Source organism: Pseudoliparis swirei, chromosome 22 (assembly GCF_029220125.1).
Source record: "Pseudoliparis swirei isolate HS2019 ecotype Mariana Trench chromosome 22, NWPU_hadal_v1, whole genome shotgun sequence".
Classification (NCBI taxonomy): domain Eukaryota; kingdom Metazoa; phylum Chordata; class Actinopteri; order Perciformes; family Liparidae; genus Pseudoliparis; species Pseudoliparis swirei.
The window spans coordinates 16984416-17056504 of NC_079409.1; the positions used below are offsets into that span (position 1 = coordinate 16984416).

General features: G+C 43.8%; 1 protein-coding gene and 3 long non-coding RNA genes across 4 annotated transcripts; 1 reads left to right on the top strand and 3 right to left on the bottom strand.

The window, feature by feature from the left end:
- Positions 1–4196: 4196 nt before the first annotated feature.
- Positions 4197–23939, bottom strand: slc6a3 (solute carrier family 6 member 3). Its single transcript, XM_056444767.1, has 16 exons — positions 23847–23939; positions 23460–23588; positions 22797–23004; positions 22074–22205; positions 12282–12498; positions 10680–10818; positions 9804–9938; positions 8707–8810; positions 7640–7764; positions 7408–7520; positions 7070–7198; positions 6765–6864; positions 5201–5301; positions 4586–4753; positions 4362–4433; positions 4197–4220 (listed from the first exon to the last, which is right to left on the bottom strand). Exons 1-16 carry the CDS (start codon positions 23937–23939, stop codon positions 4197–4199), a joined length of 1989 nt encoding a protein of 662 aa, XP_056300742.1.
- Positions 23940–38135: 14196 nt separating this feature from the next.
- LOC130212573 (uncharacterized) lies at positions 38136–48886 on the bottom strand. Its single transcript, XR_008835378.1, has 2 exons — positions 48703–48886; positions 38136–38194 (listed from the first exon to the last, which is right to left on the bottom strand). It is a non-coding gene; the product is annotated as an uncharacterized LOC130212573 (long non-coding RNA).
- Positions 48887–59287: 10401 nt separating this feature from the next.
- Positions 59288–59803, bottom strand: LOC130212574 (uncharacterized). Its single transcript, XR_008835379.1, has 3 exons — positions 59741–59803; positions 59453–59541; positions 59288–59360 (listed from the first exon to the last, which is right to left on the bottom strand). It is a non-coding gene; the product is annotated as an uncharacterized LOC130212574 (long non-coding RNA).
- A 3585-nt stretch (positions 59804–63388) lies between these two features.
- Positions 63389–64256, top strand: LOC130212576 (uncharacterized). The gene is made up of 2 exons (XR_008835380.1): positions 63389–64003; positions 64125–64256. It is a non-coding gene; the product is annotated as an uncharacterized LOC130212576 (long non-coding RNA).
- The last annotated feature ends 7833 nt before the right edge of the window (positions 64257–72089 follow it).

Genomic DNA, 72089 nt, shown 5'->3' on the forward strand with positions numbered 1-72089 from the left:
GCAATTTAAAGTGAAATGTGTTCAGAACATAAAGGCATGGATTGTTTGATTATTTATGAAATAATAATATTTTAAATATTTATTTAGTTGTGGAAAATCTACCACAGCCTGCAAATTAATGACTGTTTAGTGTCGTCATGGTGGCCAAAGGGCTAATCATCACTAAAACCTCTTCTTATTTATCTATTACTGTTCCAAGTGTTGTGCGAGGCCAGTCAGTAGATGTAGAAATATAATATATAATGTATCGGATAATGTACAATAAGTATCTGCAGTATTAACCTGTTGCAGCTCTGCCAGCTCACTTATTTATTCAAAGTTGCGACTCTCTCATAAGGCCACACGGTGGTGCTGTTCCATAAAGGTTGTGACATTCAGAACATTGTTCAGAGGAGGAGTGCTAATTTATTGTTTCTGAAGAACAATACTGGATTGTTACAGAACAGCAAACTGGCACCTATTAGAATATATGTTGCCATCCTTTCTACAGGAAGGCATCTAACATAAATTAATAGATTAAATGCCAGCAGAAATATATTACTGGATTTAAGTTCACGGTATACTTTCTATCTGATGTCTTTGTGAACCGTGATATGAACATGGGGATGCAGAGCTACTCATCCTGTAACTCTTGTAGGTTCAAGATTGATTACTTTTTCATTATGATTTCTCATGAAAAAAAAGGATAGATGTGTTGATGTTGCTTTTAATGTGTAATGAGTTTCTGTATAATTTTTAAGACTTAGATTAAATTAAATTACAATATTTGTTTACTTTATTTTCGTGCTTAGTGCTCATTTCATTAATTTAACCCGTTTTGAATTACCCAGTAGCTCGATAAACATTGTTTGGCAAAGTTAAATTAACAGTATATGTTCTCTTTTTGGACTCGGGGCTGTTGAATGAACTTTCTGACTCTTGTATATTATTAAATGGCACCTGATTTGAGAATTTGCGCCCCCTTCTGCTCATCATGGTGAACATATATTCAGATATATTCACAACATATATGAATATTTGCATGGAAACACTCATGAATAAGCATTTCCTTTTACCAATTGTCAGTATATTCAGTTAAACCCTGCTGTACAATAGGAAGGCAACCTGCAGCATGTTACATCATACAATGCAGCGCACCACCTCTCCTTGTGTATATCCTTTCACTTGCAACGTGTGTGGCAAGACAGGAAATTATACATAATTGCTGTTGCTACTGGTTGTGATAATGGCCCCTTTTAAACGCAATGCTTGCATGGCCAAAATTGCTTTGCGACTGTCATAGCCTGACATCATTTGGAAACACACACAGATCCTATTTGTCTGAGCCGTTATTCAGTATCAACAAATGGAGGAAAAGGTGGAGAAAAAAACACACATTCAGATTTCTAACATATCCCTTTCATGTGATATAAAATGTAAAAGGAATGACAGAGTTAACAGTATGGTTGATATCACCTGGTTTACATGTTTTAATCGGAGTGAGAGTAAAATGCAGATATTTAATCAGGTCTCTATGGTAAAACAATATTTGTCCTCTATGAATGTATCTCAAAGCTAATGTGCCATATGGAGATTATCAGATCTCTATGAAAGCTTTAGTGGGCCGACATCGAAGGCTTGCTGAGTGGGTAATTACTGTGGATTACAAAGAACAATTACAAAGTGAATATTTACATTTTAAAACCCTCTCAATTACAGGGACACAAATATAATAAATACATTTTAAAAAGTGTTTGTTGGAGTAATAATTCCATCATCCCGGCTGCAGTTTGGAGAAATGGTGCAGGGGGGGGGGGGGGGGGGTACGCTTGGTCAGGACTGAAATTGGGTGATGGATATCGATAATGTATAGTATTTATTTCTGTATTTTCCTCTTTTAAGAAAAATAAGTTGCTTAAGATCATCATTATAGGACAATATACAACAGGAGACGAGGCTGTCCCCCCTTAACCAAATAGGACTGGTTTGCTTAATTAAGGCCAATAGTGTACACACAGCGCAACACATAAATATACATATAAATATATACATATACAGGACTGTCTCAGAAAATTAGAATATTGTGATAAAGTTCTTTATTTTCTGTAATGCAATTAAAAAAGTATTAAATATTAAAAGAATAAAAGGCTTGCAATATTTCAGTTGATTTGTAATGAATCCAGAATGCATGACATTTTGGTTTTTTAAATTGCATTACAGAAAATAAAGAACTTTATCACAATATTCTAATTTTCTGAGACAGTCCTGTATATATATATGTATATGTATATACATATATATTTGTATTATATAAAACAACTGCAGTGCTACAGAGATAAGTATAAAAAGTGGCACAAATAACTGTAATTTAATCCTAAAATAAAGCACAAAAAAGACAACACAGGGAGGGACATTTCAAATAATAATAATCTGATTAATTATACTTTATTTGACGGTACAAAACAAAGTCATACAGTCAGAAATACCACAAGGCACAGTACAGCAGCACAGGCATACGTGTTACATGTCCCACAAGTGTACAACTCGTCATTGATGACCAGTTAAAACATTTTTTATAGACTTTATAAGAAAGAGTTCACAAGAAAAGAAATCATATGGATTTTCCATGCGATTATTATTAAGATCCTTAAGGCTAATATGTATCAACTTCACAGTAACAAAGCAATAATCCACACACATATATATGTATATGTATATATGTGTATATATATGATAGATGTATACATATGGTCTTGTTATTTAATATCATAGAGTACAATACAAGCCCCTCTACATTACATTTACATACACAGATATATAACTTTAAATACTTCATATATTACACTACACACTATTCATTTGCAGTTTAATAAAAAGCAGCTTTTTAAACTGTAGTGAAACACTTAAGACTCTGTAAACAGTATAATTAAAGCGTTATGCTTTTCTTATGTGACAGTGATAGTTTTTAAATCACCACAAGTAACTCTGTGGGGATAATAATACACAACTAATGAAATGTGCATTGGCACCAACTTTTTATAACGGGAGGGGAGATTGAGCTGGTACGATAAGGTTCACAATCAAGTGGTCCATTGATTTTTTTAAATAACATTATTTTCATCTTTGGTTGATTAAATCAGCAGTGTGGCTGATGATGTTGTTTTTATCAACTTGTCAGTAATTATTTGTTGGAAGTTGTGTGCTTGTTCACTTCATAGGCTGATTGGATTTTGAGGCAGCTGTTTGAAACTATTTCATTTTAATTATACACAGGCTTTGTTGTATTCATGTTTTTTTAGAATATATCCACCCATGAGATGACTTGACAATTGCTCCACTGGTCAGAACACAGAAAGAGTGACTCGTAATTTTAGAAGATCAATACTATTGATTTGTAACCGATGAGTCGCTTTTATTCACGAAGAAATGAGAATCACTGAGTGTGAAAGCTCAGGTAATGTTAAATCTGACAGTTTTCAGGTAGTTCAGATTATGTTATGTTGGTCTATTGATGTTGCAATTGGTGTTTCTGGTCCATTGTTTTGATGTAAACAATGTAGGCATTATGTTTATAATAACAGTCTTTAATAAGAGCAAGTACATAAATAAATACAATCAACAAGACATGGACTGGGATTCAGTGAAACCTGTGCCTGTAGCATTCATGTCTGATTAATTAAAACAAATTTAAATAAATTGTATGTTTATTGTTTTGTTGATCCAGAATGACAAATTGAATGAACATGTAATTAAAATAATTCAGATACTACTTGATAATAATTGACTAAATGAATCACAATGATCTTTAAAAACTATAATAATTCCTCTGTGACACCCATGACTATTAAAAACATATTGTATCTTACATTTTGTTTGAAAGAAGAAAAATAAATTGAAATTCCATTGAGGAAAACTTTTGTATTATGTAAGAAGCAGCCTGTACACCGCGCTACGTGTTTGACTGAATCCCACTCACCAGTGTCAACACAATGGTGGAAAGGCTCAATGCAGTTCCACACATCCACTTTTTAAATTAAAGCGCACTATGTCTATGGTTTCTTTTTTGTCGGCACTTTTAGACTGCAACCACCATCGAGTTAAATGACCATTTATTATTATCATAATTCACCCAATGTACATGTTCCTCTCTCTCTCTCTGTGTGTGTGTGTGTGTGTGTGTGTGTGTGTGTGTGTGTGTGTGTGTGTGTGAGTACTTTTCAGATGACCAACCAGTGATGCAGCTGTGGGGAAAATGAAATATGCAAAAAAATATGCAAATAAAAATGTAATATAATTAATTTGAATATTCATCCAGAAAACTGTATCCAACAACAGCAACAAACAATTCTGAGGGTACAATAAAAAATGAAGTCAGCACTTACTGAAAACCGCCGAACCTCCCCGTTTTCTATCAAGTGGTGCTCTTTCTCTGGGGTGATGGCATAAGCCAGTCTCTGTTTCAGGGAAAAGGGAGCGGTGAAATGAATAGTTTGACATTTTAGAAGAAGACTTGATCTTTAATGAAACGTCTCTGCCTCAACAAATCCTACTAAATCAATAATTTCCCCTTTAGTCCATTTCTGGAGGAGTCATAATTCCGACTTACATCGCAAAACTTCCCCGGCAGTATGCAGAGTTTGTAGATGGCGTAGAGCGGCACCATGGACATTGAGGAAATGGCCAGACACCACCCCACCATGTTCGCCCACGGAGGAAACGTGTAGGAGCCGAAGTTCGGAGGGTTAAAGGTGGCAAAGCTCACCACCACCATAAACTGTGGAAGAAATGCAAAAGACATCAGATCAAAGTATGTGCTGTTAATTTTTTAATATTTAATACATAATGAAAGCCCTCACTGAGCCAACACAGAGGGATACCAGATATTTTTCTTGTTTCTGGAAACATTGGAACAAGTATGTGTGACTTTTTAATCGCAGTGTCCTCGTATTGTATTGTATTTTATATATTGTTGTTGTATTTGTGTTTGTTGCTTTATGGACTCATGAGGCTGGAATAAAATAAATATAATACTCTGCTTGTAGTTAAAAAATACATTTAAAATAAAATAGGGGTGGTTTGGGGGAGGATTGTCAAACCATAATCACTGGAGAATGGAGTCATGGTGAAAAAAGAGGGTGGTATCTTTGGGCTGTCACTTTGTACGCGTTGCCGAAAGCATGGACTGGTGAGGTTAAAACACCACCGCCCTGCTCAGACTCACCAGGAGGAAGCAGGGGCTGACAAACTTCCAGCACAGCCTCCAGTACAAGCCTGGGCGATGGCCGATCATCTCTTCAATGTCATCACTGAATCGGTCCACTCCTGAAATACATGGAAATACTTTGCTAAAATGGAAGAACATGGATTGAAAATATTATTAAGACAGTAGGTGACTAAAGTCACTCGGCAGAGCCATTTGTAATACGCTCCCGGAACATCTTTACCTCATCACGACTTTCTCTTCCTCCTAAATGTGGCTGTACATTACATTTTCCTTCCTGCCTCTCCATCTCTCACCGGAGAGGAATACATGTCCAGCCTGATGACCAGGTATACGGCACAGCTTAATGTATTCATGTGGGGACAGCAGAACGAAAAACCACAGTAGCCGGGGGAGGGTGGGGGGGGGGAGGGGTCAAGGGTTCCTCTCAGCAGTTATGAAGATGGCGAAAAAAGACCCACTAATGCCTTAGGCTTGATTTATCTGGCTCGCCAAGGTCAGGACCCACCAAAGTGTTGACCCCAGCGCCTGGGGCCTGGTTAGTATTTAGCCCTTTATGGATCCCTCCACAGTCCAGCTTCAGCAAACATGAGACAAGAAACTCAATACGGCAGTTCAGGTAAACCATTTACTCTGACCTTTCGATTGTTTATATAATATGTTGTGCCTGCTGAAGTCCCCAGATGTGGTTGAGTTTGTGCACAAAAGTTGTGCAATGTTTTCAGCTGGTGGTGTTTTAGAGGAAATTGCACGTGAAGGTGAATGTCCCCCATAAAGCACGTGGTCTTTAGCTGATAATCTACACATAAAACAGGAGAAGGGAAGAAACCCAAAACGCCTGACTAATTCAGCAAACACAGAGTTGAATTCTGATGTTGTAACATGTGGAGGCTATTTATTATTACACAACTTCCGGATGCATTATGTGTTTTGCTGATAGAGTGCCTGATATAATAATGATAATAATCACCCGAGAGAAATTCACCTCAGAAAACTCATGCAGCGATAAACAGTAATTTGGGAAAATGTTGTGTGTTTTGGATGAGTGGTACATATAAAGCAGAAATCATTGTAAAAATGATTACGAAATTGGATAAAATCGATTGTCAATATAATTTAGGCATCTGGAGAGAAATTGAGTTTGAGGTCACCCCAACTTGCCACCCACCAACATCTACAACCTAGCTATTAGACAGCTGACTCCCATGACAAATGGGAATTGCCTGTTCCCCAGCTGCAATTTTCTTGATGTGGTGTGGTGGTGTCTCACTGCTAAATGAACACAGAGGCCATTTAACCTCACTGATCTCTTATGAGCAGCGCGGTTACAGTACATCCCTGGTCTTAAACAACACAGAGACTGAAGAGGCCCACACCGTAAGTGGGAATAGACTTTGTAGCTTCAGCATCCTTTCGTCTAATAGAACTATGGGGCGTTGTGGCACAGCACACCCAGACACCAAGTGATTTATTATCAAGCCCTTAATACAGCATCAGCTTTGGCGGGCATGGAAACATATTTCATCTGTTTTTATTGCTCTTTCCTTCGGTCCATCTCTCTCACCATAAAACCATGAAATGCCGATGGCTTCAATAAGCACTCCAAAGAGAATCGATGTTCCTGCCGCAAAGTGGTCCAGCAGAGTGAACACATACATCCCACCCTGGTGAAACAGGAAGCATGTAAGGAATGTATAACGATGGTGTTAGAAAATAGATATGCTTCATTGTATGTTACAGAAAAAAAACCTGAGGATTCAGGTCATTGCATTTGCAGATACTCGTCGTCATTTGGTTTTGTCGGACGGTCACAACCGGAAGTTGAGTAAATGATCAAATGTGTGTCTGAAAGTGTCAGAAGATACTTACATTTGTAACACAGAAGAGGGATATGAGAAAGGTGGACACAACAATGAAGAGGGTGAACAGCTCTCTGTGCTTGTGGAGGCATTTAAACTCATCGAGCAGACCTGTGATCACCGATTCCATCCCACCCATCTACGACAGAAGACACCGAAGAGTTAGAGGACAACACAACAAGTCAGCGAGCTTTGGGGGGTCAGGGTATGTTATGAATCTGCAGATTCTCCAGTTCAAAATGAGACAGAACCGTTCTCTGGATGTCAGTTTTTGAGCCAGGACGTGGCCTCCGACGGACGAGGTGAGGCTTGTTTGTTGCCTTGTAGGGTAGCTGGGTGCATACTCACAGCACTGTCAATGCCCAGAGTCAACAGCATGATGAAGAAGATAACCGCCCACACGGATGAGCCAGGTAATGTTGCAATGGCTTCTGGGTAAATGACAAACACCAAACCAGCACCTGCAGAACAATACAATCAAGCAAGGAGACTAGAAAACAGCACAAAACACAAACAAATAAAGATTTGATAGCTAAGATGCAAAATGCGTATGGCAAGAGTATGACAGATAATTCCATACCGTCTCTGGCAACTTTATCCAGGGCTACGTTGTGCTTGTGGGACATGTACCCAAGGAAGGAGAAGACCACAAAGCCGGAGAAGAAACTAGTTAAGGAGTTGATGGAGCTGGTGATGATGGCGTCCCTGGATCGATACAATCAAATGAGATGAAATAAAACAACAACAACAACAACAACAGAACACAATGTAAAACCGTCATCAGTCAATATCAACATAATTGACCAGTCAGTCAATTAAAGAGTCTGTCATTGGTGGGTTATGGCCCAAAGCGCCTTTTAAACGACAAATAAAACCATCTCATTCATATCATCAACATCCTATAGTTATGTTAACAATAAAACATTATTAAATGAACCTTACAGTTACAAATAGAATACAGTGATCATACTTTTCTATGCTTTTATAAAAGATTAATCAGAATATTCCTCCCTAATATCCACTATGTACATTATCTTTCTATCTGCATTATTTAAAATATAAGACTTCCTTAATTACATGTGCAGTAGTCTGCCTGCCTTGTGTTGGGACTTTAAACTCCTTCAATTGCTAAAACAATTTGGTAACCTTACCAAATGAATGAATCAGTGGAATAAGGACTTAGTGTGGAAGAAGGTGTCAAAGGGAAGTAAGCAGATTAAATGTACACATGCAGTTACGTTGTCCGTCAAAAAATGTGCAATTCCTCATTACTTTTCAAACTTCGAATTTGGGACAAAATTTATTCTCAGTGATTTTGTGTTATGCTCATGGAGGAATCCTCAAGGTGGACGGTGTCATCATGTGTCAGTTATCAGAAACAATAAAAAAGCAGATAAAAGGCTCCCGAGGGATGATGATGATGATTTTCAAAGAGTGCAACAGTTTTGATTGGTGCTCGGCTGTCTGTGGCCCAGCATGGTGTCAAAGACATAGCGGGTTTCAAGGAGCTTCAAAGGTTATTGTAATTCACCTGCTTATGTTGTCTGTGTGTCTTTGTGTGTGTGTGTGTGTGTGTGTGTTTAAGCAACTCTCAGTCCTCTGCTTGTCCCTGTGAATCCCCTCCGTCTTCTCCTTGTGTGTCCGTACCTGTAACAGTTGTTGCTGAATTTGTTGTAGCTGGAAAAGGCAATGAGCACCCCAAACCCCACTCCCAGAGAGAAGCAGATCTGTGTCGCTGCCTCGATCCAGACCTGGGGAGCGACAGAACAAGCACACTTGTGTGAAGCGGCAAACAAAAGGCACAGGAGAGGACAAAAAGGCATTATTAGGGATAATTGCAGGAAACTCATTGAACGGCAGTAGATGAAAGACGCTTGTGAATACGGGGGTAATTTTGCTAATTACTGCTCCATGAATCTATCTAATCTAATTCTCCAATTGCTGCCATGCATCTCTGTGTCTCTCTTCTTGCTTTCTCTCTCACTCTCTATAACAGAGTCCTTTAGTCCTGGATACATGAGGTCCGTAGTGCTGTGATAGCATCTTTTCTGTAGATGAGGAACATATTAGAAACAGGGAACACAAACAATGATCTCACTTTGTTTACGCCTTGAGGGAATGCCTCTCTCACAGTCCTTCAAATTATAAACCAATGTAGCAATGGAACAACAATGGCAAATGGGCTTACGTATATAGCGTGACCTTTACGGTCTTCCAAACACTGAAAGCGCATACGTCTTCTACTACTTCTTGCATTGTTGTGATTTATGTTGTCTTTTTCATTCTTATCCTATTTTTAATGTAATAGTGAAACACCTCTCCGTGTTGCTGTTAAAGCTTTGAACACAGAATGTTATCTGTAAAGAAAAAAGACTTAATTGTAAAAAAAAAATGTGAATTCAGAAATGAATTTACATTGTGAAAACAGATTTGGAACAGTTAGTCATTTTTAAATGATTAAATTAAACTGTGCTTGCATTCGATTGATGTTGTTAATTGTTTCGATACTATGTACAATAGCCATTTAAAGCCATTTTAAAATTAGCAACAAGGATGATATAATGTACAGACAATGCTAGTATTTTAAGAGCAACCGCACTTTTAACATTTTCTTTACACATTGTGTGAAGTACTATTGTTGGATCGAGGCACTGAAGCTAACACACAGTCACCTTCCCATACCGTCTTTTCCTCTCATCGAGTAACCCCCCCCCCCCCCTCCTCTCTCTCATGTCCAAACTCACCTTGGCATCGCAGAGTACCAGGAAGTCCACAGAGAGGTAGGCCTTAATGCCATCCATGGCTCCGGGCAGGGTGACTCCGCGGATCAGCAGCACGGTCAAGACCACATAGGGCATTGTGGCTGTGATCCACACAACCTGAAAGGGTTGCATGAGATACAAATACACACACACTTGGATGATGAGCAATGAGTGCATGGGTAGAATACACGGAGGCAGTTTAGCCCACCCAATGATTATTTTCAGATTGGACAGGGTTATTAGAGTCCTGCAACAGCCATAGATACCAGATTTTTATTTTATTTTTACGACAGAGCCTTAGATTGATGATTGCCCCTGAAGATGAGGAAAGTAAAATCCAATCCAACCTAATCTAATGAGAATGAGAATTTCAACAAAATTCGGAAAACATTTTTTTAAGGAGATTACCAACCCCTTAAAATGAGTTATATTGAGGTATAAATTATCAGAGTAATACCAACCAGCCCAGTTTGAACAAACGGACAAAAGTCTCAGCATGGGAGCAAAGAAATGTAAACTACTGTTGTGGAAGGGGGCTGCAGTACCTATTTTAGCCACCGAAAAGAAGGGCCTACTATACAAATTTCAGTTCAAGTGTACTCTAAATGAAAAATATTATCCGAAGGGGAACTAAACTGAAACTTATCTAAACTTCTTTTCTCGTCAACGCAGTCTTTTGGCTTAGAGAGCATCGATAAGTTTCACTTTAGAATTGAGTTTCCCATCGGAAAGTGCTGACAAAAATTATACTGTTGGCTCCACTTCCACGGATATTAAGTCACTCAAATATATTTGCACAGAATATCACTTTTATGGTTTTCACATACAAAGAAATATGGCGACTGTATTGTTTCCCACCTTGCCAGAGGTCTTGACACCCTTCCAGAGACTGAAGTAGAGCAGAACCATCACGACAGCTAGACAGGAAGTCAACTGCCAACGTGGACGGCCCAGATCATTGATACCACTACTGTCTTGGATGTGGAGAACTCCTCGTCTAAGGAAAGAGAGTAAGAGCTGTGAATACTCCTGAGTCCCCATTTACTGTTGCCAAAGTGTCTGTAATGAATACAGCCCACTAGTTGATATACAGTACTATGCATACAGTAAATGGCACATACGTTGTCAGTGAGGCATTCAGAACAGTACGCACCAGAGTTCAGGGTTTATTTTTTAGGCAAAGGGATGACGGATATCGACCTGTAAGTTATTGAATTTATCATTTAAATGTTAGAAAAATGTGATTTAACCTGAAGACCACATTGGGAGACAAGTCAACAACAACGTTATTATTCACAACACATCAGTTGAGCTTTACACCTGAAAAAAGAATCAAATTGTCTTAACAATCTAAGCCCGGCCTTGTTGGAGGCTCTGTACCTGGGGGATCATTGGTGACCAGAGACATGCGAGACCCGAGGCAATTCGGCCAGGTGCATGCTACATGAAGTCGCGGTGCATCTGTTGCTAATCAATGTCGGATTTTAGGACTTAAAAATCATCAGAACAGTCTGCCAAGACAGAAAAAAACTGCAATGGCAATACAAAGGTAACCGATTTTGAAAGTGTGATTTCTGTCAAGTTCAATGTGTCACCTGAAAGGCTGAACATTGCTTGATGCTGGATGATCATTTCAGAGACAGCAGATGAAAGTGAATAAGATCAGCCAATGTTCAACTGATGTGGTCAAATTGTCTGCAGGTGGTTCTGTGTAAATAGCACACTGCGATTTCAACGAGCATGGATTACATGTCACAAGCGTCACAACAGAACCACCCCGCACTTGTAACGGACACACCTGTTCGGCTTCACAACGTGGGAGGCTGCAGAGGCTACAAGCATAAAAACTCTGGATCCATCTTTGGGGAAAACATATCTGTTGTACATTTTTCATAAAGTATTCATAACCAGATATTCTAAAACATTACTAAATAAATGCCTATTTAGTTTTATTTTGCTCTTTTACTGCATGGCATCAATCATTTTAGCTGCAGCCAGCAGCTCTACAGTGAGCTGTGGCAGTTAAACATGTCCCCTCCCTTTGGTGGCCACAGTTTTTCACCCTATGAGGTGGACATTTGCCACGAATGTCAAATGTGTGTGAGTGTGTGTGAACACATGGATCCATAAACGTACGGGGTCGCAGATATTGCAAAATGGTGCTTTCCTGTGTGCAACCTGCAGTGGAAATATAAAGCTTATTGCTTTACACCGTTGTTTTAGTTGCTGGATGTATACATAAAGTGCATACGTTTGCCTTAGAGTGCAGAGGTTTTGCAGTGGTTCATATTGCTAAAGGTCAAAAGACCTCAAGATAAGACGGTGACAACTATTTTCAAGAGTAAGTGGGTCTCCAGACTGACTTTACAGCTATGAAATTGTATTTTCTTGAATAAGAACAAACCATATCAAACCAATATGAAGAAACACTTATTATAGCCTGAGGTCAGGCCAACTTACTCAAAGTACTCCTGAGCAGGAGTGGCCTTGTAAATGTCTCCGACCGAGCTGTTGTCAGCCCAGTCGGAGCAGTTGGGACTGTTCCAGCTGTTGTTGCAGTGGACCCACGGCAGCTCGCTGGTGAACGAGGAGAAGAGGTAGAACAGCGCCCAGGAGATGATGACGTTATAGTAGAACCCGACGTAGAGAGAAATGAGGATCACTGTGAAGCCGACACCTGTTAGGGGCGCACAGAGAATCATATTTATAGACATCAAAGACTGCGATTCATTGATAGAAAGAGGGGGGTGGAATCGGCTGTGCTAACTACATGAATTAGCACCAAGGAGCCCCGAAGTGGAATCCAACATCCCACATGCCATGGCTGTAAAGATCTCCAGTCGGGGAAAGTAACCATGTAAACTTACACAAGAACTGTTCTTCTGTACATTTTTTGAAGTAGTTGTTACTGTGCTGACCTCAGTATATGTGCTGTTATACACCTCGGCAGTTAGACGAACTCCTTCCTGACATCATGACTCTGAAGACCCTTGTCCGTTGTCCACAGGTTTATTGACATAGGAAAGTGTAAAACAACGATGCTATCAAAAGGTACAAGATGTATGCAGATTCCACTGGATTACAAAACTAATGAAGACAGCGTCTCTGAGCCATGCTCTTGTTTACTTCCTGATTACAAGCTACCGGAAGTTACGGGACATTTCCTGTTTTCAAAATAAAACGTATTAACATGCTGGCTTAACAATTGTAACAAAACACTCCCCGCCTGGCGTGAATACACGCCACTCAATAAATCCTAGACAGTTCTCTTCACTGGGCCTCTGGGGGGAGAAGAAGCACCATCTCAGAAACAGGCCTAAGAAAAAGTTTAGTCACTCCTGTTCGTGTGACCTTGATCTCGACCTTTCGCACCTTCCCGTCTTCGCTGGGGAAGGTCTGCGTTACCAGTCCAAGTGGCCATTCATTTCTTGGTACTTGGCTATCCTTGAGGAGAACAACACTTCCTGGGTTGATGTTCGGATGAGTGGACTGCCACTTCTTGCGTGCCTGTAGTGTTGGGAGGAATTGCTTTCGCCATCTGTCCCAGAAGGTGTTGGACAGGTGTTGGACCTGCCGCCACTGGTGTTTGTAGAGGTCTGAAACTCCAAACTCTCCAGTAGGAGCAGAAAGGACATTCACTTTTTGAGTGAGAAGAGCAGCTGGAATAAGTATAAATGAGTCGTCAACGTCAGTTGTCACTGGAACAAGAGGCCTGCCATTTATAATGGCTGTCACTTCTGCCATGAAAGTCACTAGCACCTCATGAGTAAGTTTGTCCTTCAGACGAAGGAACATGGAGTCCAAGATTCTCCTTGCAAGACCAATCATTCTTTCCCATGCACCGCCAAAATGGGAAGCGTGCGGAGGGTTAAAGGTCCAAGAACAACCTTGGCCTGACAGGTAAGTCTTTATCGTTGTGTCATCAATGTTTGAAGGTATCTTCAACTGCTTGCAAGCACCAACAAAGTTGGTGCCACGGTCTGAGCGGATGTGTTTGACAGGACCGCGCACAGCAAGAAAGCGCCTTAGCGCGTTGATGAAGCTGGATGTGTCAAGGGATTCTATGACTTCAATATAAACCGCTCGTACGCTCATACACGTGAAGATCACGGCCCATCATTTACTGTGGGAATGGCCTCCTCTTGTTCTACGTGAAGAGACATTCCAAGGGCCGAACACATCAAGCCCGACATTCGTAAAAGGCGGTTCCGTCGAGAGACGATCCGCTGGAAGACTGGCCATCTTTTGAATTGTAAGTGGGGCTCTAAGCCTTCTGCAGGTTACACACTGATGGATGATGCTGCTCACTTTTCTTTTGCCACCAACTATCCAAAAGCCAGCTGTACGAACAGCCCCTTCTGTAAAGAGACGGCCTTGGTGATAGATTTGTTCGTGGTGATGCTTGATGAGTAAGGTTGCAACCTGATGTTTACCAGGAATAATCACCGGAGTCTTTTCACTCTGATCAAGGTTTGCATTGTAGAGGCGGCCTCCGACTCTCAGAAGGCAGTGTGTGTCAATGAAAGGATCCAGATTTTTGAGAGGACTACTTTTAGGGATCTGCTCATGTTTTTGGATACATTTGATCTCTTGACTGTAGACTTCCTCCTGTACTGCTTTAATGATGATGTGCGACGCTTGATCAGACTCCTCAACAGTGTATCCTGTTTTGCAATGATGCCAGCCCTTACAAGGGCTGTTCTACAAGGTCATGTTGAAAAGACGGGCTATGTGTATGAGACGAATAATGGCCCGAGTTAGAGACTTCCAGGATGAGAACTTTGAGAATCGTTGAGAACCAAGCTGCTTGGATGTTGTTGTAGTACTCAAAGTGGACACCAGAGGGCGAATGTCTGGGTCTGAACCCGGGTCGACAAGCTCGTAGGTGCTCTCTGCAGCACTTGTCTCCGGTGTGTACAGAGATTTGGGTCCACTCAGCCAGTTTGTGTCGTTCAAATGGCCTGCAGCAACAGAACGTGTAGCGTGGTCTGCAGGGTTCTGTTCTGTTGACACGTAGCGCCATTGATCTGGGTGAGAGGATCTTCGGATACGTAATACCCGGTTACTTACATATACATAAAAGCGCCTGATTTCATTAGAAATGTAGCCAAGGACTACCTTGCTGTCTGAGTGGAAGGTTGTAGCATCGAGCTGAAGGTCTAGTTCTGACGAGATTAAGTCTGCTAACTCCGCTCCGAGCACTGCTGCGCAAAGTTCCAGTCTTGGAATTGTTTGTTCAGGACGAGGGGTCAGCTTGGCTTTGCCCATTACAAATCCCACATGGTTGTTTCCAGCAGAGTCAGTTACTTTTAGATATGCCACAGCGGCGATAGCTTTCGTGGATGCGTCAGAAAAGACGCACAATTCCCGTCTGACAGCTGCTGTGGGTGAAGTTGTAGTGTAGGCTCTGGGAATAGAAAGCTGGGACAGATCTTTCAAAGATGATCTCCAAGATGTCCATGCTTCCTCCATTTCTTGGGGTAAAGGTGAGTCCCAGTCGCCGTTCTCAGTTGTGAGTTCTCTCAGAATAGCCTTGCCTTGTATTGTGACCGGCGCTGCGAACCCTAGAGGATCGTAGAGGCTGTTGATTGTGGACAAGACACCCCGTCGAGTGTAGGGTTTTATCTCATCAGAGACGCTGAAGTGGAAGCAGTCGGCCTGGAGGTCCCAATTGATTCCAAGACTACGCTGCATTGGCAGCGCATCTGCATTGAGGTCCAAGTCTTTAAGGTCTTTTGCACGATCTTCGGCTGGGAAGGCCTCCATGACCTCCTTGTTGTTTGCTGCGATTTTGTGCAGCCGTAAGTTTGATTTGGAGAGAACATTCTGTGTCTTTTTCAGCAGGTTGACGGCAGCTTCGACTGTGGGCAGAGACTTCAACCCGTCGTCGACATAGAAGTTGCGCATCACAAAACGTTGGACGTCAGGGTCGATGTGGAGCTCACTACCCTGAACAGACTGGTGCAGTCCATGAATCGCTATTGCGGGGGAAGGACTATTTCCAAAGACGTGGACCGTCATTCGATACTCCACAATGTCTTTGGAGGGGTCGTTATCTTGGAACCATAGAAAACGTAGGAAGTTCCTATCGTCTTCCCTTACTGAAAAACAATAGAACATCTGTTCTATGTCCGTTGTAAAGGCAATTGCTTCCTTTCTAAAGCGTATCAGTACACCGAGCAGTGTGTTGTTCAGATCAGGCCCGGTCAACAGCACGTCGTTGAGCGACACACCGTTGTACTGGGCGCTGGAATCGAACCACTACGTATTTGGTTTGGTTTTCTTGGATGGTACACACCAAATATTGGCAAGTACCACTGTTCTTCATCCTCACTGCAGGGAGGGGCTAGCTCAGCGTGACCATTCTTGAACATCTTTTCCATGAAAATGAGAAAGTGGTCTCTCATTTCAGGCTTCCTATCAAAGTTGCGCCTGAGCGACTTGAGACGGTTTAAAGCTTGTGGCCTGTTATTGGGGAGCCGTTGACATAGGCATTTAAAAGGTAATGGAGCTACCCAACTGTTGTTTGCATCTTTTCTTAGCCCTTCTTCCATTATTTTCATGAAGGAGATGTCCTGGATAGATGAAGCCATGTTGTCGTCATCTTTGGTCTGCTTGAATATGTTATATCCTAGGCTATCAACTTCACAGTTTGATATCTCCTCAGGATGTGTTTGGAGGTGGTTTGTGACCTGGGTGTCACTGTATTTTTCTTTTACATTGAACACGTTAGGACACGGGTCAAAGAGTGTAGGGCGTCCCCGTTCCGTGGTGTTCGTGAAGAAGGTGCTGACTGTCTGTGGTTTGTGAACGCGGCCTAAACATACATTACCCACGATGACCCATCCCAGATCCAACTTCTGAGCATAAGGTAGGTTGTGTGGGCCATTGACCTGTTTGCGGACTTTATGGACTCTGATAATATCCCGACCTAAGAGAAGCATAATTGGGGCCTGTGGGTCGATATCTGGGATGAGGTGTGCAACTGACTTTAGGTGCGTGTGATGAAAAGCTGCATTGGGAGTTGGAATCTCATCTCTGTTATTTGGAATGTCATCACATTCTATGAGGCTGGGTAGTGGGATGATGACGGTCCTATCCAAAGATTCCACAATGTAATCACTGGCTCTTCTTCCTGTCGCTTCCTTTACTCCAGCACACGTTTTCAATGAGTAAGGAGCACTTGGACTTTGGTCATTGAAGACTTCGAAGAACTGTGAACGAACTAGTGATCTGTTGCTCTGTTCGTCCAGAATCACGTACATCTTCACTGCTTTGTCAGCGTGGCCGGCTGGATACACTTTCACAAGGGATACTTTAGAGCAGGATCGGACCGCCACGTCTCCGCCACAGACATCTGTACATTTGATGGTGACATGGGGTTGTGGAGAGCTATCCTGCTCCCCGCCATGCTCTGGAGCCAAGTCCGTGCCTTCAACCCAGGGTGCAGGTCCAGGGTGAAGCGCTGTGTGGTGCCTTTCACTTTTACATTCATAACATCGAACATTAAATGTGCAGTTCCTTGCAATGTGTGATGATGAAGCACAGCATTTGAAACAGATGTTATTCTCTTTTAAGAATGTCTTTCGGTCTTCGATATGCTTTTCTCTGAATGTACGGCATTTGCGTAGAGGGTGAGGTTTTTTATGGATTGGACACAGTTTGTCACATTCATCGAATTTCGTTGGAGGCTCTCTAGAATCAGAGATGGCTTTTGGGAATATCTCTGTTTTGTTAACATAGACTTCTCGCTGTCTGTTTGGCTTCCAAGCTGTTTTTTCTGTCTTGGGAGACATGTCTGAGTGAGAGACAAAGTTGAAACTTGGGTCATTTTTGACACTAGCTTCATTGCTAACAAAGTTCTGAAGCAGGCAAATGGGGGATATGAAACGTGATATTGCCGCTTGTAGGATGCCCCAACTGATGCCCACTTTTCCTGCAGATTGAAGGGGAGCTTCTGTACAATTGGGTTGACGCCTCTCGCTGTATCAAGGAAAGAGAGGCCGGGTAGATCTCCTTCAGCTTTGGCTGACTCTAGTTCCATTAAAAGATCACTCAGCTTTGTTAGTTTAGAATAATCTCGGTTTGTTATTTTTGGAAAGGCGTCGATACGTTTGAACAAAGCATCTTCTATAACTTCTGCGGAGCCGTAAGATTGTTCAAGTCTGTCCCATATCATAGCCAAACCTGCTGCTGGACGATTGATGTGTATCGCTCTTATGTGCTCGACGTGTTCTGCTGACTCTTTGCCGAGCCACTTAAACAGGAGATCCATTTCCTCGCTTGGTGGCAGGTCTAAACCTTTGATTGCGTTCTGAAGAGAACGTTTCCAGGCTCTGTAGTTCTGAGGTCTGTCATTGAAATGGAGTAGGCCTGTTGCCACAAGCTCACGACGAGCAAAGTATCTCACGAAGTCGCTTATGTTGGAATTGACATTATTGGTGTTTGAAAATGTGGAATAGGATTTAAGGGCAGGATGACCTTTGCCGTTTTGAGGTCCAAGACTCTGCTCAGGAGTGGCATTATGGTTGTCAAACCGCACATTGCGTTTCTTATCGACATTTTCATCTTCATAAATGTAAGGCTGCTGTGAGGTGAGGCGAGTTGGTTGAAAAGCTGCTTTGTGGCTATGCGTATGATGGGAAGCTATATTGGCTTGGGTTGGATGGAATGAGTTGGCTTCGGATTTGATAGATGCAGCTGGAGTTTCGTAGTTAGGGCTTGGGCCTCTTTCTGTTACAACACCATCATCAAACAGCTGAGCTTCTGTGTTTTGTGATTTAGCTTGGTCAATCACATATTGTTCTGTGCGTTGTGCAGCTTCCAAAGGATTGGAGTCCAAATTTAACATGAAATGTCTTTCACTATTTGCATCTACCGCAGCTTCAAGGACTTCAGCCTCAGCTACGGCTGCGGCTCTCTTTCTTGTAATTGAGCATTTCTATTGAGGCTTCTAGCTTAGCTTTTCCTAGCTTTAGGTTCATTTCCTCTTCGGCGTAGGACATGCGTGCCTTTGCTGCCTCTGCTCTTGCTCTTGCCTTTGCTGCAGCAGACCCCATTGATGATGCACGTGAGTGTAAAGCGGAACATGTAGCGCGGGACTGCGTCTTTAATGAACTTGCTTTCTCGGCCATGGCGTTGTCTGGTGACGTACCTCTGTTTAGAAACCGCTGTGATGGTCATCCACTGGCTGCGTGTGATGACGTTGTTAGTAGCGTCTGTCAGCTGGCTGCGTTATCTTGCCCGCTAGAAAGCCGTTGTTTTACTGTGCTGCCCTCAGTATATGTGCTGTTATACACCTCGGCAGTTAGACAAACTCCTTCCTGACATCATGACTCTGAAGACCCTTGTCCGTTGTCCACAGGTTTATTGACATAGGAAAGTGTAAAACAACGATGCTATCAAAAGGTACAAGATGTATGCAGATTCCACTGGATTACAAAACTAATGAAGACAGCGTCTCTGAGCCATGCTCTTGTTTACTTCCTGATTACAAGCTACCGGAAGTTACGGGACATTTCCTGTTTTTCAAAATAAAACGTATTAACATGCTGGCTTAACAATTGTAACAAAACAGTTACATTTACTGCTCCATGGTACTTCAAGGTCTCAAAATGTCAGAGGGACATTGCAACTACAGTAACTTTTTGGATCAGTATTGTCCATAATACTTGTTACATAATTATAACAAGCCTATAACATGCATATACACATTAAGGCAACGTAGCCACTTCACGTCTGGCCTATGACCTTTACTTTTGTCTAGTTTATTTTCTATGGACATCAGGGTATAGCGTTATAATTGTAACATAAATGTGTGCACACGCACCAGACGCACTGTGTTTCATGTTTGTGACAAAACGCTAATTTACGACACTTGTCTATAGGAGTTTTAATTATATTTTCGTCTGTGATGTTATGGTCATGCCTGTAGAGCTGCTTAATCTGAAGCAGTTGAGATTTTACATTACTTAATGATAAAATGTTAGTTAAAAAACATGTAATGATCAACTTTGCAGTTGGATACTTTAATGTAAATAACTATTCCAAGGTTCCAACGAGGTACGATCATCAAATATAGAAAAACATAAAAATTAAAATACAATTATTTTCATAATACATGCGCCATTTTTCGTCTCTCGGCCCCTCATTACCTTATGACCGCTGAAAGGGGTCCAACACCCATAGTAGGTTGGGAACCACTGGACTAACCTTACTGCATATACAGTTGTTATGACCAGCTACAACAGTAAATGCTGATGCAGCAGCTTCCATACATGAGGTACACACAACGTAGGCCTTGTTCTAATGATTGTTTGCTTATCAGGTAATTGTTTATCGACTTGCCCAAGGAACCAACTCTTTGACTTTTCTTGGATGTCCAACACCTTTTCACACAACACATAGTGTCGGCTTGTATCCTGCACCATACAGTGAACAGTGGTAGTGCTAATCGTAACATGTATGTTAATGCATCTCACTTTGCTGACATCGCCAATTGTAATGTTTACCGCAAATGTCGCCACCAACACCTCACCGTAAATTATACAAGTGGTCACCGTAGATGGTGACTTGTAAACTGGACACATGTTTAAAATCTAATCAAGTTATAATTTGAAGGTATTTGGTCGTTGTAACAGGTTTCAGGCCGTTACCCGTGGGTTTCCCCCTCCAGCACCAAGGATCAGCCAGGCACCAAGAGGTTTTGTTGAACGACATATTTTATTCGTAACACACAACACTCTGCAGACCGCAAACCTGCGCCTCTGCTCACTCCTCCCTTCTCCACTCTCAAGTGGGAGCTTTTATAAGAGTGTCCTCGGCTGCTGACTGATTGCCAATCATCAGCAGCCGAGGCCAAATCAGAGACAGCTGCCACAGTCGTGAAGAGCCATTACGAATCAGTAGAACATGGACGAGATCCTGACGGATTACACCACGAAGCTCAGTATGAACACATACTCACCAGCCTATGAAACACGCCTGCGGTCACAACTTCTAAAGATTGCCTCTTCGTGCCTTAACTATCAACACATCTACCCTTTTTATACATTATGAAACAATGTCCTCCTCTAAGTCAAAATGTAATTGTTATCGTTTGCCAAGTGGCATGACCACAAGTGTGCCTTATTGATTCCTTTTGTAATATAATGTGGATGTGCTATTTGCCCGGGGAGCGATGCCTCTTATTAGCGCCACATGAGGCCGTGCCATCTCTCCATCTCCCTCTCTCTGTCTGTCGGCCTCTCTCGGTCATTTTCTTCAAAAGCATTGATCCTGAGAGGAAACCGACTCGTTGATCAGAATAATTACTGTCAATATGGGCATGTGTTTGTGTGTATTTGAATAATTACTGTTATCCCCCTGCTGAGAGACAGAGAGAGAGTGAAGCGTGTGATTAGAACGTCAACCTACTCAGTGTGCTCGCTAACAGACGGCACATGTTCTCACACACACACACACACACACGCACACAAATGCAATGAAGAAACACATACAGTACTCACCACCTCCACACCAAGTAGGACACAATGCCACAAAAGACAGCGTCGTCGCATCGTACTGTGAAGCGGCAGCTGGGCTGCTGTAATAATGGTATTTGAGGCAGCATTTTTTTTGGCTGCATCTTTAGATTCATATAGATATGGATTTAAGTGAAACTATCATTTTACCAGAGCAGGATACACCGTGTAGAGAGAGGGATGGATGAATACACACAGCTCTCAGTTTGTAGACTGTGTGTACAGAGAATACAAAGTTGAACCAAACAAAGTGTGTTATCATATTTTCCGGCCAATGACTTTTCTCAGAAACTTGAATTGGCCTTAATGTTTGTTTCTCCATCAGTGCACGTTTGAATGTCATTCTCCTGAACTGCGCTTTGCTTATCGATGTGTTAAAAAGTACCCCTCGAGAGTGTTCACCGGCTCTATTTGACAGAAGGATGTGGACAATCAGGACGAGAGTCTAAAAGCCCACTTTTCATTTTCCTTCCAACTGAGTGCCAACAGAAGCTGATGCTCCGGTGAGGATAAACAACGCCTGTCGACACGGATGGCAAACAGACACAGGGGACAGACAGACACAGGGGACTGGCATGTGGACAGACAGAAAGACATGCCGATATTAAAGGTCCGTTATCAGACAGGCGTGTACATACCATGACAGACCGATTTAAAATACACGTGAAGAAGGTGTGTGAATTTGCTCATGTCTTTATATCTAAATATGTGTCCGATGACCAATTCCTACCTTTGAAGATGGGACAGATCTTCCAGACGCCTGCTGCCCCCTCTCTGTTATACTGTCCCAGAGCCAGCTCCATGTAGAAGAGAGGCATGCCTGCTATCAACATGAAGAACAGGTATGGCACCAGGAACGCACCTGCACACACACACACACACACACACACAGGTCAAACGTCAGTACGATCACAGAGGAAATGTGATGATTCACACTCTTAAAAAGCCCCTCGGGGCACAGGTGGTAAAGTGATGACTATCAACCACACAAATATTAATAAAAAGAGAACCATATCGGGGTTGATTGAATCAAATTAAACTATTTATATATATAATTAAATATTTACCACAAAATACAGGTGTGACAGCATGCCATATTTGGGAGGCACACAGTGGCCTGGACTGTGGCTGCTATAGTTCCTAAACGTAATGGGAGCTCTATGTTAAACAGCCGTAATTAGTGCCACTGATTGTTAGAGCTAATCTATTCAGAGCAGCTGTGGTGGTTTTTCCCCTATTTTGATCTCTGGAAAGGGGAGGAAAAAAATCCTGCGAGCACGCACGCACACACACACACACACACCCTACATTTTGCAAGCTCTGCATACATGTTTAAATAGTCTGTGCATGCAAGTGAGTAAAGTGCACAAACCACTAATCACTGTCTTATAAGGGACCCTTTGGACATGGGCCAACTTCCGCTTCCTCCCCTTACCCCTTTAATCCATCTCACCTCCTCCATTCTTATAGCAGAGGTAGGGAAATCTCCAGACGTTGGCGAGGTCCACAGCGAATCCAATCACAGATAGGAGGAAGTCGATTTTCTTCCCCCAGGTCTCCCTCTCCTCCCCACTGGAGATGGTCTGGTTAGGAGTCGGAGCCACTATGGTGCTCGAGGTGATCTGAACGCCGTTCTGCTCCTTCACCAGGACCAGCTCCACCTAAAAGGGTGGAGGTCAAGGAGTTCAAAATCAATCCAATTTAAGTCATTTAAAGTATTTTTTATTCACCAAAGTATCACCTTTATTTTATTATTCCCTCAATTCCCACTTATGACACAGACCGGGGCTGTGACCTTCACCACATCAATTCGTCATGCATCAGCCACGGCCTTATATGTTGTCCTCTGAGTAAGTTAAATGTAAATGTACAAATTCTACTCAAGACGTCAATAAGTCCATTTTGAGCCTCAAGGAAACATGGCTTTAAAAAAAATTATGGGTTCTTTTTACCACCTAATGCTATTTCAGAGCTGCATAAATTAAGTGAGAGAGACCAAATCAGAGAGAAATTAAACACAATTAAGAAGCTTTCCCCCCACACTGTGATTCATTTCAGGTTTTCTCGATCAAACTGAATTGCATTAATCCAGTATTTGTGTCAGATACGCACTAACCTCTTTGGGGCCCATGGTGTTGGAGGTGGGCTTCTCCGGGGCTACAACCGAGGACATCAGGCCGACAGGGACTCTGCCAGCATGGAGGGCGGCACAGCCTTGGATGGAGAAAGGCCGGTAGTCGTGGAGCTGGAAGAAGGAGTTTGGAGACAAAAGCACAAGGAGGAACATAATTAATCCCTTTTTAGGGAAATTGGTTAATAATTGCAAATGTAAATCAGACTTAATCAGGTTTAAACATAAAGAAAGACATTTAGGGATAAAAACAGTGGAAAAAGAAAAAATTCAAATTCAACATGTTAAGCAGACAATATAGGAGATAAACACATATATAGTAAGGATATGTCATTAAACCTATTAAATTATGTCAACATTTATAATTGTTACCTGAATCAATTTAGACAGAGCAAGAGGAGAGTGGAGAAAAGCGGAGAGTGGGATCGACGCAGCGTATTTAATTTCACACTTGTTGATCGCCATTTTGCTCAGACTTGGCCCAGCGTCTACTAACCCTGTTCACGTCAACATGTTGCCCAGGTAATTTTGTTCAGATGTCCCTTTTAAAATGTTCATTCAAATATAAAAACAAATGAATTGAAAAAAGTAACAGCATTTTACCCATTAGGTAAATATAAGAAAGTGAATATCAATGAAATTATGTTTTACATTTTGAACAATAGATAATGTGAATCTTCTTTTTCATGTTACTATTTACATTTATAGATGAAAAGGAAAAAGTCTAAAACTTGTTGAAAATGTAATACATCCATAATTTTCAAGATTCAAATTGTATAATTAAACCACTGAATTTCTATGCTGCCAAATTCTATCATTCATTCTGTAAATGTCACCAAGAGACCATAGATCACATCATTGCTTATAGACACATGTTGTAATTAATTTAAAAAAAGAAATAACAATACTTTTTACGTCGCAAAAGAAACATTTTTCAAGGAAACAAAAACACTCACCTTTGAAATATGACGGGCAAGAAGCTCCTTCGGTTGTCACTTTGAACAATTTAATTCCAGCTGTGCTGATGTTGTTCAGTGTGCTGCAATCTGATGCCGACCATATTTACGGAGACTGCCCTTGATATTTTAAACTCAAACCCAGATTGGAGCAAAAATGTTCAACGAAACTGAAAGAATATTTAAAAAAATGTAAAAGGCAGTGAGAGATAAAGTCACAACAGGAGATGAGGATCAAGACAGGAGAAGTCGACAGGAACTGGTAATCTGTGGGGTGTTACAGAAGCCCTCCCAACCTGCAGTAACACACTAACACAGAACCCAGAGCACCCTGTGGTCTGGTTTGGAGATCTGTCTGCGATACCACTCTTGTTTGAGAATCAATCAACTCCCTCATCGCCGTCACTCCCTCCCCCCCCCCCCCCCTCACTCAAGCTTTATCTGTTCCTCCCTCCTCTCTCTCACATCTTTCCAGTTCTTCTTTTTTTCTCTGCTGATTTAAGCATCTCCCCTGAATTACTTTTCTCTCTTTGCGATATTATATAAGATGTGAAATAAACCTGACACAAATCAAATATTTCAACACATACACACAGTCGGACGTAAACTATTTGAAAAGTTATTTCTGTCTTCAGTATCACCCACCTGATTCACATGTATTATTCTCAGTCGATATAATGTGAGCACATTATGGATCTGAAGTAGAACTTGTGTGGCCGATGCTTCCAGAGTTGAGGAGTTACAGTTACCATATTTTCTTTATTGAATAGTCATAGAACAAATCATATTTCTTGGGAGATGAAAGGAATCTGATTTGATTAACATTTTATTGACAATTCAAGCAAAGAACCCAACAACTATCAGATTCTGAATCAAACCGAACCAAATTCCTGATTGGTTCGTGGGAGTAAGTGACATTGTCTTTTTTTAAACAGGGCCCCACCCACTTCCAACCTGTGGAAAAAATAAAACACAGACAAAAACATGAATAAAGAAATCTCTCAATTTCAATAGAATAAACTGCACTTATGCATCACTGATGGATAAATTGAGTTTCCAGTGCCTTTAATTCCTGTTAAATCCAACTCTTCATCTCCTTCTATATAACATTGAACTTCCTCTCTGTAACATACACATTAGACCAGGTGGCTTTTTTTGATTTTTGCCCTGATATCCAGACCCCTCTTTTCAAACTTAGCCTAAACAGGACCGGGGCTTTAAAATAACCCAATTAGCCGGCTCCCCATGGAGAGATTTATGCCCCTGACGTCCAAAACGACTGTTGTTTGCGAGCCAATCGCAGTGATCAATCGGTCACTAATGCCCAACACCATTGCTGCTGCAGCCACCACAAGGAACACAATAATCCATCACGCCTCGGGTCCCGTGAGAAATTGACGGGTTGATGCAGGCCGAGCCGGATGTAGGAGGTTTCCGATGAGGTGAACATAATCGAGTGTCTTGTTTTCATAAACGCAACAGCTGAGACCCGGAGAGAAGGAGGAGGAAGAGGAAGAAGAGGAGGGAGGGGACAACAAGAGGGCTGAGGAATGGTAGAAGGAGAAATCATCATATAATACAAATGATGTAGATCCGGGCCTTTAAAATAGTCTTTCCTTCAAACAAAGGTAAATAAGCTTTAAGCTTTAAGATGGCGCGGCTGTGTCCAGACGCCGTCGAGGTAGCTCCGCGGAGATTGTGCGCTCTTTTAGTTTTTGTGTTTATTTTTAATGTTTTCTTTGCCACAAACACATCGGCACTAACAGCATACGACCACAGCACACTTTTGGACATAAACTTTTGCGCAAAACAAGGGTTTTTGTCCACTTTTTCCATCGATCCAGCGTGGCCGGCAGAGATAGTACGAGCGAACCACACCAACAACAGTGGAGCCGCTACTACGGGAGCAGCGAAAACATCGAGGAAACGGGCGGAATTCGGAACAGACTGAGAGTTCAAGCCCACCGCCCACCTCTGCCCAGCATCCTTCTTGCTAACGTCCAGTCTCTGGAAAATAAGATGGATGATGTAAGGGCAAGGATCAGATTCCAACGGGACATGAGGATTGTAATATCTTTTGTCTGGCGGAAACATGGCTGAACCCGCTGGTGCGGATCGAGTCATATGCCCAACCGAGTCCTTCTCTGTTTTCCGTGCAGACAGAACGGAAGAGTCTGGTAAATCTAAGGGTGGAGGGTTTGCTTCATGACGAACAACATGTGGTGCGACCCCAAGAACATTAGGACTCTTTCTCGTTCCTGCTCGCGAACCTGGAACATCTGACGATCTCATGCCGTCCATTCTACCTTCCCGGGAGTTCAGCTCGGTCATCACCACAGCCGTCTACATACCACCACAAGCGGACACCGGCGTAGCACTATCGGACCTACATGATGTGTTATGTCGGCATCAGAACAAGTATCCCGGCGGCTGTGGTGGTGGCTGGGGACTTTAATAGGGCTAACCTAAAAAGTCATGCCGAACTTTCACCAGCACATTACGTGTGCTACCAGAGGAAAGAACGTTGGACCACTGCTATACGCCATTCAAGAGAGGCTACAAGGCTGTCTCTCTCCTCCGTTCGGAAAATCAGACCATGCCGCCATTTTCTGCTTCCGGATACCGCAAAAGATCGCGCGGGAAGCGGTAGTGACGAGGAACGTGAAGCGGTGGTCTGACCAATCAGAGGCTGAGCTACAGGACGCTCTGCATGTCGTCGACTGGGACATGATCCAATCCAGTTCCAGTGACGTCAGCGAGTTCTTGAAGTAGCAATGAGCCTCATAGCAACGCTAACGGACACCATCGTCCCCACGGTAAAAGTTAGGGTCTTTCCTAACCAAAAGCCGTGGGTTGATAGATCCATCCGTGAAGCTGTGAAGGCCCGTACTGCTGCCTATAACTCCGGTCTTGTATCCGGCAACATGGACGAGTACAAGGCAGCGGTCTATGGACTGAGGAGGGCGGTGAAGGAAGCCAAGAGGAAGTACCGAGACAGAGTGGAATCACAGATGGAGCAGCGCGACACCAGGCGCCTATGGCAGGGGCTACGGACTATCACAGACTACCAGAGCAGACCCCGCGCTATGGTGAGTGCCGACGCATCCCTAGCGGACGACCTGAACTCATTTTATGCACGGTTTGAGGCTAGCAACAACAGCGCTAGCTCGCCGACTAACAACAACACCGTTAGCGTAGCCGAGGTGAGTTCTACCGCTGGGGATGAACACACACTCTCTGTGACCGAGCACAGTGTGAGGAGGGCTCTGTTGAGGGTGAACACCAGGAAAGCTGCAGGTCCAGATGGCATATCTGGGCGAGTACTGAAGACCTGTGCTAACCAGCTAGCTCCAGTGTTCACCACAATATTCAACCTCTCCTGGCTGAGTCCGTGGTCCCCGCCTGCTTCAAGAGATCCACTATTGTCCCTGTGCCCAAGAATGCTTCTCCAGCATGTATGAATGACTACCGACCGGTGGCCCTCACCTCGGTGGTCATGAAATGCTGAGAGGCTGATAAAGGACTACATCTGCGCCTTCCTCCCTTCCTCCATGGACCCGCTGCAGTTTGCTTATCGCCCAAACAGATCCACAGATGATGCTGTCTCCCAGGTACTGCACACCACACTCTCTCATCTGGACAGCCAGAGGGGGCTATGTGAGACTGCTGTTCATTGATTATAGTTCAGCTTTCAACACCATAGTCCCCTCCAGACTGGCGGGCAAGGTGATTGAGCTGGGAGTGAAGACGCCGCTGTGTGCTTGGATCCTGGACTTCCTGACCGCCAGGCCACAGGTGGTCAGGGTGGGCAGACACACCTCCAAATCCCTCACCCTGAACACAGGATCCCCCAGGGTTGCGTCCTCAGCCCCTACTGTACTCCTGTACACACATGACTGTGTGGCCAGGTTCAGCTCAACACCATCATCAAGTTTGCGGATGACACAGTGGTGGTGGGCCTGATCTCCGACAACGTCGAGAAGGCCTACCTGGAGGAAGTTGCTGATCTGTCACTCTGGTGCCAGGACAACAGCCTCATCATGAATGTCACCAAAACTAAGGAGCTGATTGTGGACTTTAGGAGGGTACAACAACAGAGGACGTACTCACCACTGGGGATTAACGGGACTACTGTGGAGAGGGTGAGCGGGTATAAATACCTGGGAGTCCACATCACCGAGGATCTGACATGGTCAACAAACACAGACACTCTGGTGAGAAAGGCAAGGCAGCGCCTCTACCACCTCAGGCAGCTGAGGAAATTTAAAGTTTCCCAGAGGATCCTTCAGTCCTTCTACTCTGGAGCTGTAGAGCGCGTACTGACAGCAAGCGCCACAGCCTGGTTTGGCAACTGCTCCGCTCAGCACAGGATGGCTCTGCAGAGAGTAATGCGTTCGGCTGCCAGCACTATTGGTTCTACACTCCCCACCCTGCAGGACTTGTACACCAGGAGGTGCAGAACCAGAGCCGGCAGGATCATGAAGGATCCTCACCACCCCAACAACAGACTGTTTCAGCTGCTGCGGTCAGGCAGGCGCCTCCGTAGTCACGCTGCAAGAACAGAGAGACTGAGACGGAGTTTCTTTCCTCAGGCCATCAGGACTGTGAACTCCGACCTCACCAGGACCCCCACATAGACCCACACAACTGCCCCTCTTAGGCACACACACACACACACACACACACACACACACACACACACACTTACTGTAAATATTGTGTTGTTTTTTATTGTAAATAGTGTGTACTTGTTGCCCTTGCACATTCCTGCTGAGCATTGCCACTTTCATTTCACTGCACACCCTGTGTGTGTATGTGACAAATAAAACATCTTGAATCTTGAATCTTGAAGTTTAACGTAATGTGAATAACTTAAGCTTTCATCTAAAGCACAAACAACAGACCTTTCACACTAACTGACAACAACAATGCTCCACCTTGTTGTGTTCTGTCCACGAGGTTACATCTGGAACTCTAGCAGAAATAAAATAATAAGTTTCATATGAGCACAGGCCCTTATATAGCCTACTCTTAATGTGAGAAAGTGTCCAGAGCCGTGTGAGGGACTGTGAGGATGAAATATTAAAATATTAACGCTGAATAAGGTTAAACATGTTGGCATCTGCTCATAAGCTCTGAAGTATTTAAGGTTGGTAGGAATGTTTTTAGTTTGGCAGTTATTTATTTACCATCAAAGTTATTAGGCTGCAATTCCTCCTGAAGAGGACATGAATATCTTTAACAAAATGTCATAACAATCCATCTAATGGTCGACGACATTTCTCTCAAAACAACAAATATGAACACTCATTGTGGCATGTCATCAAATCACGATCCTTACCAATCTCTGGAGTTCTGAGGTATTTCCAGGATGTTTCTCCAGAGAAATGCAAATGTTGACCTGTTGGTGGCACGACAGGAAAGGTCAAGAGGTCACCAACGCCGTCAGGATTCATGCTCTGGGCACCAGGAATGTCTTTAGAGATAATATAATCTGGGCCGACCAGCCATGAATCTATTGTACGTGGAGTAAACATTTATGAATATTGTGCCATAAAATCTGCCAATCAGACAAACCTGGAGGGAAAGAGACAGGAGAGTATCGAAAAGACAGCACAAGAGACGGGAGAGGAGAGTAAAGACATCACTAAAGACAGGAGAGGAGAGTAAAGACAACATTAGAGACAGGAGAGGAGAGTAAAGACAACATTAGAGACAGGAGAGTAAAGACAGCACTAGAGACAGGGGAGGAGAGTAAAGACAGCAATAACAGGCCTATAGGAGCGCTTTGATGATCTGCATCATGCCGGTAGACATTTTGGATACAAGTTGTATGAAAAAACTGCAACACACGTGATGCAATTGCACTGGACACGAGACAGCACTGCCCCCATGTGACCTCAAGGAGGAGACATTTATACCTGTGAGGTGCATTTTCTACCTGTGAGGCGAGACTACTGACTACTTGGATCCTGCTAAGTATCTTCTTTAAACTAGTTTTATCTGCTAAAGTTACTGTTGTATTTGTTGATTAAAGCTGCTAGATTGTTAGTCTGTCCTGTTTTAAGGAGTTGTTTTGGTAGAGAGGTGTGTCCTGTGTTCCGACACCTGAATCTTCACTGATTGGACGAGCGATCGTCACCTGGTTTCTATTGAGTGTCATTTGAATACCAAAAAGCCAGGGCGGTGTCAGCGGCTGGAGGTAATTGGCACTAACTTGGGCTCATAACCGGGTGGGGTTTTTCGGTCAGCTGTAGCGTCAGCGTGACTCATCGGACGAAGACTGGAGGACAAAGACATAGGAGTCTTCCGTTGGAGTCGAGACTGGAGGACAAAGACACCGTTGGGTCGAGAGGAGGACAAAGACATAGGAGTCTTCCGTTGGAGTCAAGACTCGGAGGACAAAGACATAGGAGTCTTCCGTTGGAGTCTAGACTCGGAGGACAAAGACATAGGAGTCTTCCGTTGGAGTCGAGACTCGGAGGACAAAGACATAGGAGTCTTCCGTTGGAGTCTTGGCATTTTTGAATATGTGTGTCTTTTCCATACCTGTGCGTATCTCTACTGTAGTTACTATAGGACTCGCTCATTCATGTACGGAACCCTCCTCTGTTATCCTTCCTACCTGTTCTACTCACCCAGCACCTGGTCACAGGAGGCCTCTGGAACTGTCAGTCAGCCAACCCCAAGGCCGACTTCATCTCTGGCTTTGCTGTGGAGCAGTCGCTTGACTTCCTGGCTCTCACTGAGACCTGGATCACAGTAGACAACACGTCTACCCGGCTGCTCTCTCCTCTGCCTTCTCCTTTAGCCACACACCCAGACCCTCTGGTCGGGTGGAGGTACAGGTACTCATCTCACCCACATGGTGTTTCTGTCCCTACCGCTTCCACTCCTTATCACACTGACTTTTGAGTTTCATGCGGTGACCGTTACTCATCCGGTCCAACTTCACATTGTTGTTCTCCCCTGGTTCTTTGGGAGATTTCTTGGATGAGCTAGGCGTCCTCCTATCGAACTTGGCCCCGCTCATCCTTCTGGCTGACTTTAACATCCAGACAGATATGTGATGTGATCTCTCACTCTTATTAGCTTCATCTAACCTCTTACTCAGTCCCTCCTCCTACTCACAAAGCCGGCAACCACCTTGACTACATTTTCACAAGAAACTGCTCTACCTCTAACCTCACTGTGACTCCTCTCCATGTCTCTGACCACTTCTTCATCTCTTACTCTCTCGCTCTCTGGTACTGACAACCCACCCATATCTACAGACTCTGCACCTCCTCTGTCCCTCCTCTCTTGCCTCCTCTGTCCTATCTGCTCTCCCTCAACTGACTGCTTCTCACTCATGCATCCTAACTCTGCAGACACTCTCCTCTCTTCCCTGTCTTCATCTCTTGATTCTCTTTGTCCTTTTCGGACACGACCGGTCAAATCCTCTCCGGCTCCGTGGTTGTCGGGACTCGGTGCCTTGAGGAAGAGCCACCCTGCGGCGGGCGGAAAAAAAATGCCGCGTCGAATCAAGCGGAAGACTTGCTCTTCTATCAATCTCTCCTCCTCCTTCTCTTCCTCTATCTCTGCAGCCAAAAGCTCGTTCTACCTGACCAAAATTCAGTCTTCCTTCTCTAACCCCAAAAACTCTTCTCTATCTTTTCCAACCTCCTTGATCCCCTCCTCCTTCCACCCTTTTGCCGAGCCACTTTGTCGACTACTTTACAAACAAGATAGACGACATCGCTCCTCCTTTACAAATCCATCTTCTATCACCTCACCAACACTAACTTCTTCATCCCCTCTCTTTCCTCTTTCACCCCTTGTCTCCCAATCAAGTTCTTAGCTTGGTGACCTCCGCCCGACGACCACCTCGCCCTTGACCCCGTCCCCTCCCATTCTCCAGGCTATTGCTCCTGACCTTCTGACCTTCCTCACCCATCTTATTAACAGCTCCCTCTCAACTGGCTGTTTCCTAACTCTCTGAAGGAGGCGAGAGTCAACCCTCTCCTGAAGAAACCCACGCTCGACGTCTGAAGTCAGCAACTACAGACCGGTCTCTCTTCTTCCTTTTCTCTCCAAAACTCTGGGCGAGCTATCTTGAGCCAAGTGTCCTCCTATCTCCACAGTAACAACCTTCTTGACCCTCACCAGTCTGGATTCCCTCCTTGCTGTCTCTGAGCAGCTTCACACTGCTAGAGCAGCCTCTCTCCTCTGTCCTTATCCTTCTCGACCTTTCTGCAGCATTTGACACCGTGAACCACCAGATCCTGATCTCTTCTCTTCAGGACCTGGGGATCTCATTTCTCTTCCTACCTTAAAGACCGCACCTACGGGTAACTTGGAGAGGATCTGTGTCTGATCCTTGTCCTCTCACTACTGGGGTTCCTCAAGGCTCGTCCTGGGTCCCTCCTCTTCTCTCTGTACACAAATTCTCTCGGCTCTGTCGTTCGTTGCATGCTTGCTCCTACCATAGCTATGCTGATGACACCCAACTGATCTTCTCGTTTCCACCATCCGAAACACGGGTGGCGGCACGATCTCTGCCTGTCTGACTGACATCTCTCAGTGGATGTCTGCTCACCACCTGAAGATCAACCCTGACAAGACTGAGCTACTATTCCTTCCAGGAAAGGCCCCCACCCACGACCTGACTATCACCTTCAACAGCTCTGTGTTGGCCCCTACGGACTGCCAGGAACCTCGGGTGACACTCGACAGTCAACTCTCCTGACGGCCACACATCGCCATGACACGCTGCCGGTACATGCTGCACAACATCAGGAGAATCGTCCTCTTCTTACTCAGAAGGCGGCGCAGGTTCTGATCCAGGCTCTGGTCATTTCACGCCTCGACTACTGCAACTCCTCCTGGCTGGTCTACCTGCTAAGGCCATCCGACCCTGCAGCTCATCCAGAATGCAGCAGCTCGTCTGGTCTTCAGCCTCCCGAAATTCACCCACACCACTCCGCTCCTCCGCTCTCTCCACTGGTTACGGTGGCTGCATCCGCTTCAAAACACTGGTCCTGGCGTACCGTGCTCTGAGGGATCGGGCCCGTCTACATCCGGGATATGGTCACACCGCACACCCCACACGTCGCGCTCCGGCCGCAACAGCCAATCGTCTTGTGCCTCCTGCCTCGAGATCCAGACTGTTTGCTGTCCTGGCTCCTCAGTGGTGGAACGAGCTCCCCACTGACATCAGGACAGCAGAAAGTCTCTACATCTTCCGTCGGAGACTGAAAACACACCTTTTCCGACTATATCTGGATTAAAACACAGATTAGCACTTCAGTGGCACTTAGATAGCACTTACTTATGGTACTTTTGTAGTTCGACTATGTTGAGGAAATGTTACTTCCTGTATTCTTGTTGTTCTTAGTTTGTACTCTAGGTTGAAATGCACTTATTGTAAGTCGCTTTGGATAAAAGCGTCTGCTAAATGACATGTAATGTAATGTAATATACAAGAAGCAGGTGGTGTCAGGAATGTGGTGACCACTTCATGTGGAGCAGAGCGTAAATTCCTTTGTCGCTGTTCTTGTGCAAACACATTTGCATAACACCCTCCATTTCTACACCACACACACACACACACACATACCCGTTTTTATCAACCCGTGGGGACGCCTGACTAGAAGCAGCCTGGTGGGATCCACCCTTTCTGAAGGATCTAGAGACATAGTTTTAATTGCTAAAATCCTGATATTTTTTTGTTCACATGAAAATGACTTTAAACCTCAAACACTCTCTCAAAAATATAAAACATGAATTTCCTTTCCCCAGGGGGACCAAATTCAGGTTATGTATATTGGCATACACTTAACACCACGGTTAGGCACTTTACAGTTCATGACAATTATTTAATCTATTTGTATTGGATGAAACTCTATTATGAGATTAGATTAACACTGAGCCTAAACAAACCATATCTAATCATAAAATATAAATAACTGCGAAAAAGACCTACAATTAAATAGTTGATAAATGATGGATAATATAGCTGGACTTTTAAATAAACAGGACTTGGTGTTTTACCTAAACAGTGATATTGGTTCAACATTAAAGATGCTATCTCCCTTCTGGAAAACTATTACCCTTTATACAATAATATCTTCAAAAATCAGTTGCTTGAAAACACTTAGACCTACTGTACAAAAGAGAGACAAATTAAGCTCATATTGTAACAGCTTTTATTCAAAACATCCTTTGTATTCATCTAAAACACGGATCCCTTACAGCTAACTCGCCTCACTTTGCCTCCATTTGACATCAGACAGCTGGCTGATGGAGTCCAGATATTCTTTGGTCAGCTGCAATTTAAATATACAAGATGATGTGAGTTAAATTACATTCAAGAAAAAGTAAGCAGGCATAAACATGTTTCATTGTCATTGAGATCCCCTTAAAACCTGAGCCAATGAACCCAGCATCTGGGGTCAGGTTATAACTGCACTGTCAGGGTTTTGTTAACAGCGACACGGTTTACCTCCACTGAATCACTTGGCTGATTAACACACGTGTGTAACACCAGTGGTACACCTGGAGAACATGTTTGTTACACGTGTGTTAACAAACAAACACATGTAACACAGGTGTAACACAAGTGTTCTACAGGTCTAACACACATGTTACACCTGTGTTACACCTGTGAAACGTGTGTTACACCTGTTGAACATGTGTGTCACACGTGTGTTATATGTGTGTTACACGTGTTCGACGCGTGTTCCACAGGCAGGGTTGCCAGGTCTGTGTGACAAAACCAGCCCAATTTTGGGTATAAATAAATTATTTCATTTAAAATATGGATTTTTATTTCAAGATATACATGTAATTTGCATGCAAAATAGGTCTACCCGAACCAGCGGACAACAAATTCAACCCGCGGAAACACTTCAAAAGTAGCCCAATTCCACGGGAAAACCGCAGACCTGGCAAAACTGTCCACAGGTGTAACGCACGTGTAACACACATGTTCCACAGGTGTAACACAGTTGTTACATGTGTATGTTACACATGTGTTACACCTGTAGAACATGTGTGTTAGACGTATGTTACACCTGTAGAACATGTATGTTACACCTGTAGAACATGTATGTTACACATGTGTTACACCTGTGGAATACGTGTGTTACACCTGTGGAACATGTGTGTTACACCTGTGGAACACTTGTGTAACGCCAGTTGAACACGTGTGGTAACACCTGTGTTACACGTGTGTTACACCTGTAAAATATATGTTCCACAGGTGTAACACTTGTATAACTTGTATAAAATAACTACTTGTATAACACTTACCAAATTCTTGGAAGCCTCCAGTAACTCAGATAAGGTCTCAGATGAGGTCTCCTCCTCCGGGTCTGGACGTCCTGAGGGCTGAACACCAGAGACAAACAAATCAATTCATATTTCTCCAGAACATTGAGGATCACAAAGAGCTAAAGAGTCAGAGTACTACACTCATACAGACATATTTTCTTTTATATTACTAAGACATAATGTGCAAGAGTCTTTGAATATCTTTGTAATACCATATTCCATAATTAAAGACTTGTTATAGAGATACTAAACTGGCTTGAGTGAAGTTCAAGAAGCTCTCGTCAGCATTGACCTGCACTTAATTAATCAGGTTACAGTGGCTTTCTCTAGTCAGCTGATCACTAAGCTGTCACGAAAGTCTGGTTTCTGAAGGCAGGAGAGTGGTTTTCAGAAACCAGTGCTGTAATATTAAACGGGGTTATAACCTGCTTCTTCCATGTGAACATGTGCAGAACAGACAGAAGGCACCACCTGGGCCAGTTGGAAGCAGAGATGTTTGAACGGAGTGATGCGTCCTTGTATTTAAAATAACCAATCGTCAAACATCAACTAACACAAAGCAGCCTTAAGAATGCTAAATAAGTCTGTTTTCACTGCTGACAAATTGACGATACATTCAGACACGTTAAGCGTTGAGAGAAAAGGCTTTGCGCTGTCTTACTCCCCCCTGCCAGTTCAATAATAATTAAATGTATAATCTAGAGCTGTGAAAAATAACACGTAATTAACCTGGTTACACGATGCATGCAAAGACATTGGGAAGAGTAATACAAATAAAAATAAATTACTGTTCTTACTACAACTTTTTTGCTGGAATGAGCAATAATGTTTGGCTTTTTTTCTGGATAAGGCCTGTAGGCTTGTTAGGTAATTAACTACTAGTAACTTGAAATACTCAATATCAAAAGTAAATAATGTGAATGTCAACTTTGGTTAGTGTTAGGATATGATAAAGCCCCACAAAAGGGAATTACAGTAGAAAATGCTGACAATATGGTCCAACCAGACAGGTGAAAAGCTAGCTTACTTCAATATCACCATCACATGCTAATATAAAATAGTGAACCTTTGGCTATAAACATGTTAGCCTACATGCTTACACTAATAAATAACAACTAAAACAGTTAACTTTAGTTTCATACTACTTTACTTACCTTGTTTGCATTTGTTCTCCCTTCTTCGGCCTGTTGTCTGCAGGGCTCTCAAGTTTTGAAGAAAGGCAAGAGTGACATGTAGTACCACGTTCGCCAAGAGTAGGTGGTCTGCTGCAAACTGCAGAAAATCGTAGAAAACTTGAAAACAATAACACAACCGGAGAGCAGCGGCAGCTAGACGCGGCAGCTAGACGCGCCAGCGTTCACTCCCGGTGATCTCTGGTCATCTGGTTATGCTATGTTGCCTCCATTTGCTGACGCCGCATGTTCCTACTGAGGAAACTCCGTGAGGCAGTAGGTGGGGGTTGAGTCCGATGGGGACCGCAAATGTCAGGAAATGTGTGTTTAATCCTCACTTATTTGAGTAAGTGTGTAAATAATATATATTACATCCTAGCATAGCCTAGTATTGTTTGCATAAATGTTATGTGTAAAGTGGAAAATCACTGTGGAAGGTTAGAAGCTTCAGCAGGGCATTCCGGCACCTGAACTGATCAAAGAAGATAACAGTGACACACGAAATAAACTTTATGCACCACGCTCACCCTAGATTTGAATGGATCAAAGCAACACTCATGCTCACATGAACAGGAGAGCCACAGAGACATTTACTGAGCGCAGATAAGATAAGGAACGGTCCAAGCTATGGCAATTATTATCCGGATTCACACACACACATGCTCTCTCTCTGACCCACACACACACACACGTGAAGAGGCCCTTTGATTAACGACCTTCTAGACGCAGCGCATCCCACTTCGGAAGAGATAAGATTATCTTAGAAAACTCCCGAGCTCAGTGGAAGAAGCTTCAAAGAAAGCAACAAGTGAATCATATCTTTCTCTTCCCACACTTTTTCACAACACATGCTCTCATTGGCAGGCCAAGAAGGACCAATGAATGAGCGAAAGCGATGGAGGCAGAGAGACGAAGAACCAATGAGAAGACACCGCCCTCTCTTCGCTGGACCAATCAGAACTATTCTTGATGACTATTGATAGGTTTTTTCCTCTCTATATCATGTAAAATATTCACGGTCCAGGAGGTGAGAAATGAATCACAGACAACGTAGTATCTTTGAAAGCTTTGGCCAAAGGGGAAGCTCAGACGCACGTGCTACGAGCACGACGACCTCCAAGACATTCCGAGCCACCCTTTGGTCCAGCCTTTTATTGAAAGCTTAATCACACACACACACAACAACAAAGGAGAAGTGTAACTGAGGACAAGTTGACATATTCCTTCCGTCTGGTTTATTATCACTTCCTTATCAGACTCCCCAAACCCATAACACAACCTTCGGGTGGGAACGCGGAGTTCGGGAAGCTCCTCTGATTGTTGAGTTTAAGATACGGTAAGCAATAACATAACATACATTTATATCTCTGTCAGTTCCCTCCTGTTTATGCTATTGCTTATTATTTAAACATGGTCAATAAGGGCACTCATTTGATTTTTCTAATTTCTAAGCAGCATGTGATTTACGTATGTGGGTTAAGCAGTCCAAGCAGAATCATGATTATTCTTTTTTTCTTACACATAATTTGTTAGTAACACCACACCAATCTCTTTGGGAATTAAACTTTTAGTCAGCAGCTTCACATCAATAATTGTCCGTTCCTTGTGAGGAGTTTTACACAATTATGTCATACAAGCTTAAACCAAAAGTTTACGTTATATTTTCTTAAACGGGAGCATTGACAGGTCTTCCCATGTCATCATACATATGAATATCTGGTCGTTTCAATGGGCTCCATCCGTGAGGTGAGCCCAGACACCGATGTTAGGGTATTGATTGCTCTGATTGTTATCACACGAATAGACGGGATCACACAACTCAGGACACAGATGACGGTCAACAATCCCGCACCTAACATCGTCCCCGTTTTTATAAGGACTTGCCTCCATGAGCCGTTAAACAGCCAATCATACCAGCTTTCATATGGCCTGGCTTTGTGGTCGGCCGCCATTGCTCGCTGCAACTGATATAGGCGGCCGAGTGCGTCGGTCATGTTCTGGGAGTGGACATCATCAGTAATATACGTACAGCAGGATGTGTTCAGAAGGACACATGTTCCTCCTGTGGCTGCGGTAAGTAAATCAAGGGCCATTCGATTCTGCATCACCATGGACTGTGTTGCATGTGTGTCCATTCTTTCTCTTGTGACAGCAGCGGGTTGGTACCAGCTATGTCCCTTCTTCCTCGGGACCTCTGGAAACCTTCTTTTGCGGCGTCCTGTAACAGAAAACACAACCAGAACGCGCCTATCGCCATGGCCATGGCCGCCAAGACTCCGATACTGCAGGGTGCACACATTTCTCTGCACTTAACTCTGAGTCTGGAGGGTCTTCTTTCCGCTCCTTCTCCCTTGCTCCTCTCGTTTGAGTTCCTCGGGACCTCTCGCTCCATCACCCGAGCCGACACCTAAGAGCAGGGATCGTTGGTTTCTTCACTGACGTTGAGATGGCTGTCTTTTAAGCGGACAGCCCCCTTTGAAGTCAGTCTTCCCCTCTGCTCGTGGTCGTCTCGGGATCAGGGCACTGGTCCGGGATTTCTGTAGGGAACAGTTTGCAATGGGAAAGATGTATCCAAGTGGTCCTCTCGGCTATCTTTACAGCGGTTGCAGTCGTCAGAAGGACTTGGAATGGTCCCTCCCAGCGAGCGTCGCTCCACGTCTTTTCTTGATGACGCGGATGAAGACCCAGTCGCCGACCTGTACAGACATAATGGGGGAGACAGGTGAATCTGGCAAGACATTTGCTTCCCTGACTCCTCTCCCCATCATGGTCTTCTTCATGTACTCCACTATTGTTTCTTTCTCACCCACTTGCTCTAAATCTGGGTGAGTTAGTGGTAGGCGGTAGGGTCGTCTATGAATGATTTCAAATGGGGTAGGGCCCGTTTGGGTCGGAACGATATGCATGTATGTTTTCACAATGTCTATGCACTCCAGCCAAGGTTTTCCTGTTTCAGTCATGCATTTCTTCAGTTTGCTTTTTATGGTGCCGTTGGTTCGCTCTACCAATCCGGCACTCTGTGGGTGGTATGCACAATGATTTTTTAGTTCAATGTCCATAATGACGCTTAGTTTTGTTACTACCTCGTTTACAAAGTGTGAGCCATTGTCACTGTAAATGCGTCTTGGAATGCCATGAGTGGGCAGAATGTATTTGCATATGGCTTTCACCACTGCTTCAGCATCTGCTTTCGTTGTTGGTGCAATTTCTACCCATTTGGAAAATGCATCCACCATTACTAAACAGTATTTGTAATGACCGCATGGCGTGAGTTCGATGAAATCCATGTGCATTACCTGGAATGGGTATTCAGGGAGCGGGAACCTGCCTCGCTTCGGGCGAAGGTTTCCTTGAGGGTTGTGCTTGATGCATGTTACACATGCTTTACAAAAAAGTTTTAAGTAGTTTTGTATATTTATTGTATAGAAGTATTGTTCTATCATAGATACCATCCCTCCTGTTGAGACATGGCATCGCCCATGACTCAAAATAGCCACGGCCTTAAATAGACTTCTTGGTAGGATCGGTTTCCCTTCTATACAAAGCATCTTGTTTTCCTCCGTGGCCCCCCTTGTTTCCCATGTGGCTTTTTCTTGTGTTGTTGCATTCGCTTGTGCCTCTCGTAGGATCTCAATGTCTATTGGACTTGACGGTGTTGTTCGTACTCGTGTACCTGTGGTGTTTTAGCCGCTCGTTTTGCTTCTTCATCAGCTTTAGCATTGCCTTTTGTTATTTCATCTATGCCTGTCTGGTGTGCTCGGCATTTTACTACAGCTAATTCTTTAGGTAAAGTTATAGCTGCTAGTAAACCCGTTAACAAAAGTGCATGAACTACTGGACGCCCAGTAGATGTCACCATTCCCCTTTTTTCCCACATTTTAGCAAATATGAACAATGTTGAGTGTGCATATTGGCTGTCGGTGTAAATAGTCAGTTTTAGGCCTGACCCTGCTTTGCATGCTTCAGTCAGCGCAACTAATTCTGCTGCTTGGGCGGAGTATGTGGGAGGAAGTGGGCCTGCACTTATTACTTCCCCTCCCTGACTCACTACCGCATACCCAACTTGGTTTTTTCCACATGCATCCTTCTGGGCTGACCCATCCACATACCACACCTCCCCTTCGGGTAGTGCGATATCCTTCAGGTCAACTCTCGGCAACGTGATAGTATCAGCAATCTCTACACAGTCATGTGGTGTGCCATCTGTTGTTGTGGGAACAAACGATGCTGGATTAATGGTGATACATCTTTGGATGGTTATGTGACCTTGGCCTAGTAACACCGCTGTGTAATGCAATTGTCTCGCTGGTGACAGGAATGTTAGTTTTGCTTGTAGCAATAAGGCACTCACTGCATGCGTAACCATCAATATGGTGGGATGAAACAAAATGATATCTGCCGTTTGTTCCACGGCCATTGCAGCTGCTGCAATGGATTGGACACATTCGGGCATGGCTTGAGCAACTGTATCCAAGCGTTTCGAATGAAACGCTACAGGTCTCATTTTATCTCCCTCTGGTTGCAGCAAAACTGATGTCATAAACCCTCTTTTGCAGTCCACTGCCAAAGTGAATTCCTTTTTATAGTTAGGGTGAGCTAGAACTGTGCTACCGCAAAGTAGTTGTTTTGTTTTGTCAAAAGCTTCATTAGCTTCACAGGTCCATGTTAGTCTGTCGTTTAGAGCGAGTGCCTTGTCATACACTAATGCTAACAGGGGCGCAGTTTCTTTAGCATACTCTGGTATGAACGCACGGCAATAATTACACAGCCCAAGAAAAGACAACATTTGTTTCTTTGTTTCTGGTTTCGGGGCATTTAATATTGCTTTCTTTCTGTCATTAGTAACGCGTTTTCCTTCTCCACTGATTGCATGGCCTAAATAAGTTACTTCTGCTTTTGCTGCCTGTAACTTGTCCTTGTTGACCTTGCACCCGTACTTTCCTAAATGGAGAAGTAGCGCTCTCGTGTCCTGTTCACATGCTTCTTGAGATGTGGAGGCCAACAAAATGTCGTCCACGTATGTGATTATCTGGCTATCATTAGGCAGATTTGCTGCTGACACGACTTTTTGAATTTCGGCTGAGAATATTGCGGGACTTTCAGCATATCCCTGAGGTAATCGTGTGTAGGTGTACCTCTTTCCTTCATATGTGAATGCAAACCAATATTGACTGTCTTCGTGTACAGGAATAGAAAAGAAGGCGTTGCTTAAATCTATTACTGAAAAACAATTTTTGTCTGCTTCTATCTGGTTCAGAATGGTATGTGGATCAGGGACCACTGGAGCTCTGATGATTACAGCAGCATTCACAGGTCTGAGATCCTGTATCATTCGCCAGTCTTTACCATTCGCCTTTTCACTGGAAAGATAGCTGTATTACAGGGAGAGCTTGGACATTCTGTTAAAACTCCTGCTTTTAGTAATTCCTGGATTACGGGAGCGATGCCCTTTTTTGCATCGGGTTTTAATTGATACTGTCTAACACATGGTCTGAAATCACTTTTTGGTGTCAACACAACTGGCTCGGCTGTTGTTATTAAACCCACATCGGCTGGTCCTTTAGTCCACAAAGTGGATGGCATGTTCTGGAGGAATTTTGGCATTGATTCCTCCAGTGTCATTACATTATCTCATGTGTCGTCTATTTTTTGTTCTCTTATCTTTGGTTCAGCCCGTACAGTGATTTTGAGGTGTACTCGCCGAAACCCAGTGGAACCGTTGTGTACCGGGAAGACTTTGAGTTGTCCCCCCTGTCCCTGCCTGCTCACTCCTCCTTTGAATGCCTTGCATTTAAATGCAAATCGCCACTTTCCATTACAGTTCTCCTGATTTACCGGCCCCCAAAACCGAACCCAGCCTTCATCTCCGAGATACATGACATCATAACCACACTCTGTATAACCCCAGGGAATATCATCATACTCGGTGATTTTAATATTCATGTTAACAACCCCTCTTCCTACTCTGTAGCTGAATTCCTCAATCTTCTAGACAGTCTCAACCTCACTCAACATGTCAATGTCCCAACACACTCCAGAGGCCACACTCTTGATTTGTTGATCACCAACTCCCACCCCAGCAATCTGTCAGTGCACGATCTGGGCGTGTCCGACCATAAAGCCATCTCAATGGAGCTACCTACCCTGTCCCCCCTCAATAAACCCAACAGACAAATCAGTTTCAGGAACCTTAAAAACATCAACCCAGTCACCCTGACTACTGACCTCCGCCATCTCTCCGCTGCCAACCTCCCTTCAGTCACTGAACTCGTGGAGCTCTACAATTCATCACTTAGCACTCTCCTGGATTGCCATGCCCCAGTCAAGACCAGAACTGTCAACTTCACATGTTCAGCTCCCTGGTACACCAGTGAGCTGCGGCTACTGAAGAGAACGGGGCGTGTCCTTGAAAGGCGTTTCAAGGACTCAGGACTTGCTGTTCACAAACTAGCCTACCGGGAACATCAGAAGGCCTACAGCAAATCCCTCAGTGACACACGGTCCCGGTTCTACTCCCACATCATTAACAATAGCCCTGGTAACTCCAAGCAACTTTTCTCAACCATTAATCATCTCCTTAAACCTCGGACCTCCCTACACTCAGACAACACGCAGGAGCGATGCAACAGCTTCATCTCTTTCTTCAAAACAAAAGTAGACATCATCCGCTCCCTTCTTTCCAGCCTCCCCGCCCCGCCCTCCCCTCTCTCCAGCCCCTGCCCCCAGCCCCTGCCCCTGCCTCACCGCCCCCTTCTCCCAAGCCCCCGCCTCCCTACCTCCCTGCCCCCCCATCTCTCCAGCCACCCCGCTGTCCCTGCTCCCCTGCTCCCTCTTCTCTCCAGCCTCTCTGCCCCCCCTGCATCTCCAGTCACATCCGCTGACCCTCTGTCCGGAACTACTCAGCCCCTTTGCTGTTTCACGGACATCACACAGCATGAGGTTGAAGTCATCTTGAGGAAGATGAAGCCCTCGACCTGTGCCCTGGACCCATTTCCCTCAGCCCTGATAAAAAACCACTCCTCTGCAATAAGTCCCCTGATCACTAAAATCATCAACCACTCCCTCCGGTCTGGCCATGTCCCCACGTCTCTGAAAACTGCTGTCATCAAGCCGCTACTCAAAAAGCCCAGCCTTGACCCCCAAGTACTTGCCAACTACCGCCCAATCTCCAACCTCCCTTTCCTATCAAAGGTGTTGGAAAGGGTAGTTTCTGCCCAACTCCACAACCATCTCAAATCAAACAGTCTGTATGAGAAATTCCAGTCTGGTTTTCGCTCTGGCCACAGTACTGTAACTGCTCTGGTCAGGGTCACAAATGACCTGCTGATGACGGCTGATGCTGGCTCTCCATCACTACTTATCCTTCTTGACCTCACCGCAGCATTTGACACCGTGGACCACTGCATTCTTCTACACCGCCTCCACTCCTCCATCGGACTCTCTGACTCTACCTTGGCCTGGTTCACATCATATCTCACGGACAGAACGGAGTATGTGTCCCTCGGAGGTGCTAAGTCAGAAATGCACCCTGTCAGCTGTGGTGTCCCTCAAGGATCAGTCCTTGGCCCCATCCTCTTCACTCTGTACATGCTCCCTTGGTCGTGTCATCAGCCGGCATGGAATATTTTTCCACTGTTACGCTGATGACACCCAACTCTACATCAAAACCAACCCAACCCCCTCTGCAGCCCTATCCACACTCTCCACCTGCCTGGAGGAGATAAAGGCATGGATGACGGCTAACTTTCTGCAACTTAACAGTTCAAAACGGAAGCCATTCTCATTGGCACCCCACACCAGACCCGGTCATCCACTATCACCAGCATCAACTTCTCCGGCCACGACATCCACCTTTCATCCTCAGTCACTAACCTCGGTGTCAGAATGGACCCTCACCTGACCTATGAGGCCCACATCAAACATCTTTGCAAGACCTCCTTTTTCCACCTCAGGAACATTGCAAAACTCCGCCCCACACTCACTCTCTCTGATGCCGAAAAACTTGTCCATGCCTTTGTCTCCTCCAGGCTGGATTACTGCAACGCACTCCTCATCGGGATCCCTAGCAAGAACATCCAGCAGCTGCAGTACATCCAGAACTGTGCTGCTAGGATCCTGATGAGGGTGCGGAAGTACGACCACATCACACCGCCTCAAATCCCTCCACTGGCTACCGGTCCAGTACAGGATTAAATTCAAAGTCTCCTGCTGACCCACCAGTGCCTCCATGGCACTGCCCCTCTACCTTAAAGAACTCATCACCCCCAATCCTCCCACGCCATCTCCGCTCTGGACTGGCCAACCTCCTCCAGCCTCGGAGGACAAGGCTCCCAACCATGGGCGACCGCGCCTTCTGTACAGCTGCTCCCAGTCTGTGGAATGCTCTCCCCGACCATTTAAGGGCACCGCAGACTGTGGATTCTTTTAAAAAAGGCCTGAAAACCTATCTTTTTAGAAAAGCGTTTGATTGACTACTTTTTAAACTCTAAAGTCATTTATGTTTGGTTTTATTTTATTTATTTTAATTCTTCTCCTTTGTTTGTTTTTAGTTTTTCCCCTTTTTGTGCAATGTAGCACTTTGAGATCCTTCGTTGGATGTAAAGTGCGTTATAAATTAAATTTATTATTATTATTATTATTAACCGCTGGTTTCCCATTGCATGTCATCAGATGACGGAGTGGGATGCCAATCGGTTACCATGGTTGCGCGTTTAGCTCGGGGCCCCATATCTTTCCATTCGGAGTTTTTGGCTTTTTTAATGGAAACATGAGGAACGCTGTTTTGGACCTGGAACAATGGTCTGTCTGTGTTTTCCAATTCACATTGTAGCCACACATTTCCCGGAATGTCCTTCAGTAGATAGGAGGCCATAATCTTTACAAGGTCATGGGCCAAAAACGCCTGTACGTACTGTAGATCATTTTCTCCCCCCACCCTCATAGTTAAATGCAATTTCTGTCTGTGATCGGTATAAGGCCTGTTTGTTTCTCCGATCGGTTTTTAAGCCATGTTTCTACGTCTTTGTTTACCTCGTAGGAGAAGTATATGGTCTCACTCATCTGGGCATTGTACACTCCCTCGGAGTCTTCGTCTGACAATGCTTTTGCGACCATTCCTCCTCGCACCGGGGTCACGTATACTTTTAGGGCCAACATGGCGTCTCTTCCTAATAGTGGTACTGGACATTGAGGATCGACTATGACAGGAATTTTACAGTTTCGTCCGGTCTCGGGGTCTGTCATACTTATGTTTTTTGTCACCATGTGACGAGCTAGTTTACCATTGGCACATTTTATCATAATGGTCTCTTCGTAAATGTAGTGTCCGGGGCACTTGGGTCAGTACCGTTTACATGCTCCAGTGTCACATAAAAACTCCACTGTTTTCCCGTTACACTCAATCTTTCTGTACGGTTTTGTTGTCAATGCGTTTAACATACCCCAAGCACCACAAATGTCTAACATTACTTCATCTTTCTGTTTGTTAGTCTCCTCGTAGTCAGTCTCGTTCTCTACGAGGGTGCTGGGGCTGCTCTGTGGTTGTCATAGGGGACGTTTCCGCCCCCACTTAGGGTTGGGGCATTCACGTGACCAATGTCCAACCTCTCCGCAGGCCCAACATTCTTCCTCATTTCGCCCTCTACCCCTCCCTCGAGTCTGTCCACGGCCTCTTCCTCGGCCTCTTCCTCGGTACCCTCCCCTTGTGGTTTCCCTCCCCTGGTATGCAGTCAGTCCAAAATCCCCCCCCTCTCGAACGTAGACCTCTGGTCCTTTGTTCATTTTCAGTTTAATGAGGTTTTCTGCGTGACGCGCATTTGACATAATTGTGTCCATGTTAGCTGTTTCCCAAGTGACGCAGTGTTTTCTAATCCAGTCCTCTATAGGTTTCTGGATACCACGGAGGATGCCGTGTTTCAATGATTGTTGGTAGGGTGTTCCTCCCCCATCCTCGTAGGGGATCCCACTGCTTGCCCTGTGTTCCTCTTCGTAACGGAATTGGAACTCGGAGACTGACTCTCCGGTCCCTGTTTACATGCAGCTAATCTGCTGTGGGATGCTGATTGTTGGAACAGTGGGCGAGCTCTTGTCATAACGGCCTCTACCTGGTCTCTGTAACGCCCGCCCATTGGACCGTTCAATGGGTGGACAAAGCGTTCTCCTTCGTCCGCTATTCCTGTATAATCCCCCCTGCATTTCACCCATCGTAGCACGAACATTTTCTGCATAACTTTCTCCATCTCCTTGCCGTTCAATTTGTAGGATTCGGCCAGCATGAACAAATCTAATACGAACTGATCAAAGTTTTTCTGTGGTGGAGTAACTCCTTCACATGCATTGGTACATTCGGCCTCCATCCATGGCCGGAACACATACGTGGTGTGTCCGCATCATGTGGATTAGAGACTTGTAACATTGGAAATGCGTTTGCTTTCTTCGGTATGTCGGTGGGACGGTTACGTAGGCGTGTGGAAATCGGTGGGGGCTTTGGGTCCTGGAGCTCTTTTAATTTGGGATATAACGGTGTGGTGACGCGGTCGTATGCTGGAGGTGATACGTCCTCCTCGTCATCCGGCTCGCTCTGTGGCTCCTCTCCGGAGCTGGACGCTGTTGCTACGGGGTGCTGGTGAACTGCTTTTACGTTGGTCTCGTCCAAATCGGTTTTTGTGTACAGGGCCTGTGAACTCTCTTTCCCTCGCGTGATTTCTACGGCCCTTACTTTTTCTTTTACTTGGGCTTGTGCCCTCTCTTTTGCTGCTCGGAACCACTGTTCTGCTTGTTTTAGTTCGTGGTGTTTTGATTCGCTGAGTCTAGGTATTTTGTTTTCTATGGCGATGGTTTTTAGAGTCTTACAGATTGTTTCTATCTCAAAAACATTTAGTTCGCCGGAAAAGCCGTATTTTGTTTTCCATTTTCTCAGATATTTTACACTATCTGAGTCCTGTTTGAACATAAACAATGCGTCGCCTGAAAATTCGCCTTCAGGCTTTCCGTGAGAATGACCCATTGTTTATGGTGTGATCGTATAGTATTAGTACATTTCCTCGTTTCTTTACCCAAACTTGCCAATCTGTGGTTGTCTAATTGAACAGGTCGGGCGACGCTGATTCAATAGAGTCACAGCATTCATTCACAAACAAATATAAACAAACAACGCTAAACAAACACATAGTTCTCCCACAAATATGTATTAGTTCACCACACTTATTTTTTCGACGCGTAGTCAACCTTTATTTCTCGCAAAAAGGGCAAAACCTTATTTTTTCCGACGCGTAGTCAACCTTTATTTCTCGCAAAAAGGGCAAAACCTTATTTTTACGGCGCGTAATCAACCTTTATTTTTCGCAAAAAGGGCAAAACCATACATACTTTGTCTGGGTCAGTCTCCCTCGGTCTTCCGATCCGCCGGATCCCGTCAATCCACGACTGGATCTCCTCTCTGCAGAAATTATTATCCACTGCTGAGCGGTCTCTTAATCCGATGATCAGTCGGGGCCTTGCACAGGTGTCAGTGGCTCCGCAGGAAAAAGAAAAATCCAGCCGATGGGTATGTTGGGATCCGGGTCACGGCACCAAGTTATGATAGGTTTTTTCCTCTCTATATCATGTAAAATATTCACGGTCCAGGAGGTGAGAAATGAATCACAGACAACGTAGTATCTTTGAAAGCTTTGGCCAAAGGGGAAGCTCAGACGCACGTGCTACGAGCACGACGACCTCCAAGACATTCCGCCGAGCACCCCTTTGGTCCAGCCTTTTATTGAAAGCTTAATCACACACACACACAACAACAAAGGAGAAGTGTAACTGAGGACAAGTTGACATATTCCTTCCGTCTGGTTTATTATCACTTCCTTATCAGACTCCCCAAACCCATAACACAACCTTCGGGTGGGAACGCGGAGTTCGGGAAGCTCCTCTGATTGTTGAGTTTAAGATACGGTAAGCAATAACATAACATACATTTATATCTCTGTCACTATTTAAACCATCGCGCCCTCTGCTAAAGCGCCTCTCTCTGGTCTGAATACAATAGGTATCGGGCGGAGGGGGGTCCATGCATGATGTCTACTTGTATCCTGATTTCTGTATAAGGCCACATTTACACATAGCCGGGTATTTACAGAAACAAATATTTCTGCCGCTCCGTTTTCAAAAATAACGTTGTACACACAAGGTCGTTTTCAAAAAAGTTTCTGTTTATATGAACCCGCATAACTATGCCAAACCTGTAGTCGGCAGTGTAACGAGAAGGATAAAGACATGCAAACCAATCAGAATTCTCAAAACCAACAACAACTACGGAAAACACGATCAACTTCCTTTTCCTTTAGAGCAGTGGTCCCCAAACTACGGCCCGCCTCCCCATGTGGACCGGCCCCCTGAACAATACCAGAGACGCGTTCCGATTTATAATTTTTTTCACCTGGCCCGCTGCCGTTGAGATTGCAGTGAGACGCGGAGAAAATGTGGAGTGGTGCTCTTCGCAAAAGAACATCTTTGATGGGACGTGTCGCGTCTCGGCCAATCAGCGTTCAGATGTCCACAGCGTTTCGGAAGTTAGGTTAGCTTGAATGTTAGTCCGCTACATCTGCTGCTGTCACGCTGCACGGTGGATCGATACTAACAAAGTACCCGTACGTTAAAAATGATGTGATTTAGCATATTTTTAGTATCGATACTTCATTAAAAGAGCGATCAAAGCTTACGCGCTGCTTCACTCCGTTAAATGTTGTCTGCACACGCAGCACTCACAGCGCTCAGCCGTGATGCGCGCACACAGGTGAGCACATTCTCACTAGCACCCCCCCCCGGCTGGCCCTCCAGCAGACAAGGCAAACGTTATGTGGTCCTCTTAGGGGACCCCTGCTTTAGAGAGTAAAAATACGGTTCTTCCTGGTCGGATCCAAAACCGTCGGCGGCGACGTTGGCAGGCAATGTACCTGCGTCTTGGGAGTATAGAAAGCTGAAGAAGGACTGCTGACCTCCGTGCAGTTCTTCGCCTCTGCTCCTCGATGTAAAAAATCTTTTGTGTTTGTAAATACAAACAGGCCAAAAGGGTTTGCATTATCGCACAAATGAGCACTACCTTGACACCATCCATGATCAGCAAGCAAACTAACTGTAAACATAGGACGCTCACATGACGTGAAGCATTTTTAGTCGCATACTGTGACGTTTGACAACCTAAAACTCCGTTTGACCTAGTTCACACGCAAACACAAAAACTGAGTTTTCAGAAATCTCCACTTTGGCCAGAGTTTTTAGAAATGATCGTTTTCCGTGATAAAACCTCAGTTTTTGTGTAGTAAACGGGGTCTAAAATGCTTGATAGATGCAAAGTAAAAGTCTACCGCTGTTTCTTTCAGTCAGAGCCGTCCGTTGATGTGCTCCTGTCCAACATCAACAAGTGCAGAAATAGTATTACTATAATAAATTAGATTATATAAGAAGCATAGTAAATTGACTATCATGTTCTGTAATAATAGTTTAGAGTATATATAAGAGTTTATAATACTGATTAATTTCTATTTTGTAATGCAAGTTCCTACTGAAACTCCATGACACAGAAATGTGTTTAACCCTCACTTTTTGAGCAAGTGCAGAAATATTATCATTGCATTGCTTAATTTGTGTTTCAGCAAAACATCAGTGCTTCAAAAGAAAAATACGTTGATGTTTTTAATATCCTTAATTCTAAATACATTTGACAAAGTTGTGCTGATGCTCCAAACTATATTACACACATAGTAACTTGACTATCATGTGTTGTAATACTAGTTCAGTATTGAACAATTGCATTTATAATAGAGATGAATACACATTTTATAACTCATGTTCCTACTGATGGTGAGTAGCTGAAACTCTGTGACTGCGATGTGTGGGGGATGGGTATAGGTCAAATGGGGACCGCAAAAGTCAGGAAAAGTGTGTTCCTCAGTGCAGAAATAGTATCATTGAAGAAATAGTTATTGCATTCCTTAACATGTGTTCCAAACCATGTAGAAGACAGTTAGTTGAATGTCATACTGCGGTGTATTAATAATTTAGCAATTAATACTAATGGAAACTCTGTGACCGCATGAATGTCAGAAAAGGTGTGCATATATACCTCACTGACAAGTAGCTGAAACTCTGTGACCGCATACATTTCAGAAAAGGTGCATATACCTCACTGATGGTGAGGAGCTGAAACTCCGTGACGCGGCAGGTGGGGGATTGGTATAGGTCAAATGGGGATTGCAAATGTCAGGAAAGGTGTGTTCCTCAGTGCAGAAATAGTATCATTGCGTTGCTTAATTTGTGTTCCAAACCATGAAAAAGACAGTTCGCTGATTATCATACTGTGCTGTATTAATAGTTTAGTAATGAATACTGTTACACCCAGACCCTCTGGGTAGTTCTGTGTTCACTGTCTGTGTCTGTTGTGTTGTCTGTCACTCACCTTGTCTCTTGTTTCAGACTCCTCCCTCCTTGTGTGCCGCCCTCCTGTGTGATTGCAGACCCCGCCCTCATTGTTTCCACCTGTGCCTCATTCCCCTGTGTATTTAGTTCTGTGTCGACCTCTTGTCTGTGTCGGTTCGTCTCTAAGGCCCCGTTTACACGATGGGAAAACACATATATTTTCATGCGTTTTGGCCTTTCATTTACACAAAAACTGAGGTTTTATCACGGAAAACGATCATTTCCAAAAACTCCGGCCAAAGTGGAGATTTCTGAAAACTCCGTTTTTGTGTTTGCGTGTGAACGAGGTCAAACAGAGTTTTAGGTAGTCAAACGTCACAGTATGCGACTAAAAATACTTAACGTCATGTGAGCGTCCTATGTTTACAGTTAGTTTGGCCGCTCCTACCAGGGTTGCCAGGTCTGTGTGTACCAGCCCAATATCAGAACTCAAAATATGCCCGTGCCAAACCATATACACTGCTTTTAAAGTGTGTGTATGTGGACGTGTCCAATGTCCATGTGTGTACGTGCTGATCTAGAGTCAGTTTGGTAGGATTTGTGTATAAATAAATTATTTCATTTAAAATATGGATTTTTATTTAAAGATATTCATGTAATTTGCATGCAAAATAGGTCTACCCGAACCAGCGGACAACAAATTCAACCCGGCAACACTTCAAAAGTAGCCCAATAAAACCGCGGACCTGGCAACACTGGCTCCTACGTCCAGTGTCGACTGCCTTCATTTTCGTTGTCAGGTGCGCCCGAGTTATTTCCTCCTTCACATGAGGATACTCCTCGGAGGTCTCGAGTCTTGAGAATTCTGATTGGTTTGCATGTCTTTATCCTTCTCGTTACACTGCCGACTACAGGTTTGGCATAGTTATGACGGCGCCCGGGGGCGTATTTATGCCAGTTCATATAAACAGAAACTTTTTTGAAAACGACCTTGTGTGTACAACGTTATTTTTGAAAACGGAGGGGCAGAAATCTTTGTTTCTGTAAATACCCGGCTATGTGTAAACGTGGCCGAAATGTTGACCAGTAAAGAAAGTTTGCCTTTTGAATCTGACTTCCTCATTTCTGCAGTCTGCAATTGAGTCCTATTTTCCGTGCCTCCCCGCCAAGTGGTGATAGTACGAACCGACCAAACATGGACTCAGCGGACTCTGATCATCTCCGTCAGGCTATCGCCTCTCAAGGCGCCCTCGTGGGTGGTCACAACCACCAAATCAATAGCAATGATGGATTCCCTCCAGACCCTCACGCAGTAGGGGCGAGATCCCCCTAGCGACACTGGCACTCAGTGGCACTTGCCAGTAGTTGCCGCAGCTACTCAGTGGCACTTGCCAGCACTTGCCGGCAGATGCCGCAGCTAGTCAAAAAGTGCCACTACTCGTCAAAAAGTGCCAGCAGACGGAGGGTCGGCCAGGCGCGTCTGCGGCATGTCTGCGCAGTGACGAGTCTGCGACGATTCAGTGACAAGCTCCACTAAAGTGCCCGGACAGCGAAATAAATCACTTTCATGATCACAGAATGGAGGAGCTGCAGTTTAGATAGCTAAAATAGCTAGCTAGATACACAGATGGATAGATATATAAATAATTAGTGTCTTTTGTAGACACTTACTTACAATATGCAATAAGATAGTGCTGTACATTACTGCTATACTATATTTAATATTGTTTTGCTTCTATATATTACACTTATATACCATATGTATAATGTAACCGCCTTTTTTAATGTCAGTTTATTTGGAAAACATTTTTTTGTAAGGTGATGTGATGCTTGAGTTAGGTTTATAAATGCAATTAATGTGATGGTTATTAATTCAATACTAGGCCAACATTAAATTACACATCAAAGCACATATATTTGCTGAATCAATCAAGCTAGTTGTCATGGGTGTGAACAGAATATGAAAAGAACGAGACGCAGAGAAAGTCAGGAAACAGTATTCACGGAACGTATTTGTAAATATGAAACACATTTAATAAAACAAAACACAACAGGTAAAACTAGAATGGGCACTCGGTAGAGCGCAGACCTTCGCATATCACAAGATTGGGCATTGAATTATGAACATTTTGGCATTAGTTGCATGCCAATTGGATACAAATGTATCGTGCTATGGTAAAAAAAAGATGTTGACCTTTCCTTGACCTTTGACCCGATTGATCCCAAAATCTAATCAAATGGTCCCCGGATAATAACCAATCATCCCACCAAATTTAATGCGATTCGGTTCAATACTTTCTTAGTTCTGCGAATAACACGCATATAAATAAATAAATGGCGATCAAAACATAACCTTCCGCATTTTCAATGCGAAGGTAACAATAAACTCATTACGCAACTAATCACAGAGCTTGAACGACCCATCCACCTTGTAACCCTTGTCCATGAATTCTTTAGAAAACATATTATCACTTTGGTATTCAAAGTGGAAATCAAATAGTCTTTCAGCTCCTTCTTCTTCCTCTCCCGCATGTTCTTTTCCGATGGCCAGCTGTTCTGATCGGTCCATTAGCGTCAGTGCAGGCAATGTCACCTTCCCCTTTAAAGGCCTGGTCTGGCACCACTTGGCTGCCAACAGAGCATGCTCAATTTTTCGGAATTTTCCAGAATTCTGCATGAGAAGAATATGAACATTACAAAAACACACACAATTTATTTCATGTACATTTTGTTTTTAAGTCACTTTGACGATACAATATGAAACAATAGCTAAATGTAATTAATTAAGAAAGAAAAGTGATACATTTGAATTCTAAATCAGCACAGTAATACTGTAGGAGCTATTTATTTTGTGTTAGTATTTAGTTATTCTATTTGTAAGTATTCTTGTTTAATTATTCTAGATGTTTGCCTCTTCAGAATATACATATATTTGTTAAATTAAGCCATTTGTCGTTTATGTATACTTAGTCTTTGGTTTGTTCCTTTGTTTATGCATTGGGTAATGCTACTGATTTATCGAACAAATGGCCACTACAAATACTATTTCAAAATGTCTATAGTGATCTGCACTTAAAATAACATTATGCAACAATTGTACCTTAAAATAACAGCTTGAAAAAAATGGTGCCGCTACAATGACTTAACCCTTGTGTTGCCTTCGGGTCATTTTGACCCGATTCAATATTTAATATGGCGATTTGCGCCTCTGCCATTGCCATCGGGGGTCTGTGGGGAAATAACTCCGCTATGTAAGATTCTGGGGCCGCCCGATCCGGGGCGGATGTACTTCGACCTGCTTTCTGGCAGTGATTACGCAATGTCATATAGTGCCAGTCCACGCTCGCAGCTCCAGTATAAGGGCGAAGCAAGCGAAGTCTCTTGTAATGAATTACACGTTCCAATGTAAATTATGAACATGTAGCTTTTTGGTGTTAACAATATTGTATTCGATCACACGTACTCTACATTCAAACATTTAGAAAACAACGTCTATAGGCTGAAAACGCGATCGGTATTTCATCTAAACTAAATGTTGTCATTCTTTTGGTTATGTTAGCATTCATCTCCGATATCACAATGAATAAAACTATGCAGTCATATTTATGTAAAATCTTTGAATATTCTTACCTTCTCAGTTGACATCATTTCTTGGTTTCTGACTTCGTCTGGTCATCAATACAAGTGTATGCGAGGCTGCATCTATCGTAACTGGGTATTTACGACACTGAAGTAAACGTTAAATACCTCCAAAACTGAAGGGGGCGCTAAAAGGGAAAAACTCCATTATGGGGCTTTAATGCGTGTGTACTGTGGCTGGAGTTCCTTGAGCACCATGTATGTTGTTTCAAAACCTCAAATGGATGGATGGAGTAGGTGGTAGAAGCAGGATTTCACTGCAGTGTAAATAATATGGTGGTACTCTAATTTGGAGTCCACCAGCAAAGTATGTACAATGTTCCTAGAGTACTTATATAGAGGAGGGAGACTTTATCCTTTTGTTTAACTGTGTAATTATTTGTTCAGACATGACATCAGACTTTTAACAATTACCTGTTGGTCTGTCGGCTCAGGTGCAGGGCTGATGTTTCCCTTTTCTCTTCCACTTGAAAGTAACAGAGTAAATTGTGACATTACTTTCACATTGACTTTTCTTAAAATGTCACACTTTACAGAGTGCTGGATTATTATGGCAAGCTGATTATAGGCATACAGTTAGCTGTAGAAACACAATTCTTAATTTATTTATTATTGATCTTGATTAACAAATACATATTCGAAATTGCATTTCCCTTCATCACTAAACCTGTTAGTGTTCATAAAAATGCATGAAATCTACATTTAACACACAAAAGCAAAGGAATTACTTCGATCTCATAAAGAAAAAGGTCTTACCTGTGTGCATCTTCCTGTTTTAAGAGGAGGCTTTCTGCCTCGTGTCTCCAAAGACCCAGTGTTTTTCTCAGCCACTGAATTGTTACCTTAAAAGCAACATAAATTCACATTTTGTGACCATTTAAATTGTGTGTGTACAAAGTTGTGAAATCAAATTAATCCAAGATGTAACAATTTCACCAAACATTTACTAATGCGCCATTTGGGCATACAACTATCAGCAGGGCCACCAGAAAGATTGTTCAAATGAATACTCCTGACTTATTCAACAAAGTATGGTCATGAAATCTATTTTTGTGCTGTATGTTGATTTATTACACCGTTATCGAGAGCAAATATATGAAGTCATGCAGTTTATGCTTGTATGTTTTTAGAAAAAAATAGCACACATTCACTGGATAACAGTAAAGCATGGGTATATGTAAAAAAACAAACCAAAGTGACAATGTATTTCACACCAAAAACCATTTATTATTATGAATGCAAGGGTTTTTTCTCTCACAATTGATGTGGATTGTGTATATATGTAGCAGGACCGACGCCGCTACCCGTGGGTTTCCCCCACCAGCACCAAGGACCAGCCAGGCACAGAGAGGTTTCGCTCAATGACATATTTATTTCTCAAAACACACACCGAGCAGACCGCCAAACATGCGCCTCTGCTCACTTCTTCTGCTCACTTCTTCTCCTCCACTCTCCACTGAGAGCTTTTATGAGCGCGGCAGCTCCGACGGGTCCTGGGGAACGGGGTCCAGGAGGGCCTTGAGGAACCGGCGGTTCTCCTCCGCCTCTGCCCGCCCCATCTCCTCAATTCTGGCCAGCATCTGGCCCAAGCTGTTCATCAGCTCCTCTTCTGGATCTGGCCGCATCCCTTCCAGGCGCTGGGTTCCAGGGGGCCCCACGTTGGGCTCCACTGTAGCAGGACTCATGCCTCTACCCGTGGGTTTCCAGGCACCACGAGGTTTTATTGACAGACATCTTTTATTTGTCAGCACACACACCGAGCAGACCGCAAAACATGCGCCTCGGCTCACTCCTCTTCTCCTCCACTCTCCACAGAGCTTTTATGAGCGCGGCCTCGGCTGCTGACTGATTGCAAATCACCAGCAGCCGAGGCCACATTAGAGCCAGCTGCCACAATATAATATTTATTTTAATAAATACTATGAATCCTACCTCTGGCAGAATTACATCTTCCAGGTACATCTGCTGTTCTAGCTCTTTGCCCGTTACAGGCAGGATGTTCTTGAACCTTTTGATCATCTCTGAAGTCTGTAAAACATTTTTCAAATGGTTAGTTATTACATATGATCTCCAAAGTACAGACTTTTTTCAGAAGCTTTGATGAAAACGTCATGCTTCTGTTTTTTGACAAACATTAGAAATACAGGTCATACTTTCCTAACGATTAGAGACAAAGAGAAACATGTCTTGCTAGTTACGATGAAACATGGCAATGTTTTGAGCATACCTTCAAGTCATCCAACAATGTGTTGTTGGATGAGTAAATAATTTGTAATGCCGGATAAAACTCCTTGTTTTTATGGAGATAGTGTCTGTTGGACAGAAGCGTGCCATCTCTGATCTTTTGCTCCAGATCCTGCAAAGAGCATAACAATTCTGATGTCATGTATTTCTTTTGCCATCTCATGTGAACAAGTTAAAGTCTTGATAACCCAAAATGAATGGGAGTACAAGGCACATTTTTAAAAGCTGTTTAACACAGTATAGTAATTTAAACTCTAAATCAGAATCATTTACTGAAAGGTTTGGATTGTGGGTGTCACTGCATTTGAGAAGTTTGACAACCATCCATGTAGCCAACAGACTCCATTTCCAAATACTTTGTCAACATAACAATTATTGCATAATCTTACAAATGTAGGAAGGAGTTATTTAAGACATTTATAAAACATGTTGTTTTTTTGTTACCTTTATTTCTTGGTCAGTTAACATGCTGTCCACCGCAGTTGCTTCCAGGCTGACCTTGCTGGTGACAAAAAGAAAAAGCCATTTCTAAGCAACCAGTCTGCTACACTGATCTTTGAGGTTGTGTTTACGGTGTATGAATGTAACATGATTGTAAGTCGCTTTGGATAAAAGCATCAGCTAAATGTAATGTAAAAAAGGATACTAATGGAAGGAAATGCCAAACTCATGCAAAAGTTGTTTCAAGGTGAGATCATTAAATAGCACTTACACATTCGGTTGGACAACTTTAGTGCAGCCACAATTGAAGCCTTGTTTTGTACAGTTTTCACCAATTCCAGCACAATGGAAATGAATCCATTTACTGCAATGTTCACACTGTAGCCATTTATAGCCCTCCACGTCTTGGTGGAGAAACCTAAGTTGAACAGAAAATCAAAAACCTTTAAAAAATAGTTAAATTTGATATTTGAAATGCAATTTGTTTTCCATTTAAAACCTGCAGATACAAAATGTAGTATCTGGAATAAGTTATTGTTTGAGGCTGCAGATGCAACAAACTGAAACTTCTTCCCTGTGTAAAGCGTATAGGAGAACTTCTTCGGTGGTTTGCTGAATTAAAAACATAGCGGCCAGGTCTTTGAAGAGAATCTGCTCTGTGTGGATATAAACGTCTCATTCCAAGGTAACGAAGACACAATATTTTCAATGATTAGGTGATAAAACACTTCATAAAAAATAGTTAAATATATTCAATTTCTTCCAATATCTCCTAAATATGTACATATTTTTTCAAATGAAATGCAAACTTGTGACATACATTCTTGTCCCCACCACACGTTGAAAAGTGCAGGCTCCAATGCACCATGCAATGCAATGGCAGTTGGAGTCACATTTATTTCCTTCAGCTATCTGCAGCTTCTTCTCTTGCCTTTCCATTTCGTCTGACGCATCCTTGGTGAGAGGGAAGGACTTTTTCGGAACATAAAAAGGAGAAGTGGACAGGTTAAAGTCCGTACGACGCATTACAAATATATATATTAAATCTAGAAAAAAAAGGGCATTCAACGTCCTCAACATTACTTACTGTCTCTGGGACATCTTTTATCATTTTAGCTCCATGATATGTCCTCAGAGTCCAACATTGAGTCATTGTCAGTGCCTCTTCTTGGACATTTATTTTGGTCACCTCATTCTCAGCAGCCTATATGTCAAAGAGATGATAAGAGTGTTAATTGTACAAAATCTGCTCAGTTATTTAAATTTATATTTTAATAATGGGCATAGGCCTATTGTAATATGTTACCTGTGCACACTGTACACAATAGTTTGACTTTCTTTTATTAAGTCTGTTAGTATTCCTGAATTTCAGCCATAGAAAACAAGTGCTGGACATAAATCTTAAATAGACATTAATAATAATTAATTAGACATAATTAAAAAATAATTAATATGAAGAAGGGGTTGGTTTAGAAAAATTAAATAGGCTGGTCACATTTAAAATTATGTGATTGTCAAATTCAAAATAATGTGGCTTATAGACAATTGTTTGAAGCTGCATTCAAAACCAGCTTAAAAACAAACTATTTGTAGACAGTGACTTGGATTTACTCACTGAGCAGACATAAATCCCACAATTCACCGAGTCCTTTTGAGGCCACTGGACAGGGTATCGCACTCTCCAATCCTGCAGCCCACCCTTCTTCCGAAAGACATTTCTGGGAGTGGCAAAAAATACAATTACATGTCAAAGAGATGAAAAGGCGTTATTGTGTCATATTTATTTTTGTTGTAGTTGACGTAGATTTACTTCAGAAGATCCATATCATCCTCGCATATCCCGGTCCAGGTCTTCAGGGAGTCATAGATTCGGATTTCTTTTTTGGAGAAATCCAGAACCTTTTAAACAATAATGTCAAGATGTAATTCAACATATTTGTGGTTTATTATGTGTTGTGCTGTATAACATGACATAAAAAACACTTTTTTTGACTATCAATTATGCAACCATCTCTTTACTCTATAACCATTCTCTTCAATGTTAATGGTTACCGGTATGTTTCTAAACCGTCAATACAATGTAATAGCTGATGCATACCCATAGAATGAAGTGGTTGCCAGTTTCGTTGGTGATATGACCCACAATCCTCGGCAGAAATATAATTTCGGCATCCTGTTGTTGAATAGATAATTATAATATGAATCCATCAATGACAACATCTCCTGAAACATTTCATTTTTAAAGGGTATTATTGATTGTCTTTCTTCGTATTGTTCACATTTCTGTAAAAAACTTACCGGGAGATAATTAACAAGCTTGTCATTGACATTTTTGTTAATGATCCAATCTCTGTGCCACAATATGAAGTCAAAATGACCAAGTGCTGCACTCTGTAAACAACATACATCATAAGCATTAGGAGGGGCAGATGTTCAAGCTCCTCAGTTTTTCCGCCGGTTGGTTTTTCTGATGATACCTGTCATTTGTTTTGGTTATTGGGTGCAATGCAGTGAACCGATCTGTTGCTTGTCCAGGTGGCTGTGGTGCCCCTGGAGACCTGAGATTAGTAATCCACTCAAATTTCACTTCAAGTGTTTTTTCCTTGGCTTCATCTATGTTGGTCTTTGAGGGTGTACAGAGCCAGCCATCATGGGGCTGAAAGAATTTTTGTTGTGTCCTATTGTTCATGTGACGAGAGACTTGACCTGCCACATCTGAGATGTATATTGTCGGAAAACTGCTGAAGCTGAGAAGTCCATCGACGTGATCTCTGGCTGATTCTGTCCAAAACAGAGTTCACATAGTACACCACGCCATGTGTACATGGGGAAGGTCGAAGCAGTCACAGATTGGCCCACTCCTAGCAACCGCAAGGAGGTCCAATGTTTTTTGGGGTTTGCTAATTTCTATCGGAGGTTTATTAGAAACTTCAGCTCTGTTGCAGCCCCCATGCATGTACTAACCTCTCCTGCCATTAGGTTGCAGTGGAATCCCACCGCCGACGCTGCCTTTCAGCGGCTCAAGAGAGCGTTCACCACTGCTCCGGTGCTTACCCTCCCAGACTCCCGCCAGCAGTTCGTGGTGGAAGTGGATGCCTCAGATATGGGTATTGGAGCGATACTTTCCCAGAGATCCACGAACGATAATAAGCTGCACCCCTGTGCCTTCCTCTCTGGGAAACTTTCACCGGCAGAGAGGAATTACGATATAGGAGACCGGGAACTTCTCGCCACTTCGAGAACCACCAGTTGAGTGAATGTACCTGAGGAGTTAGAGGATAGACGCAACATCACATCTTCACTTTCAGATAGAGAGCCGTCTTCATGTACTCTGAATAAACACAGCAAAACATGTTGTGAACCAGCATGACAAACCTGACACATTTAAACCATCACAAATTAAAATGATGAAAATAGTGTGTGTAAGGTGATTTACCATTTGGATCAACGTTGATCTCGTCCAATGTCATGCCATTAAATTGTGATAGCTTTCCTCTCTCAAAGGCCATAAGCAACTTTGGCAACTTGTAATGTCCCTTCAGGAAGCCGATATTGTCGATGGACCCTGATGTTGTGACCCATAAAACCTGCAAGGCAGTCCTCATTGTCTTTCAATTTCAGAACTTGTGACATTGTTGCCATTTGTTTTCTTAACCTTGTCGATGTAAATGTTTGAGGGTCCTTCACTGCACATTCACACGCGATAGCATGGATGGCATCAGATCCTCTGACGTGACTTTAACAAATACACATTGTCATCTGGCACAGCACATCGGCGTCGATAGTTCACCAGCATCTGTATGGAGGACACCATGTCTGGGCTGAGTAAGACATGGACATTTTAATCCCGCTTACCTTTGATTTCCACACGCACCAAAGTATTTGCAGAGCTTCTTTTCCATGTCAGTCAATGAAAGGTCAAGATCTGGAACATGAAGTCATTCAGGGACATCTTTGAAACTTCTCCCTCCCTCCTACGATTGAAGACAATCACTTCACAAAGCATTAGTCTAGCAAGACTTAACCAGTTCCTCTTAGTTGGTGCCGTTTCCAGATTGGATCGATACTTGGGCCTTTCTGTGTCAATATGGTTGTGCAGTCTCACAACATATTCACAGTAGGGGATAAGAAGAGGTTTATTCCATTTCGACTGAGGTTCCTCAGAGTTTCAGCTTGCCAAGGGTCTTTGCTTGGAGAACTAATCTTTCCATTTCCTGCATTTTGTCGGATGTATTGGTGTTGGCTTTTGTCTGTGCCTTTTTTGTTATAGAAGTGTTCCCCTAACTTCAGAAGATTTTGTCTTGCCGAATTGTGGCCGTTATGTTGTCTTGATTCATGCCATTTACTAAGCCCCAGACTTTGTCATTGATCTTCTTTGGGACTGGCTGTCCAGCAGCACAAAGTGACTGGACTCTAGTTCTGCCTGGCTTCATGCTATACTTTGCCAGTTTGCATTTTTTCATGTGCCGCCACATCACTTTTCTTTTGAGTAATGTCTCACAGTATGCACAGTGCAGATAGTCTAACATTCACTGGTTCAATTCTTTGCTGAGAGGGAACCATCACCCCTCCTCCAGGACCTCAAAATTGTGCCGACGATTGCCATTATTTCGAATTCGAGTTCTCTGCAGCTTTCTCTCCGCTGATCCTTTCCATAACTGAATGCTCGTGCTACGTCCTCCACGTTGCTGTGTTTCAAATCCAAGTGCCGTGCAATTTTGGCATATGGTTTAAAACAGTACAAACAGTAGTGCCTCTTATTGTACACTCTACCACCATTGGCTTTCTTTTTCAGCCTCGAGACTTTTACATCCATGTCACTGGAGGATTGTGATAACTCACAATCTGCCATGGATTGGGAAGAGGAAGATGTGGTCTGTCTGCATTTAACAGGCTCGACACGACCTTTCTTCAAGTGTAAAACATCCGAGTTATTTGATGAACTGTAGTTTCTTGGAGACTTCAGCAGTTTGAGTTCTTCCTCCGATACGTCTGATTCTGGTGTAGAACTGGGCACATACTCATCCTCACTTATTTCACTGCTTGTCATTGATCTATTTTCAGAGATCCCGAGCATTTTATTTGTAAGCTAGCAAAGAAAAAGTGAGCTGGGACTCAATTAGTAAGTTTTTAAAGAATATTTCCCACTTAAATTTTCCAATTACGCCTTTCCCATCAACAATAATATAATTTGTAATTTTGGCATCACAAATTATTTCAAAATACACACTGGTTTGTCTGCAAACTTACAAAGATGCTCTCAGTTCTCTTCAGTGGAGGAACATCTGGGTCTGAAGGGCACTGGACTGTTTCCTGAAAGAGTTACCAAAAACACTCAAATACAATTTCCAAATACAGAATAATCAATTTTATAAATACAATAACAACTATTAATAAAAATTGAGCTTTCGCTGTTACAAAGAAAAATATACTATAAGTAAGAAATGGAGAACCAGCTGTGTAACAACCAAAAAATCTAATATACAGTGGGTAATAAAAATATTCAGACCCTCTTCAATTTTTCACTTTCTTATGTTGAAGCCTTGTGTCAAAGTAAAAAATCTCGACTTAGTACATCACGAGGACAGCCCAAACCCAGAATTTTAGAATTTATTGTAAGTTAATTAAGAAAATCTGAAATATCACATGGACATACATATTCAGACCCTTTACTGTCACACATGTAGATCATTCAGGTGCCGTTCATTTAGTTTGAAAAAATTGAAGATGGTCTGAATAGCTTGTCGTACCATATTGCCCCACTAGAGAGCTACGCTCACTAAATGCGGGACTACTTGTAGTTCCTAGAGTCTTAAAAAGTAGAATGGGAGCCAGAGCCTTTAGTTATCAAGCTCCTCTTTTATGGAACCAGCTTCCAATTTCAGTCCGGGAGGCAGACACAGTCACCTCGTTTAAGAGTAGACTTAAGACCTTCCTCTTTGACAGAGCTTATAGTTAGGGCTGAATCAGGTTTGCCCTGGTCCAGCCCCTTGATATGCTGCTATAGGCTTATAGCTGCCGGGGGACGTTTTAGGATGCACTGAGTACCTATCTCCTCTTTTTCTCTCCTTAAGGATGAATTTTCATCTCTCAATCACACGTTACTAACTCTGCTTTCTCCCCGGAAGTCCTTTTGACTTTACGTCTCATGGGGTCATCGGACCCTATGAGACGGCATAGATCCTATCTGCCTGATGGATCGTCTGGGTCGTGGAATTCCTGCTCATGACTACGCCACTGTCCTGTTGAGACTCCGCCCACTCCTCCTCCCCACCGCCATCTGCCTGATGGATCGTGGAGGTCTCCATCGTGGAATATGCCTACTATGAACTATTCATACACTCTGTCATATTCATTGAATGTATTTTAACTCTAAATCTGTCCTTCTGTACACATTACATCTATTGCATCTGTCCATCCTAGGAGAGGGATCCTCCTCTGTTGCTCTCCTCCAGGTTTCTTCCCTTTTTTTCCCCCTGAAGGGTTATTTGGGAGTTTTTCCTGGTCCGATGTGAGGTTTTGGGGCAGGGATGTCTATGTGTACAGATTGTAAAGCACTCCGAGACAAATTTGTAATTTGTGAAATTGGGCTATACAAATAAACTGAATTGAATTGAATTGAATACTCATTACTTTCATTGTTTTTGTCAAAAAATCCTAACTATCCCTTTAATTTTTTTAAAATAACTTCAAACACATAAATGCTCTATCCCTTTCTATCAGCTGGCTCTTTTCTCTTCAACACTGTTCATTTCTCAAGTTTAAACATTAAAGAACCAATGTAATTGTCATTCAATGGTGACAATATGTCACTGAATTTCTGATCAATATCAAATGAATTTGACCAATAAAATGTTTATTTGTCCACCCGGGTGCGCTACCACATTTTTAAAACTTGCTAGCTCCAGCAGTACAACCTAAAAAAGTAAGCGTACAGCCCTGATTAGTGTTCACCGCCAAATACATTTTATTTCTCTTTCATTTAACCCTCCTGTTATGTTGCGGGTCAAATTGACCATTTGTTTCTTTGTAAATGTGGGACAGACTTTCTTGCTCCCTCCAACCATATGTTTCAACACACTGACACACATCCCAACAGGCACACACATACACCCCTGTTCAAAGCTGCATGCATAAAGTGCTACACATTTCAGACTTCAAACAAAAGAACCAGGTGGTTGTTATGGGAACCATCCTCATGTGTGCCCATCACCCTACATGAAGCACGTGCACAGACATTTTGGGGGGCAGGTGCTCAAACCAAAAAAAAGGGCACCCAATGCCAAAAAAAAATTCTGACAGAGTTGAAGCATAAGCATCAATACACTGATGAAGCTGTCCTCGACCTGCGTTTCCTCTGGGCAGCATCAGACCGCTAGCTTACATTTTCTTTATGAATAAAGATGAATTATTATACAGCAACAATAGTACAAGCGTTCTGATTGGCTCATGGGTCGTCATGCCAGCCACGTATCGCCCTCCTCCTGGTCTGATACGGATCTGTATCGCCCTCTTACGTCATTTTCAAAATGAGCGATATTGATAGACATCAACAGCCAAGAGCAGTGGTCCTCAAACTAAGGCCCACGGGCCGGATACGGCCCGCCTCCACATTTGGCCCGGCCCTCTGAACAAGAGAGGCCTTATGATTTTTTTTTCAGTCTGGCCACGAAAATCCTAGACTAGCCCGTTAAATAGAATGGAATAAGAATTCTCCCTCTCTTCTCTCTTTCCCTCAGTTCGCGCTGAGTCGGAGTGACAGGGTGTGTGTGCGAGAGCTGCGGAGCGTTGTGTGTGTGTGTCTCTTTCTTTTCGGTTCTTTCATAGTTGTATTTAGTTTGTGGTGTATTAGTTGGGTTTCACAGTAGTTTAATTTGTTTGGTGGTTATTTGGGTTCTTTTCTCTGGGTGTCTTCCCGCTGCCGGTGCCTCAACGGGCGCGGTGCATGGCGGAAATGTTTGGTCCGATTCCGCCCCCCCTGCTCACGAGAGGACACGGCATGAAGATCGCCGGTGACTCCTCGTGCAGCGTGGAGGAATTGGCTCGAGCAGTCGGGAAGAAGGTCGGGTTCGGCAGCGTGAAGTCCGCTGCCAAGATGAACGTCTCGGTCATGATCTTCCTGGATCAGGTGGGGAAGGTGAGCCGAGTGGTGGAGGAGGGTCTCGCGGTGGGAGATTTGTTTGTGCAGGTGTTTCCCGCTGGATCAGCCGTCCACCAGAGTCCTCGTTTCAAACATCCCTCCGTTCATCACCGATGAGTTCCTCAGCAGAGAGCTCTCCCGGCACGGGAAACTGGTCTCCCCGATCAGAGAGATCGGGGTTCAATGAGAGCTTGATGAAGCACATCATGAGTTACCGTAGATCTGTCTATATGATACTCAACGACCGGAGCTAAACCTGCGCTTCAGCGTCCGAGTAGATGATTTTAATTACAATATCTACGCGTCATCATCGGCGATGAAGTGCTTTCATTGCGGGGAGGGATCACTTCCCTGACCTCGTGGCCTTTGTACAGTCTTGCCATTTCCACATGAAGAAAAAAAAATTAGACAAACAAGAGGTTTTTAGGATTGAAAAGTTTTTACCCAAAGTAAGAGTGCATCCAGCAGGGGGAGGTGGAGAGCTCCAATGTGTGTTTTAATTGATTTGTTGGTTTTAAGTTTTATTTGTTTTTTAAACTCTTTTCTTTTAATGAACACATTCAGAGTGAGTTTTAAACGTAAATGGAGCGAGGGACAGTAAGAAGAGAACATCAATTTATGAATTGAACAAAATGAAGGCCAACGATCTCTTCTTAACAAGAGATGCACAGCGACAGCACCAATGAGGCGGACTGGAGGAGGGGGGGGGGGAAGTCCTCCTGAGCCACAACACCAACCTCAGCGGAGGAGTGGGCTTCCTCTTGTCCAGGGCCTTCAGCCCGCGGTCACTGGAGGTCAAACACATCGTCGAGGGGAGGCTGTTGGTTGAGAATGCACGGTTCAACATTTGTAATCTTGTTTTTATAAATGTATATACTCCAACAACCGGGGCAGAGAGGATGCTGTTTTTATCCAAAGTTAATTATGTTTTAAATGACTGCCGCTGAGGATTTTTTATTCTTGGGGGGGGGGGGGGGATTTTAACTGCACAGAGGATGATTTTAAAGAAAGAATTCACAGAGCCACGTCCAGCTTCACAGCAGGTTCTGAGGAGGCTGGTCCATTCTCATGGCCTGGTGGATGTGTGGAGAAGGATGCATCCGGACTGCCGACAGTACACATGGTCCCACGTTAGGGAGGGAAGGATCTCCTCAGCCAGGATCGTATTTATGTTTTTAAGCACCATTTAAATATTTTTAAAATGTGCAGCATTGTTCCGGCTGGTTTTACTGATCACTCTTTGGTTTTATGTCATGTTTTTATTCGGAACTTTTTACCTAGGAGCGCATATTGGCATTTTAATTCAGTTTTAACTTTCGATAGGAATTTTAGAGAGGTGTTTTATCTTTGGAGCATTTTTAGGCTGAGGAAGAGTGATTTTAATAATCTTAGGCAGTGGTGGGACCGTGGTAAGATAGAAATTAGGCTTCTTTGTCAGCAGCACACTAGAGACGTCACCAGATCTATGAAGGACCTGGAGACTGAGATAGTGGACCTAGAAAGTTTGAGCGAGTCCACAGGAGAGCGAGGACATATTGAAGTCCTCAAAAGTAAAAAGGCGGCTCTCGCCGACCTGTTTGAAGTTAAAGTACAGGGCGCACTGGTCAGGTCCCGATTCCAGACCATCGCGGAGATGGACACTCCCTCTAGCTTCTTCTTCGGCCTGGAGAGGAGGAGTGGGCAGGGGCGAGTGATCCACTCACTGCTGACGGACGCAGGGCAGCCGGTTGTGGAGCCAAGCCAGATCCGGAAGCGAGCGGTGGGGTTTTACTCCTCCCTGTATGCGAGTGAGTATAGGGAGGAGGAAGAGTCGACGGAGGGGCTCTGTGGGGAGCTACCTCAGGTCTCCGAGGAGACTAATGAGGAGCTCGACAGACCCATAACCCCCCAAGAGCTGAAAGCTGCCCTGCTGGGAATGCAGGGAGGGCGCCCCCCGGTATCGACGGCCTCCCCGCTGAATTTTACAAAAAATACTGGGATGTCCTCGGAGGGGACATCCTAGAAGTCTTCAACGAGAGTCTGGCCTCTGGTTCCATGCCAATGTCATGCCGGAGGGCAGTGCTAATCCTGCTGCCAAAAAAAGGAAACCCGCAGGACATCGGTAACTGGCGCCCTGTGTCTCTGCTGTGTGTGGATTACAAGCTTCTGTCCAGGGTCCTCGCCTCCAGGCTGAGGGGAGCTATGGAGCAGGTCCTCCATCGGGACCAGACCTACTGTGTGCCCGGCAGGTCCATGGTGGACATCGTCCACCTCATTCGGGACGTTTGAGGTCTCCAGCTCGTTGGGTATGGACACTGGTCTGATTTCTCTAGATCAGGAAAAGGCTTTTGACCGCGTTGAACACGGCTTCAGCTGGCTTCATAGCTAAGATCAAGGTGTTGTACAGTAATGTTGAGTGTGCTGAAGATAAACGGCAGGCTGTGTGCTCCTTTTAGACTGGGTAGAGGGGTCCGGCAGGGCTGTGCTCTGTCCTGGATGCTCTACACCAGGGCTATTCAACTTCAGTAGCAAGTGGGCCGAATAAGAAAATCACGGGGGGTGTGAGGGCCGCACGGGGGGGGGTGTGCTAGTGAGGGGGTGGTGCTAGTGAGAGTCGCGAGCTGAGAAGGATTGTTGACGGGGAGGGGTGCTAGTGAGAGTCGCGCGCGAGCCGAGAAGGATTGTTGACGGGGGAGGGGGGGGGAGTGAAACTCGATGGCTCTGGATTAGATGTCTCAATGTATAAAAGAGGCGTGTCCATCAGTTTTATTTTTTCTTACCAAGCTATAGTGATTTGCAGGCAGTCTTGCGGGCCAGAGTTAAACTCAAACGGGCCGCATGCGGCCCGCGGGCCGCTAGTTGAATAGGCCTGCTCTACACACTCTCCCTCGAGCCCCTCATTAAAATACGCTCTAGCCTCCATGGTTTTGTTTTACCTGGTTTTAATAGGGGAATGATTTTATCGGCGTATGCCGACGACGTTGTTGTTTTTATTAAGAACCAAAATAATGTGAACCTTTTAAATCAAATTGTACAGGATTTTAGCACGGCATCGTCAGCGAGAGTGAACTGGAAGAAAAGCGAAGCCCTCGCTGTGGGGGAGTGGCGTGGCGGCCTCCCGGTTCTTCCACAAAAGCTCATATGGAAAAAGGACGGTTTAAAATATTTAGGAATTTACCTTGGGAAGCCGAGCATGGTCCAGAAGAACTGGGAGGGCGTCAGAGAAAATAGAAGGGAAACTTTCCAAGTGGAAGTGGCTGCTCCCCCAGATGTCTTTTAAAGGTAGAGTACTGGTTTTAAACAATCTTATTGCATCCCAACTGTGGCACAGGTTGACCTGTTTAGACCCTCCCTCGGGCTTCTTAGCCAATATACAAAAGAAGATGGTGGATTTTTTTTGGGTGGGTCTACACTGGGTGCTGTTTTTAACCAGAGAGGAGGGGGGACAGGGTCTTGTCCACCTGGCCAGCCGGACGGCCACTTTTAAATTACAGTTTGTTCAGAAGTTTTTAACGAGTCCGGAGTTTTTAGTGTGGCGAGACGTGGCCAGCTGCATCCTCAGACGTGCTGACAACCTGGGGCTGGATCCTGCTCTGTTTTTAATAGACTCCAGCATTTTAAAGTTAAGTGGGCTGCCTCCTTTTTATCAGGGTGTTTTTAAGTCGTGGGCCCTTTTTAAAGACAAAAGTTGCCCACAGTCTGACTCTCTGTTCTGGTTGAGAGAACCATTAACTTATAAAGCAAGAATGGACATTAGCAGCAGCGTCACCCCTGGACTAACGGGGGCGCTGCTGCGAACAAAGACTCTTTGCCTGCAGCAGTTGGTGGATGCAGTGGGGCCGACGCTGAGCGACCCCCCCGGCCCTGGGCTCCCTGCTGGGGCTGCATTCCGACCGGGTGGCGAGGAGGCTCCTGGAGCTGTGGAGGCAGAGGCTGACCGGGTCGGAGAGGAGCCTCCTCAATGACTACAGCCAGAAGAGAACAGAGCCGGACCCTGCAGACCCCTTCACAGACATCTCCCTCAGCCCGGGGCTAGGGGGACTCACCGGCCCCCTGCTAAGAACGAGCCACCCAGAAACATTTACAGTGAGAAAAGCAGACAAAAAGACACTGTATTTTAACTGCGTGAAGAGCACCAACAGGTCTGGACTGTGCAACAGACCACCCACTGTGTGGTCAGAGAGACTTGGGCATGGAGGCCCTGGCCCGCAGTGGGGGGTCCTCTACAAGCCTCCCCTGAAGAAAAGGACCGCTGACCTCCAGTGGCGGATTTTACACGGTGCGTCCAACGCTTTTATTTCGTTAATTAATCCCGCTGTCCTGAGCCAGTGCCCCTTCTGTGACCTCCGGGAGACTATTTACCATGTTTTTAATTAGTGTAAGAGACTTTTGAGTTTCTTCGCTCTTTTAACATTGGCTTTTAGTCTTTTTAATGTGGTTTTTACAGAGAAGGTTTTTATCATGGGAGCGGCCTACAAAAAAACGGAAAAAGAAAAGTGGCAGCTCTTTAATTTTTTATCCGGCGAAGCCAAAATGGCCATTTATTTCACGAAAAAGTCCCGGGTGGAAAACAGAGAGGGGCAGGAGGCCAGGGCAGTGTGGCTCTGTAACATCAGAGCCAGACTGGCTGGAGTTCAGGTTTTATAAACACATTGGAGACCTGGATGCTTTTAAACAACGCTGGTGTTTTAAAGATATTGTTTGTTCTGTGGTGGAGGAGGAGCTGGTGTTTGCACCACTTTTTATTCGGTAAAACATGTTTTTCTGTTTTTTGTTTTGTTTGTTTGATTTCATTTTAAACAACCAGATTTTTTAAAGAAACGTAATGGCTAAAAAAATGTAAATAAAGTGTTTTTCAAAAATCTCTCTCTCTCTATTCTAACATAACTAACGTCAGTAAACAGCTGGACAAGGCTCTGAAATCATGGATTTCGTGAGTTTTTGTTTATTTTATTTCTTGGGAAACGTCGGACCAGTTGTGACGTCATATTTTCAGCAGCGCTAATGTTGTGGTTAATTTATCACAAAACAACGTCAGGGGACAAACGCCGTCATGATCTGTTTGTCTGGTGCTGCGCGTCAGGAGAAGAAGGTCCACCCGTTTCGTGGCGCGAGGAGCACTGCGCGGAGGAGGAAGTGGAGGAGGAGCGCGGCGGGGAGAGGAGGGGGCTCGTGAACGCCGCGGAGCAATGTCGGGGCGAAATTCTCACAATAACTCAAATAAATGCCCCGTCGGATATTAAAACACATTTGGGGGGACTTGATGACAGAGAGAGTAACTTTTATTCTTAAATACGGATGAATGAAAAAAAATGTGTCTCCAGCAAAAAGGGCACTTTACTCATCCAGGGCAAAGGGGCTGGTGCTTGAGCACCACTAGGGCTCTATCTGTGCACGTGCCTGACTTTCCAGACTAAACAATGTTTCTCATCTTCTCACTTTCCCCCTACTTTATACGTATTCCTTATTAACCAACCAGGTGACCAGAGCACGTTGGAGTTTACTTCGTTGGTAACAGGCAGCTAGAGTGACAGGTTTTCCGTGAAACTCTTTCCAGTCTTTTCTTTGACATTGTCTTCGACATTAATCTTAAACATGAATGATAAAGTATCTCTCTGGAGAGGACCGCGGCAACTCCAGGTCCGAGAACTGGACGTAACCCTGGACAACGTTGCCCGAATATTTAAGGTTAGTACAAAATGTACAATTTTGCACCATAAATTGGGTATTTAGATCTTTGTATTTTAGATTCAGTACCAATACAAGTTCATTTTTAGCTAACATTACAATACAATTCCACTTCAAATATCAAGATTAAGCTGATTTAAAGATATGCTCCCACGATTTCGGTACAGCTCGGGAAGCCTTGCCGGCAGCGGGCGGTCAGGGTTCACGGACTTTTTGAAATGATGGCTCTGATGTCTCAGTGTTTAAACATCAGATATCATTCTGTTCTGAGTTCATTATTTATTCCCAGGTGACACTGTAAAGAATATATATTATAGTTTAGCATAGCTTAGTATTGTTTGCATAAATATTATGTGTAAGATGGAAAACACTGAATGGAAGTTAAAATCTCCAGCGGAGCACTCTGGTGCCTGACTGATCTAAAGAAAGATAACAGGGACGCTTGGTGAGGTTCCGTGAGCCCCCCTCCTCCGCATCCACACATTCGGAGGTGATCACATACAAAGAGCTCTCTATACTCTCAGAGCATAGGAAGGGTCCAGATGTGGCCATTATTCTCCTTTTAGACACTCGAGGTCACTCACTTTCCCCCCCCTTCACCTATCCCCCTCACACGCTCACACACTCACACGTGGGAAGA

What these genes read in the sequence shown, in the direction of transcription:
- slc6a3 (XM_056444767.1), bottom strand. Translation starts at nt 23,939, where the DNA reads ATGGCGATCAACAAGTGTGAAATTAAATACGCTGCGTCGATCCCACTC. An exon ending in TTCAGCAACAACTGTTACAG is followed by an intron (nt 7,765 to 8,706) that starts GTACGGACACAC and finishes GTATCGATCCAG; the next exon opens with GGACGCCATCATCACCAGCT. An exon ending in GGGAGGTTCGGCGGTTTTCA is followed by an intron (nt 4,221 to 4,361) that starts GTAAGTGCTGAC and finishes TTTTCCCCACAG; the next exon opens with CTGCATCACTGGTTGGTCAT.